At 42.1% G+C, this 70,822-nt stretch overlaps 3 protein-coding genes and 3 long non-coding RNA genes across 9 annotated transcripts in view; 3 read left to right on the top strand and 3 right to left on the bottom strand.

Moving 5' to 3' along the window:
* CEP68 (centrosomal protein 68) overlaps positions 1-1,351 on the top strand; it is an 8,785-nt gene extending 7,434 nt beyond the window's left edge. For both annotated transcript variants that reach the window (XM_039381053.1, XM_039381057.1), the window contains exons 6-7: positions 243-398; positions 984-1,351. In XM_039381053.1, coding sequence (XP_039236987.1) covers positions 243-398; positions 984-1,018 — 191 coding nt within the window. In that variant the 3' untranslated portion in view covers positions 1,019-1,351. The remainder of the gene's footprint in view (positions 1-242; positions 399-983) is intronic.
* Positions 1,352-2,165: 814 nt separating this feature from the next.
* On the bottom strand, positions 2,166-15,939 carry RAB1A (RAB1A, member RAS oncogene family). The gene is given in 9 exon segments (XM_027710568.2): positions 2,166-4,239; positions 4,512-4,643; positions 5,610-5,705; positions 7,049-7,144; positions 9,307-9,379; positions 15,547-15,614; positions 15,616-15,648; positions 15,650-15,895; positions 15,898-15,939. Coding segments are annotated over 9 exon segments (984 nt in total). The 3' UTR covers positions 2,166-4,041.
* Positions 15,940-16,147: 208 nt separating this feature from the next.
* LOC120323211 lies at positions 16,148-29,732 on the top strand. 2 transcript variants are annotated; one of them, XR_005563462.1, is made up of 3 exons: positions 16,148-16,701; positions 17,221-21,670; positions 28,794-29,732. It is a non-coding gene; the product is annotated as an uncharacterized LOC120323211 (long non-coding RNA). The 2 variants fall into 2 exon arrangements; XR_005563463.1 differs by lacking the exon at positions 28,794-29,732 and having other exon boundaries at positions 17,221-23,810.
* LOC120323214 lies at positions 22,937-25,779 on the bottom strand. Its single transcript, XR_005563466.1, has 2 exons — positions 25,665-25,779; positions 22,937-24,260 (listed from the first exon to the last, which is right to left on the bottom strand). It is a non-coding gene; the product is annotated as an uncharacterized LOC120323214 (long non-coding RNA).
* An 11,333-nt stretch (positions 29,733-41,065) lies between the features above and the next one.
* LOC120323212 lies at positions 41,066-42,079 on the bottom strand. The gene is made up of 2 exons (XR_005563465.1): positions 41,425-42,079; positions 41,066-41,240 (listed from the first exon to the last, which is right to left on the bottom strand). It is a non-coding gene; the product is annotated as an uncharacterized LOC120323212 (long non-coding RNA).
* A 671-nt stretch (positions 42,080-42,750) lies between these two features.
* ACTR2 (actin related protein 2) lies at positions 42,751-66,212 on the top strand. 2 transcript variants are annotated; one of them, XM_027710279.2, is made up of 10 exons: positions 42,756-42,902; positions 48,725-48,835; positions 51,738-51,752; positions 53,805-54,020; positions 57,593-57,665; positions 59,557-59,693; positions 60,476-60,625; positions 61,321-61,466; positions 61,833-61,965; positions 63,138-66,212. In XM_027710279.2, exons 1-10 carry the CDS (start codon positions 42,855-42,857, stop codon positions 63,306-63,308), a joined length of 1,200 nt encoding a protein of 399 aa, XP_027566080.1. In that variant the 5' UTR covers positions 42,756-42,854; the 3' UTR covers positions 63,309-66,212. The 2 variants fall into 2 exon arrangements, with proteins under 2 accessions (XP_027566157.1, XP_027566080.1); XM_027710356.2 differs by lacking the exon at positions 51,738-51,752 and having other exon boundaries at positions 42,751-42,902.
* Positions 66,213-70,822: the final 4,610 nt, after the last annotated feature.

Raw genomic sequence — 70,822 nt, 5'->3', positions numbered from 1 at the left:
AAAGGTTTCCCTTATTTAATGAAGATAATGCATCTTCATTAATCTGGAGCTTCCTAAGTCGCTTCCCACCCCCTCCAAACTCTGCATCACAATGTTGACAGGGTGAACATCAGATTATTGATTTCTAACACTCCATTTCCTTCAAAAGCTCTGCCTGGGTGAGCAGAGCTCTCTCTTTCTGCTCTTACAGACATTGAATTACCACATTACTACCACCTCCATTCATGTTTTTTGTTTTCCAGCTCTGAAAGACACGCTGGGTTTGATTGCAAAGCAGTCAGAAGAGCTGGAAAGCCATGCAGAGCACCTGTACAAGTCCATTCTTGCTGCTGTGGGTCCTGTGCAGGGCAAGGACGAGGTGGAGGACGAGGGAGATGCAGCAAAAAGCTGCCCCGTGGGTAAGCAGGGGGGCAAACCAGCCTTTCTGCAGTGGGGGAAGAGGGAGGGAAGCATAGGGAGAGAAACAAATTAGCAAACACTGCATGTCAGGGTCTATTGTTATTTCTTTGAATGTGATGTTTGGAAAGCAAGGGAGGTCTCAAAATGGATGCCCCGTCACCTTTAAATGGGCAGCTCCTCGGAGGGACCCAGCAGGGAGGGTTGGGGGGACAGCAGCAGCAGCAGCAGCAGAGGGAAGATGAGGAAGGGGTATTTTTTGGCTTTATGTTTTCTCAGAAACATTGTGGTTGCCATATAATGGTGGGAAAGGGAAGCAAGCGAATTTGGGTGTAAAATAGGGGCTACAAAACTTGTTTGCTGATTTCTTGACTGTCTTCCTTCAAATAGAACTGGAGAGACAAATGTTTCAGGAGTGTCAGCCTCTCACAACAGGATAATATCTTAAGTAGTGTTTGTTTTCTGTTTTTTTTTTAATTGATACCTATACCCAGCTGTACCCTATACACTGTGGGAGTAGCCAAAGAAGGTTTTTCTCTGTTAAACTGCAGCCAAAGTACAGTAACAAACACCCCATTTTATTTCAGATGATGCTGCCTCTGTCAGACCTGGACTTCGTTAGCCCGTCTTGGGAGGGCTGAGAAGAACTGCAGCAAGCACCAAACCACCTCCATCAGCACTTGCTGCAGAGATGCCAAAATGTGTTCAGTGAGCCCACCAGGGCTCGAGAAAGGTGTGTTGTACAGCAGGCGCTCTGCTGCTGGGACGTCTGGAGTCGTGTAAGGAATGTACAGCTGGCCTTTTTCTGGTTTGTTTTTTTAACATAGCTTTCCTTTCTTTATTGAAGTGGCCTGTTCCATGTGTTAGCAGAATGTCAGGAACAGAGTTTTTTAACTGAGTAATCCATAGTGTTGCCATGCAGCTCCCTGCCAAGTAAAGCCGTGTGATTTTAATAGCCCAGTTCTCATGTTTTGTTTATGCTCGTCAAAAATAGGTGCCAGAAGCCAAGAAATAGCAACTCCTTCTGGTTCTTGGGAGCAAACTGAAGGTCTATTTATATTTACCACTCCCTGCTGAAGCAGAGCCTATTTAACTTTCAATTTTCTTATGCATAAACACAAGCCAAAATAGCGAATCTCAATAAAATAATAAACAGGCCAGGGAGAACCAGGTTCTGTATAATCTGGTGTCACCTGCTGTGGGCTGTAGCTGTGTTGGTGCTGTGCTGGTTTCCCCTCTTACAGCCACTGCAGTTAACCACTGCTCGCAGAACAGCATCAAGGTTTTCCACACCCTTTCTGTAATAGAAAGGGCATCTCTGAAGCAGCACAACGAGGTAAGTGGCCAAACAAAGTTACAGCATGTTGGTACTCGGCTTTAATTAACCTTTAAACTAAATGGTGAGCGGGGTTTTCTTGTGCAGAAAGCATCACTTCCTCCCATTCCTGTGAACACAACACAAGTAGAAGGTAAAAGCACAGGTAAACTGAAGCACCTACAACAAATAATTCATTGGAGTTTTTGGAGGTTTTTTGGATACTCTCCCATCTTCTGTGTCCTAAGCCTCACAGGCAATTTTTTTTTGACCCATCATGTCAAAAGTATTTAGTATTTCAGCTCACAGGTAAGAGACTACAGTGCCCTTTTCCAGGACTCTAGGCCTGCTCTGCCCTCACACCTCAGCCTGAAAACCACAAGCTTCAGCAGCACCAGCAAAGTCATGACTGAGGGGGGAACAAATAACCACCAAACACCTGGTGTAGCCCAAGTTGGTTTTGCAATGCTTTTATTACTGTATATATTAACATTGGTTTGGATAGTATGTAGCAGGCATCTCGACATTGAAGTTCATTTGTGCACTCTCTGAAGGGAAGATGTTTTACCCTCAACACAACCTCCTTCTGCTTCGCTTCCTGATCTGGGCAGCGCTCGCTGCTGCTCCTGCTCTCGAGGAGCAGCCACTCACATTTATAATGAATTATACCAACAAGCACATCTCTACTAGAAAGCACATCACTTTATTGTGAAGGTCTCAAGTGGAAGAGTTCAACTTAACCATGACAATACTTTATGTATTACAATTGCCTGTTGATTTATGCAACTATGTTGAAGAAAGCTGTTAGCCAAAGTCACCCCCCCAAAAAAAAAAAAAAAAATCAGAGGATATTTGCACCAGTTTTAGTTTATACCTCACAACATACCTAGGCTATATTTTTACTATCACAGGGTGTATTTACTACTAGGGGAATGTTACATGGTCTTTCAAACATGAGACTATTTACAGAATAGGCTGAACATTTGAGTTTAGATAAAGCTGAACAATTTTACATGTATAGGAAGTGTTATAGGCTAGCTTTCCTGTGGCTTTTAGCTAGACATCAGGCACTAATGATTTGATTAGCTCTGTACAAAGAATCACACACCATCCAAAACCTCTTGGCTGCTGGTTAGTTCCAAATTATTTGAGATAGCGCCTACTTTGAGCAACAGTCTGGTGGGGGGCCCTGCTGCCCCCATGTCATCCTCCTGGTGCCTCGCTGCAGAACAGAATAGAAGCTAAGCTGTTGCACTAAGTCAGAAGAGTATTGATTAAAAGAGGATGGAATTAACAGTATATAGAAAAGACATAATATACTGGTAGAAAGTTACACCTCCTCCAGGTTACGCTGCAATCACTCGTGTTAGGGAAATACTGTTCTCTCCCCTACTACGCAAAGCTGTCGGGAATCCCCTAAGTGGAGTCCTTGAGAAATAAATTAAGTTCCAAGACTAAGTTAGGGAACTGTTGTACATTCAGAGTGCATTATGCCTCCATGAACATTGGCTGGGTGTTTCTAGTACAGCACACGTGCCTTAAGCACCACGACAGCTCAGGCTTTGGGGCCGCAGCCACTGGTTTGAGTTGCAGGGAAGGTCTCTGGTCTATCAGGAGGTCTGAGAGCCATGGCTGCACACACAGATATGTTTTGTGCACAATGCAAGCCTGATTTCCCCCTTAGCCATACAAATTAAGACAATATTTATCACCATACAGTTTGATATTACTTCCAATAAGTACAATATTTATTAAACATTTCTTCAGTTTTGTTACATATTGTGCAACAAATTACAATATTCTGCAGCCACAAATTATATGCAGAGTATGAAGAAACTATTAATCAGATAGTGTGATCTCTCCATTTATAATTCTACAAGAAGGAACTAGCAAATCAGATCTTACATATATCTTACTAAATTTTATGCATGGAAAGTGACAGACACTGTTGTGCTGTTTGATACAAAATGGCTAAACTTCATCTTCAGAAGACTAAACCTGACATCTAAACATGCCAATAGAAACATCAAAACAAAAATACATCCTAACCAACCACAGGAAACAGTCTGGTATCAGGAAAAGCAACAAGGATTACACGTTTATAAACCAGCACACAAAGGTTTAAAACAGTTCTGAAAATGAAGTTAGCTGTCTTGAGTCAAGGGAATAAAAAAAGTCAGTATTGACCATTTACAATCTCTGACCTTTGTGGAGACGGTAAGAATCTGTTGTAGTGCAGCTACATACAGTACAATTCAGGCAATTTTTTTTTTTCACTTGGGTTCAGATTGCAAATTCATTGTTGTGAGACAAAAGGGGGGAGGCAAGTTTTAGCAGCAACCTCCACTAGACTGCTTGACTGGAGTGCTCTGAATTTTAACATTGGACTTCTCTGCACCACCAGCTGTCGCTCCCGGGCCCATTCGTTTTTTAATCTCAGCAGCCATGGTCATGAAAGACTGTTCTACATTTGTGGCATTCTTTGCACTGGTTTCCAAAAAGGGAATTCCAAGAGAATCTGCAAATTCCTGCAAATTGAGAAACAGTGAACAGTAAGCTCATACACAGGTTCATAGCTCACCTCCTTTCCTGGTGCACTGCCGGATAAGCCACAAGTTCCTGGATTCCACCCCACCCCCCATCTCCAGTCTGACCTGCAGGGCAGGGGGTCATTAAACTGCCCCCATTTGTGTCACCCTGACATCCATGTACCACAGCACTTCCCTGCTCTAGCAGCTCTGTGCATTATGAACCAAAGCAGGTGCTCACCAAGCAAACACAGCTGTTTGTATCCACATACCTTTGCTGTTGTATAGTCTACTACTTTCTTTGTGGTCAGATCACATTTGTTCCCCACCAACAACTTGTTGACGTTTTCACTGGCATAACGGTCTATCTCCTGCAGCCACTGCTTTACATTATTGAAAGACTCCTGTGAGATAAGAGAACTGTAAGCAAGGCCCTGGGAGAGGGAAGTTCAGCACTTTGGTAATGACCAGGAAAGAACAGGAAGCAGTGCCCTGACCAATGTGATTCACAACCACGGGAGAGAACTCTCTAATGCTGCCATCCCTGATGGCCTCAGGACAGCCCAGTCACCACATGGTCTACACAGCTCCTGCTCCAAGCCCTACACAATCAGCCCTTCTTGCACTCCTCCCCCCCATTATTTTCCCAGCTCTTGAATATCTTGAATATTAAAGAGCTTCTACCATCTGGGACTCTTCTTCCTCTTCCTGTAGCAGAGACACAGCTGAAACCAGAAGAATCCCACAAATTTACAAAGCACCAGGTATCAGGTGCAAACCACCTTGTAGATATGCTGGAACAACCTCTGACTGCAGAAATGCTGGATCAATATTCCAGTTAGCAATTGAACACAATTGTTCTTTTTCTATTAATGAAGAAACCCTACACTTCCCAAGCGCCCTTCCAACAGGACAACTGCACCAGTAATCTTCAGAGATCCTTTCACAGAAAACACTGGCTCAGTTGTGTCCTACACACATGCTGACAATTTTCTGTTCCAAATGCCCATTTTTACTGTAGACCAAAGTTCAAGTACATTCAGAAATCTTTCAACAACTTCCATCAGTAACTCAGACTTCCTGCTACCAAAGGCAGGGTGAGAAGTATTCACACAGAACAATCAGTTACCTGCTCAGCAAGTTTGAGGTTAAGCCTAAATTGTTTTAGAGCCACAAATCCCACTGCTCCTTTTATTTCTGTGTTCAGCCCCAAACCCTGCATAGGAATGTATACACTTGGCTTGATAAACCTCAATGCAGCCTGGAGAACTGTGCCACTGTCTCCTTAAGATGTGCTCAGTTGTTAAATTCCTGGGTTTATTTACTTATCAGCCTGGAGAAACTCTCCAGGCACAGGTTTTAACACTTACCTGATCTGTAACATCATACACAACTATGATGCCATGAGCTCCTCTATAGTAACTGGAAGTGATAGTCCGAAACCTCTCCTGTCCCGCCGTGTCCCACTACAAGACAAGTAACAGGGTCAGTCACCGCAGTGTGGCTGTGCCAGAGTTACACAGCAGCTTCCAACAACACAGCTCAGAGGATCAGCCACCCAACTACAACCAATCCAAGTCACAGCTGCAGAAGTGGCTCTGAAACTGTGTGCATCAAACAGGACTTGAGGAGATCAAGTATTTTAGCTGAGAATTGCACCTGGGTAGCCACTTTTCTCAAGTGCTCGTTTCCTTGGTTTCAGCCAAGGGTGGCCAGGAGATCTCTCTGAGGAGAACATGAAGCAGTTTTAACCCATGGAGAAGCCATGGTTCAGTGCTCAGAATAACAAACACAAACCAGGGCTTGGTTAGAAAGAAGGTCGGAGCTGCAGGTCTCCAACATGACCACTCCCTGCAACGTCCTTGGCACAGGAGCTCCAGCAAAAGTATTTAAAGGCAACAACTCAAACCAAACCCAGTTCTCTTCTCCTGCTGTGAGACTTAAGGAGGGATATTAGGTGCTTGACCTCTTCCCCCACCCAGGACAGGAACGGCACTTGCCCAAACAGCTCCCTGGAGCCGTGTCAAGAATAGGGCTGGCAGCATGTTAGAAACAGTCAGACTCAGACCAATTCAACAGTGACAGCATTCCTAGTGGGCCGCTCTATACTCAGGACAGTTACACTGGAGTCTGGAGGCTCGGGCTTCCGGCTGTAAGCTGGACTCCTGCTTCACAACATGGAATCCCTGAGTCATTGCTGTCGAGTCCTGAGAGCCTCTGCTTGAGCTGGAAGCAGTGGCTGACAAGGATTGTGTGACCTTGCACAGATATTGGGTTTCATTATACCAGTCACCCTTTTAGAGTGCTTCAAGATTAAAGAACTGCCAAGTCTCTTCCCCTGTTTATTCCAAGTGAAGGCCAAAAGCAGCACCGCCCAGTGCTAAGGCAGACAGACCAGTTACAAGGCTTAGTGTCAGTTTTTCCACTCAGGTCAACAAAAGCAATTTCCAGCACTAGACAGTGCAGGCTGCTAGTAACAGCTGCTGTGGAATTCAGGCATCTTGGACAACTCTGTGGTATTCCTGCACTTACACAAATCCTTGCTAAAAACTGCAGAACTACACCAATTTTGATACAAGAGCACTCCAGCACAGAATCTCCTCTTTCAGGGAAACATAATAAGCATCCTTCTTTAAGGACAGGTCATGGGAAGTCCTGGAATCTTGTGAAAACTGCCTTGCCTCTTGTAACAGGGAAGCTATCACTTACATTTTAATGATTAAAGTACAAAGATAACTGCCAACAGTTATGAATATAATTCTGTGCTCAAACAGTTTAAAGTACCCAGGAGTTGAGAAATACTACTTACTATCTGAAGCTTGATTGTTTTCCCATCTAGTTCTATAGTTCTGATTTTGAAGTCCACACCAATCGTGCTGATGTAACTTTCTGTGTACGTGTCATCCTAGGAGAGAGAGTGAACAGAAGTCAAGCCAGCTGCACCTCTTCTGCAGCCACCTACTTCATTATGTACCAGGCAGACAAGGGTACTTAATTTCCTTGGAAAACCAGCCTGATCTCTCATGGCAAAGTCCAGGAGGCAACTATGCATTTCCACAGAGTATCTACTTTTCAAAAATTCTGCAAAAGCTTTTCAAACGCACCACAACCAACCAGACCTGTGTTTCAAAAACTAGTCAAAAAAGCTTTTTTTCTGGAAATCCTGCAGTGTTAAGTCCTTGTGACTCGTAGTGTAAAAACCAGTCTTTGCTCAAGTTGGCAGACTGAAGAGCTACTTAGAATAACCACTGTGGTTAATAAAATGCATCAGATTTTTATTTTCCTTTGATGTTTTTTTCATCTGTGTTACACAGCAGCCACCTACAAGTCAGAGGCTTTGCTTCAGTCACACTCCACACATGAATTTCAGATCCTCTGCTGCTGCAGCTGGTTGCTAAGGCAGGTTAGAGTTACAGCTGAGGTACTTGTGCTGAGTCCTCTGCTCTGCAGCCTGTGTCAATACAGGAAGGAAAACTTTTGAGCAGTTTGCAGGGACCTGGCTGCAGTCTCCAGCAGGCCTTAACGCACACAGGAAGGGCTGGATCAGCCTTTGCTACCTTCTAGTGATTGTCAGCTTGTCAGAATGAAGGAAGTTTCTATTCCTAAAGTACCCGTAGGAGAGAACTTCATGCACAATATACCACAAAAGGCTTTTATGCAACCAGTAGGTATCACAAACACAAGGGATTTCTTTGGGCTGTGAATGGAAGACATCTTGGGTAATACATCCAAGTAAGAATGAAATATTAAGCCTTTAAGAATGACATGACATTTATTTCCTTAACATTTCAATACTCAGAAGGGTATGTTTGAAAAGCCTGAAGTTTAACCTACAGCAGCAAGAACACAGGTAAGTGAATGCTGTGGTAATTCCTTATGTCAGGGTAAAACAGCTTAGTTGGAAAGTCACATTTTTCCAAAGGAAAGAGCTACTTAGTTGAAGAAACACCAGATAACTGAGCACAAACTTAAGCTGGCTATCAAAAAGGAAAAGTTGGATTATTTGCATGAGGCCAGGATTAATTCAACAGTATCTGTGAGAGAAGCTGGCTAGGCTGCTCTGGGAATACTGTTCCAGCCGTGTGTCACTTCCAATCCACTGCCTCCATGCTGTGAGCAGAGCAGGGGACATCCTTCTCCTGTTCACACTGGTTTTAGTGGCTCCCTCCCCTAACACTGCACCACCAGCAGCTGTGACAGCTGTGACTGAGACTATCTGCACACCCCAGACCACCTTTTCACACTAATAACATGACACAACAGGCTCTTCCCAGAGGTGCCCAGAGCAATTGTTCAGGCTGCGAGAACAATGCCATCACCCTGTGGTAGCACCACACTTTAGTTTCTAAGTTAATGTCCCATATTCTCCCTTCTTTCCTCTCTTCCCACAGCAACATAAAGCTGCACTTTGACACAGGCACACATAAGAAGTTCAATGGACTTCAGCTTTTTCTACTAAGAGCTGTCAAACCCATTTTAAATGTTCTTGTTGACAGGAAAACTTGAGCTTCTCGCATCAAAGTTCAGCCAGAGCAGCCCATCAGTAATTTTAACATTCACTAAAGGAAGCACAAGGCCTCGTTATTCCTAGATTATTATTTCAATTGCTTCTCTGACTAAACAACTGGTAGATCTTTTCAATGCAGATATCAAATTTTATCTGGCAGAAAATGTTCTTATCAAATAGTAACTGATCAAGGTCTTGCCCTGACACGTTTGTACCCCTCATGCCTGAAGGCTCACACCCCAGAATTCAAGAATATCCTTCCACCTTCAGTGTTCTACCACTACTGTAATGATGGAAGTTAAATTAAGATATCTTGTTCTCTAGCAACAGGAAAATTAGAATTAAACTTAACTGGACACAGTCTTGATATTATTTCTTTCCAATTTACTCAAATACATCAGCTAGAAACAAATTCAGAAGATAGGAGGGCTTTGCAATACTATACTTATTCCTTGGTATGCCAGACCTGACAGACATCAGCCTCGCTACCAGAACTACTTGAAAGGAGAGTTCTTGCTAAGCAGCTTTTTTACATAAAGTTTTCAAGCATGACCACTTACTGCAAACCTAAGTAGAAGGCAAGATTTCCCAACACCGGAGTCTCCAATCAGAAGTAGCTTGAATAAATAGTCACTGCAGAAGGAAAAAAAAAAATTAGGTCACTTAATGAAAAACACTGTCAAGAACCCAGTTCCTTACGCCAGGGTATTATGATGTTTGAGAAGGGTAAATTAATTCACTGCTAGGAAATTCACCTACAACTCCAAGCTCCTCTATCCAGTTTAGACACTTACAATTTACTTGGTAAGGGAAGTGTGAAGTAGATGCTCTGAACGCAGCATTTTTATGTGGAACTGTGCTTTCCTAGGAAGTTACTCTGGGGATATTAGTCGGACAATCAGCAGGACTAACACAGTCCTACTCCAGCCCTTTGTGGTCTAGCACAGATGAAAATCATGCTCTGCAATTAAGTGCAAGCCTCACTGCTTGGGTGAGTAACTCAAATAACATGCAGGTGGCAGTGACAGCCTGCTGCCCACCAGAGGCATTATCTTTGCATCTTTAAGAGTCAGAGGCTTCACAACATAGCTGCCCAAAGCCAACCATTTCTTTCCTCAGTTTAAGTTACCCATATTTAAGTTCCAACAGAATGCAACAGCACAATATGCAATTTAAATATACAAACTATGAACACCAAGTGTCATAGTTGCAGTGCCTGTTAAAGCAAAATTAACATCCACCTTCCACTACAGACTATTTATTAGCAGAGACCAGTACTCCGCCTGCCTTTCAGGAATTACAGCTAAAGTTATTGCCAGATGAGGATACATCTCTGGGGGACGTCAGGTGTGATATTAGTAATTCTCAAGACACACTGGAAGAGTTGACAATTCTTTTCTTGCCTAATGTTGAGTCTTCCCAACATTAAAGAACAAGTACAGTGTCATCAGTGACCAACCTAGATTTACACTTCTAAGAGTAGTGAAGATTTCACTGTTGGCAAAATATAAGTTTCTGTGTTAGTCCTAAGACTAATGGGGAAATTTCATAGTAGAGAACAAGCAGCAGAGACAACACAAATAACACAAGTTATTTTGCCTTTTAAGTACTATGCTAGCTCAGTTTACAACTTTCCAGCCCTGTAGTGGCCAGTTTTAAGTCATCTTCTCATTTAACTACAAGAGTTTAACAGGCGTATTTTTATGCCCACTTAACCAAGCTGAGTAAAGATTAAGTTTACGTAAATGCCTGAAATCAACTGTCCCCCACCTACTATTCTTCAGCATCGCCACTGACTCTGGCTGGCAGGAATCCAGCCAGGAAACTGCATCCATCCCCAGCTGATAACAGCCAAGCAGATGGTCAACTGCTCAGCTTTTCACCACTCCTCTGCTTCAGTGCCCAAGTGACTCTCACCCTGGCTGGCCCCAGGCTGCAGGAACACACCCAGCTGAAACCTCCAGTTTCCAAGCACTCCTCTCAAGGCTAGAGAGAAGTCAGGAGTGGTAAATGTAGCAACTAATAAGCTGATCCTTAAAAATGCAACCTCACAGTGTAAAGCTAAAAGCACTCAAGGTATTAAAAAAGAATAATCAAAGGATACCTACCAGCTTACAGTCACAGAAGTCACCACTCCACCTGTCAAGTCATGTACTAATACAAGGCAAGATGGTTTTAGGAGAATGACAGTTATTAACTGAAACTGTTCAGGGGGCATAAGTCACATTGCATCACAACCCACATATCTCAACAGATTCAAGATGGCTGAAACACTGACCAGAAAACTTCTTAACCCCACTAATTGTTTAGTTCCCCAAGAGCAGCAGAAACTCTCTGTAACCTGGAGACCAAGGTGAGGTACAAGAGCTGCAAGACCTGGACCACTGTTACACGTGTGCCTTCTCCCCCACCACGATGCCTCAGGAAGCTTGGGTTCTTCAGTTTCCTACATATCCAGAATTTTCAGCAATCCTGAAGTTACATTATTACTTAAAGCAAGCACTAATACACTTGAAAGTATTACAGCTTGCAGCACATTATAATCCCCTTAAGAATATTAATATGTGAATATTAGCACTACATTGTTTTTACTAAAATTAGTGGAAAAAAGTAATCCTTCCTGGTATAGGTAAGGCTTCAGCTATGAGTCTGAGATCCACCTAAAAGCCTCCCCTTGCTTCCAAGAGTAATTCAGGTTCCCCCAGACATCAAGTAACTTGTCTTCCTCTGTTACTCTTAGCACTATGAGCAGCTCCCAACCAAACCTACCCTGCCATTAAAACAAGAATAACAGCTTATACACAGAACTATTGTTAAGTAAATACAACAGGAACTCAGAAGCCTTAAATACTAGGTTTGACATCTTTGCTATTCAGATCTCCCCTCACTTAGGGCTTCAGTATTTTCAGAGGCAAGTGATAACCACAGGCTCACGTGGTGGCCTTAAGCCATTTGCCTCACCCCCACCAAAACGAGGGCCAGCAACAGGCTGGAAACAGCCTTTCCTGGGTTAGCTCCGTCTCTGACCATAGAAACTGGTGTTGTGTCACAAAAACCTACTTTTGCCAGAGATAAGCAAGGCTGATGCTTAGACCTGCATCAATTTGGAAATAATTTAAGCAGAACCCTGCAATTTATGTTTTTAATTTTCTAAGACAATCCATATTGCAATAATATAGTGCCTTCCTTTCCAAACACAGTTTGGAAGCTGTACCTTTTAAAACACAGCAGGTGCCCACATAGGGGTTTGAGAACCAAACGTGCAGCCTGTTACACACAGCGTGATGCTTGAGACAGCTCCTGGGTACAGCAATGGTTTAAAGCAAATAAAACTAAATATTTCTAGACTGAACTACACCAATAGAGTATCTGTGTAAATGGGTTCAACTGCAGCAATGGGTCCAACAAGACACACCGGTTAATTCTGATATTTACTCCCAAAGAGCCACACAACCATTTCTGAAGCCACTGAATTTTGCTCCTTAAACCTGAACACTTAAACTCATGAGCTCCTCCAGTTTAGAGAGCCTTCTCTGCACTACTTAGGACACAGTGGGAATTCAGGTTAATCATTCAATTATTTCTCACCATTTACATAAGCAAGTCATACTTGGGACTCTCAGAGAAATCCCACTGGAAGAGCACATATGGCAAGGCAGGTTTAGTCAGTAGGAGTGAGGCTTTCAAATCCTCTCCACCAGGAAGGGGATGTAGTCACTTCCTCTTGCCCAAGAGATAAAGGACAAGTATGTGAAGTTTAACTGCCTCTTGCAAAAGAAAAAAAAACCCAGGCACCTCCAAACCAGCCCTGTGGATGTTTTGAGCAGTGCAGCAGCATCCTCCTCTTATGTCCCGTGTCAGCAGTTCAGCAGAAAACCAGGAAATCAAGTTTTTAGGACAGGCCTGGTCAAAGCTGTGTGGAACAAGGGACCTGTGGGGCTCTAAGATACTGTTGTTTATACAGGGAGGCACGTGGGGATTTTCTAAATGCCAGGAAGGTTTTATGCCAAAGCAGACAAGACCAGGTAGTTATCTGTCTCCAAGAAGGAACTGCTGGAATCAGCTTTAATCACTGATGTCAGCTGCAAGTTTACAGTGAACAGGTACTCAGGCAGCCTCAATCCCAGGTCTTTGTTCTACCACCCTAGAAATTTTACTGAAGAGGAGCATGACTGTCACTTTGATTACACACCGCTTGTGTAAGTAAACAGAACCCAGAAGACATAATGCCACTTTGCATTGCAGACCGATGTTTAGAAAGGTTAGAACACAAACAATTTCAGATGATTCCAGCAGCCTGGGAGCTGCTACTCAGTTGTCATCTACTAACCACCATCACACAAGACCGAAACCCCCTCACAGGTATTCTCTAGCACTTCTGAAGAATGAAAAAAAAAAACAACTCCAGACTTACTCCAAAACCCACTTAATTTCCTCATCTCTGCTTGAGAGTATCTAGAACAAGATTCAGACACTACAGAACATGGATCAAGATTAATTCCTGGTAAGACTTGGGTAGTGCACCCACCAAAGTGTTTGTGCCAGTTAGCCAACTACATGCAAGTGGCAGAAGGGGTAGGAAATGCTGAACCTGACATGATCTAGTCACAGCAGAATCAATATTGACATTTTGCTCATTTAAACACCAGCGGGGAGGGAGGAACACAGAAGGAATACATCCCAGTGCTCACTGGGCAGGTGTTTTCAGAATTTAGCTTCCAAACGCTAATATCTCATCCACTCCTCTTCAGCTCCAAATAGTCCACTAGGCTGTCCCACAGCCCTGAAGTTCCAAGGAAGCTCTCAGAACCACACACACCTCCCCCATTCAAGCCCTTGCACGAGCAGATTCTAATCCTGAACTTTAGCAGGAAAATTGAAGGAAACAGGTCTTTAGTGAGAGATTTTAACCATCGCACTGACTTCTGACAGAGTTCTGGCACGCCCAGAAGAGAGGATCTGGGGCCACAGCCTGATCTGAAGCTGTGATAAGGAAGTGAGAATGTGTTACAAGGCACTTCTAAGAGGAAAGCGGACATATCTGCTACAGGGAACTAGAAAGAATAATGTCATAATACCTTAAATCTTATTCCTAGGTTAACAGGGACCCAAGTACACCCATTACAGTGACAGGTATTTTCTGTCCATCTTACCAAACCCTTCCCATCTCCTCCCCTCATCCTGCAGGCCAAACCCTATCAGGAAGTGGCAATTTAACACTACAAGTTAATCTTAAACTACAGCTTTTCCTCTTTGTTTCACTTTCAAGAACGCAGCTCGTTCTGTGAGGAACAAAGAACGAGCGCTCTTCACTGAGAACAAGCCTCCCTCAGAACGTTTTCCCCCTCTTCACAGCAGCTTTCAGTACCTCATTGCAGGGAATGACTCTCTGCATTATTCTAGAGAGCTGAGAGACTTCAAGAAAGGCAAAAAAAACCCCAAACCAAACACGTCTGGAAAAAGCCCTTTTCGACCCGTTTCTGTTACTGGCCTAACACTTTGCAGGTGTTAAAACTCAGAGTCTCACAGGTAAATTTGAGTTTAACTGTTGAGGACCACAGAGGCACCAGCAGATTGCTGGCCTTTTATCCCCTGCCCACCTCCAGCTACTTGTCCTGGTGTTTTCCTAAGCTACACATGCAAGTTTGGGATGTAATCTTGCCAAGATGTAACTTGAGTTCCTGGCTGTACCCCTTGGGTTTCACCAACTCCCTCACACCAGCTGATGAGCACTTGTTTGCTCCTCAGGTGATTTTAAGAGGTAACATTTGTGCAAACAGCCAGAGGATCCACGGACAGGCGAGAGTCAGGAGTCTATGTTGTGTGGAAAAGCTGTGAGGACAGAGGTTGTGAGAGTGTCTGCCAGGAGCAGAGTCCATGGGTATCCAGACCAGCAACGTCACACCACACGTGTGTTTCAGTACCAGAACCACCTGAGTGACATCAGAGGGCACAGTGGCTTCACCACCCCCAAACTAGAGTGCCAGCAAAGCCAGAAGCCTAAACACACCCCAAAGGTTAAAGGGTTGGCAGTGCAGCAGCTGATTTCTGAAGTGCTTTTTAAACTTCACTCCAAGTCACTCCTCTCATTCGTTCAAAAAAAACCCACGAGCAAAACAGGGTTTATTGTCCCCCACAGCCCGGTGGGAAGGACACAGCTCTCAAGAGCTACTAGAGAGCTCAGACACCCCGACTCCCGAGCGGGGAAAGGCCACACTCACACAACGACCCTCCCAAAAAACAAAAAACCCTGTGTCATCCCCAGGCTTTCCAGGCAAGTGCTATTCCAGCTCCAGTCAGAGCCCCGAGAGCGCTCCATTATTGAGTCGCAGCGTTGCAAAATCTACATAGGCAAGAAGTGTTTTGCAAGAGCCATGTGACACACACATGACTCGCAGCTCCGGCGAAGGGTGGACCCCTGGCCGCCGATCCGCCGCGGGCCCGGGCCATCGCCTTTCCCCAGGCGCCGGTGCCCCCCCGGGCACTTGTTGGATCCAAGGCCCCGCTGTGCTTCCCGAGCTCCGGGAAAATCGCCGTGGGCTGCGCCCCATGGCGCTCCCGGGGCGCTGGGGCGGCGATGCCGGTTCGCAGCGGGGACACCACTGACCCCTCAAGGCCCCCCCGGTCCCACCCCTGCGCCGCCCCCCCTTCTCCTCTCCCGCCGCCCGGCCCGGGGCGCGGCCCCGCGGACACCGGGAGGGGGGGGATCGAGCCATCGGAACCACGGTCTCGGCCCGGCCCCCCCCCGCGCCGCGCGGCGCCCCCAGCGCGGCCCCGGGGCCTCCGCGCCCCGCACTCACTATTCGGGGTTCATGCTGGACATGTCCGTGGGGCCCGCGGCCCGAGGGACGGCGAGCGCTCTGTGAGAGGGGGGGCGGTGCGGCGGCACCTCCCGCCGCCGAGGGCAGGCGCTCCGCGGTGCGCTGGTCCGAGGGAGCCGCGATCGCCCGGCGCTCGGCTCGGCTCGTCCGCCCGCGCCCGCTCCGCGGCCTCCGCGCTGCGCCTCAGCCCAAAATGGCCGCCGGAGCCCGACCAGGAAACGGGGCGGCCGCTCGCCGAGCAGCGCTTACATGGCCGGGGGGCGGTCGCGGGGCGCCACGGGAAACCGAGTCCGCGCCGCCGCCGCCGGCCCGCAGAAACCGCCCCTTGTGGGACTCGCTCTCCCGGCTGCCCCCGCGGCGGCGGCGGCGCATGCGCACCGGCCGGCCTTTCTTCCCTAGGCCCCGTCGGCTTGGCGCGGCGGGCGGCGCCACTGATTGGCCGCAGGGCGCCGGCCGGGGTGACGTCAGCGGGCAGACGTGGCAGCTCGGGCGAGTCAGCGCGCGGGAGGGGCGGGGGCGGGGCCTTCGCGCGCGGGGGGCGGGGCCTCGCGGGGCCGCACCCGAGAGTTATCCCGGGGCAGAGTCCGGGGCGCATCCCTGGTCCCGTGGCGGGCTCCATCCTTCCATCCCTCCCGGGATCCATCCGTTTCTCCATGTCTTCCTCCATCCCTTCCTCCGTCCCTTCCTCCGTCCCTCTGGGCCCGGTACCCCCCAGCGCGGCCCGGTGGTTCCCTTTCCTCCTGTGGTTACCTTATTTCTCCCGGTGGTTCCCTTCCCTCCACGCCAGGCGGTGACCAGGCGATTCCGACCCCCGCCCGGGTCTGACCCCCACGCCCCGATGGGGTTCCCAGTGTCCCACCAAGGCCCCGGGGCCGGGGGGTGGTGGGAGGGACAGGGCAGGGACATCGCACGTCGGGAATGTTCCTTGGGAATGCGGACAGGCCGGCAGGTGGAGGGAGGAAGGGGAGAACCCGCTCTGCTGCTTGTTTTACCACTTATCTCCGTGTCTGGTGGGGGTAGAACTGGAGACCTTGCACTAAAACTGGGAAGAGCAGGGGTGGCAGCTCAGCAGCACCTGGAGCAGCACAGGGACTTCTCCAGCCTCTGTCAGGCCTCTGTTCTCCACGGGCATTAGTAAGTCACAATGCTTTTTTACACTGCCGTTGCATCTTTTATCAAAGGCTTTTTTTCAGCGCTAGTTAGCTCGCATTTCACAGCATTCTTCGGGAACAGTAAATATTTCCACGCTCTTTTTGCTGCTGGGCGTGGAGGGACTGTCCCATGCTTGGGATCTCAGAGCAAACAACCTGTTACAGCTGGAAGAATTTGCAGTACAGGAGTGTGGTTTTCTGGTCAACCACTTATAGCAAATTCTCACTCAACATCAGATTGTATTGCTGGCACTTTAGTTGTTGATGTTCCCAGGTTTATTCCTAGGCCCCAGCTGATTCCACAGCATCACAGAGGGCACAGGACTGCAACGCTGCACATCATTCCAGACTCACACACAGGGCACTGCTAAACCTTACAAGTCTTAACAGCTCCTTGTAATGAGCTCAGGAATTTAAATCCCCACTAAACACATATTATCTGACATTATTTCATTACAAAGGGCATAGTATAATACACTGACCAAAGTTTATCTTCCAACAGGCTCAAAGGACAGGAGGAACAATCTCCAAGTGTATTGCAAGATCACTGAAACATCCTGTGCAGGGAAGTGTGTGTAGGACTCAGTTTACAAGCTGGGAAGCTTTAGATGCTGTGTTCACAATCCTGACTTCCAGGAGTGTAAGTACAGCCAGGGACTATCAAAATAACCAGTGTGAATGGGAGTCTTTCCCTTGGACAGCAACAGAGTAGAGCTGAAGCCCCAGAGGAACTGAAATTGCAGACTTGTCCTTTTTCTCCCCACAGTAAGACCAAGAGAAGTCACTCATGCTCCTCACATCTTTGTGGTTTTAGTTACGTTCAGTTCCTCACAAAAAGTCAATAAACTGTGCTGGGTGTAATTGGCAATGCTGAGCACTGGTTACCAAGGGTTTGGGTTTCCTTTGCTTTCCCTCCTTGCTTGTTAGGTAACATAATCTGCAGATGAATCTACCACATACCTTGCTGTACTTGCTGCTTCTGTGGTGGCCATCGCCAAAGTTTCCACTTCCCTTTCTCTATTACTTTGTGCACTTGTGAAACAATACCCATTTTGTTTGATGTTTGCCATCAGAAATCCAGTGAATCCTCTGAGACTCTCTCCTCTCTGTACAGCACAACTCTCAAGGCACTCTATGGAAGGTGACCAGATGTGCAGGAATATCCCAGATGACAAACTTCATTTAGCAGGCAGCACTTAATTCTCTGCTGAGTACAAAAATTGGTTTTGCAGGGACATTTTTAACATTTGTGCTTTTACTTTTCTCTTTCTCAGTGAAACAAAAAGCTCCAACCACCCCAATTCCTTATTCTGTTGTCAGGAATAATGCTCACAGGCCACAAATACATAAGAGGCTCTGCCACATATGGCACTGCCTAAATGTACCCAGCAAAGTCAGAGTAGACACAGGGACAAACCAACACCAGCTAACTATGAACCCACAAATTAGATTTACTTCTGAAGTAGGGCACAGGTTAATAAGAGTTTGGGATGCTGTTTCATCTCAGAGAAATGTGTCTGTGTCTGAGACGAGCATATTTAATCTGTGTGACTGCACTGGCAGGGTGGCAGTCATAGCAACCCCTGGCTAAGGGGTAAGTATGAAAAGCAAGTCTCACCCCAGCTCTGTGGGGAGGTGCAGGGAGGTTTTTCTGCTGCCCATGCTCAGGCTGAGGTCACCTGCTGCCCTGATGTCACCTGCAGCTGAGTGCATGCACGTGTTTAACTGGATGAACAGGCTCAGCTGGAGACCCCTGCCTGCTATCTAGCTGGGATCTCAGCAATGGTTTATAACCTGTGTATCACATTCTGTCCTGTCTCTCCTCCTGCCTTCAGGGGTTATTCACAGTTTGTCTTGTACACCATGAACTGCTGGATGGTCAGAGAGGCCTTGCTCTTCTCTCACTATCAGGAGCGTAATGCAAAGGGCAATATCAGATGCCAGTTAGGGAAACATTGTGTACCCTCAGGGCTGAATTCTGCCTGTGAAAATAGAGTTTGATTTTATCCTGTTAGCTGCAGAATTTCCTTCAGCTTGGGCTACAGTGCTTTACTAGAGCAGCCAAGGGAAAGCCATGAGCACATGACATGTAACCACCTTCCCCTGTCCCATCCACCCTGGGGCAGTGACCTGACCCACTAACTCGTGTTTCTGAGGTTGAACTCTGCTTGGTTCCTGGTTCCACTCAGGTAATCTGCCCTCCCCTGCTCCCATCTCTCTCCTCCCCAGGCCACAAAAGGCGTGCGCCAGAGAAGGTTTTGGGAAACGAGGGGACAGGAGAGCAGAGGATGGGAGGGAGGGCGAAAGCAAGCTGCAGTGGCTACAGTCAGGTGTCAGAGGGGAAAGGAAGGAGGAGAAACAGCACAGATGATGGGGGGAGGAATGTTACAGCTCAGGTTTTGCAGTGCAGTACAGAGCCCCCATGCCTGCTCTGCCAGTGGGACTGGGGTGATGTCCCCTGTGTGGATTGAAGTCTGCAGAAAGCAGGATTCATTCTACCTTCCTCTTCTGCCCTTACTTTATATGAGATGGTCCATATTTCTTAGCTATATAACCATATCACACAGTCACAGGGTGAAGGAAGGTGTCAGGTCTGCTCTCTACCACTCTACCACAGTTTTACCCTGAAAATGTCTTTTTTTCCCCCTGTGTAACAGTTCTTGAACCAAAGGTAGGAGGAATCAGGCTTCTGACCCAGAACTGCCTCCCCATAAAGCTGTCACGTTAGCACAGCAGTGTTCAGATACCATTTGCCCCCTGCTGGGTCCTTTTCCCTAGACTATGTATAAAATCAGAAAAAAAAATAATATAGGTATTTATTTGCCCTCTTGCCGCCTTCTGCCCTTCACTTCCCCTCCCCCTTCTCAGTGTCTGATCCATGGAGTGGGAAGCTCACAGGCTGATAGATGCACAACAGTCTAGCCAAGAAGGTCAGGCACCAGGAAGGCACAACATTGCAATTGGCTGTTTTGATACTGGGAGTGCTGGGGAACAAACACTGATTTTAGCTTATCAATAGCAGTGTGTTTCTCTCGTCTTGCTCACAGTCCTCCCATGTATATAATCTCTCTGCAGGACTTGTCAGCTACCGGTGGTTTTTAGACAATATAACCAATCCATTTTGGATGTGTTGGCAGCACACCTAAAGTGGTGTCAGCAAATTCTTCCTATTCATTCTTGATTTAGGAAGTAAAGGGCAAGGGAGAAGTAAGTTGCTGATGGATCTGTGGTACTGTTGGAAGGGAAAGAACAAATGAACCCATACTCAGGTGTAGTCTAATGTCAGAAAAATAGTAATGGAGAGGAAAACGGTATTTTGGGACCATTTAAAAGTGCTGGTCCACTACCACTCACTGCTTCTTACAGAAGTGCAGTGAAATTTATTGGTCTGTGAATCACCAGGAAACAGCTGATGTCCAGCTCTACCTCTTGGTTTTGCTGGACATCTGGCCTGTGCTGTCACATCCTACAGTGAGGGGAATGGAGCCAGAGCTTTCACATTGGTTCCAATCACAGGCAGAAGACAAGAGGTGCAGGCAGGGTGAGGTATCAAAAGCACTCAGGGGATGTGAAGCAATAGCAGGATGCTGGGAGAGCAGATGTCCAACTCCAGTGAGCTAAATCTCTTTTGGGAAACTCCTAGAAAGAGATCTAGCACCTTGTTCTGCCTCCTTTCCTCAGGCCCAGTTTACTTGAGTACTGCCGTGAGCATGTGGAAGTTTTTCTGGCAACTGTCACCCAAATTTGAAGTAGAAAATTATGTTGAGAAAGACATGAAACACTGTAATAAGCTGATTACCTATTAACTTTGGTATCTTTCCTTTTTTTACTTTACACTGTTGCCATGGTTCAGATCATGATTTCGCTATATTTTGCAAAACTGACAATACCACATTTTGTATTGTGTGAGTAGCTATGGAGAAAGCAGAGGGTTGTGGGAGTTGTGGCTTCTGGGACACGAGCCTCATGGAAGCAGGGTAACATTGCCAGCTTAGGACAGCAACTGAATGCACCTGCTAAAATCATGGAAAAAAAAGAAGGTTGGAAGAGACTCCAAGAGATGATCCAGTCAGTTCCTCTGCTTCAGCTGCATCAATTTTGATGTCAATAATGGCGTTCTTGAAAACGTCCAGATATGACAATTCCACCGTTCCCACAGACCATTTATGACAGCATCCGCAAGAAAGGTAAAAAAAGCTCACCACTAAAATGATTCCAAGGATAAATTAAGCATCTCAGGCTTTTACTTAAGTTTGCTGGTGAACTCAGTACACTTCACTTCATCTGCTATCTTCTGGGCATCTTTTCAGTCATAATCTTCAGTGCCACGAGAGATAGAGGGGACAGAACCCGAGCTCATACACTGAGCTCCCGTGTGTCTCTGTGCCAGCTGAGGATCCAACCTGTTTGTTTTTATAATGGCCACTCAAACTCTCACCACAACATGGGGTTGGACTTTGAGGTTGCCCTCTCCTGATGTCCTGCTCGCAGCACTCATTTCCTTCTAGCAAACGAACCCTTCCTTGCTGCAGCAGAGCTTGGTAGAATGCCCCATAGACACTGGGGCAGAGTCCTGCTGGAAAGCACACCTGAAAAGGGCCCAGAAACATCAGCTTTGCTCAAGAGGGGATCAGAGTACTCCCTGCAGGTCCTGCCCAGGGCTATCTCCTACCTCTGACTCATGCATTTTGCAACAGGGGAGATAGCAGGGTAGTGCTCCATGGAATTTGGCCGCTCTGCTCTTTGCTTAGGTATCTGCTTGCTTAAGAGTTTGATTCATCATACCAATTATCATATAAATGCTCTGGCACCCATTCATGCAGCTGGGCTGGCATCTCCCTGCTTGGCACCGGATGTTATTTAACACTGACATTGATTTAATACTGAAGGTTGCTTTATTGGGTTTTGTAGGTGGCTTTGATACCAGAGTTCTGGAAGAGAGTTTCACCCCGGTAAGCTGAAAAGCTTGTATCTTCTTCATGTGGCAAAAGGATACATTTCTAATGAAAAACAGCAAATCAAATCAGTGGCTGTACTTTCTTTTAGCTTTCCTTCTATTGTCACACCCTTTTTCTTCCACACCAGCTTTTGTGCCACCAGCCTCTCTTGTGACCTCTTCCATCTTCAAAAACTTTCTTCTCAATTTTTCTTTGTTCACGATCCTCCTCTGTTTGCTCACCCTGTTTACACACCTGCCTGGCACATACTTTGTGTATTGCACACTTACAGGGGCCTGAAACACGTGATTCAACAACAGAATGTCCCTCTTGTTTCATGGCCTGACATCGACAATAACATTTTACACTTGTCACGATCCAAATTTTGAATGTCTTTCTCAACTATTCTTTGTGCTTTTTTTGTCTTTCTTGGCCCTTGGCATTTTTTTCTCACCCTGTTCATTCCCTAGAAGCTCCATCTAACTTGGTTTGGGGCATTCATTAGCAGGCTTGTTAAACTGTTTGCACATGCATGTCCAATTAAGTGTCAGGAGAGAGAGTCTCAGACCTATATAATGACATTTGGGTCTGCAATTGCATATTAAACCATCTTCTGGGATTATCTGTTTCCATGGTGGCTACAAATGCAGAGAGAAAGGAGGAGTCACCTCCCACACTACCCAGGAACAAACACATATCTTCAGGAGGAAAGAACAAGCAACTTTTGCCAAGCTCCACAGGCACTTTCCTCTCCCCACAGGATTAATCTGGAGTCCTGCCAAGGCAATGGTTAGACACTGTTTGAGAAATAACTGTTACAGCTCAAAGACGCAGCACTAACCAGACCCTCAAAACACAGCACATACTGTTCAGGGCTTCGGCCTCCACAGCTTTGCAAGCACAGAACTCTTTCTGACAACTATCAAAAGTCTTTCTTACAACTCTGCGCTTGTCCATAGTTTCTTCTCAGTTTCCTGCTATATTTCATGCCTAAAAATGGCAACAGAGGAAAGAAAAAAGGCAGGCAACAAGGCCATTTAGTCTGCCCAAAGCTCTAAATGAAGCCTCTATTTGATGTTGTATCTTTCTGTTAACAGGTACATTTCAACTCAAGGGTTTTACTTTGTTAAGTATTATGGGATTTGGGGAGATTTGAAAATAAGCTTCCATAATTGGTTTATCCTATCAGTAATGTTGATAACTGCATACCTTCCTTGGCTGGCAGGCTAAACTTTGAGTAGTCATAGACTAAATTAAACTAACAATCAACAGAAAACCAGATGGGATTCATCTTTTATTATTGTTATTCAGCATGAATCCTTAAATGTAACAAAAGCTCAAGGTAAAAAGCTCAGGCTGTGGTTCAATTATGACAGTCAAATGCCTTGATCTTTACCCTAACACAGGCCAGACAGAACTGTCCAGGATTAGGCATCATCCCTATTATTTCAAATAGAAGCTCATCATTTGTATCATATGAGGTTACACCACTACAGTCCTGTAAGGAGGATGGTACACATCAGTTTAACAAGTCTTTGAAGAAGCAAAGAACTGTCTTTGAATGGTGGAATACTGTGATTTTTGATAGCAGATTTTAAGAAAAAATAAAATTAAAAAAGGCTTAATTCTGCTTAAAACATTAGTCAGTGAATTCAGGAGATATAACTCTTCATAGTGGTAAAGCCAATATGAGAAGCAAGCATTCAGTGGGTTCTTTAGTCCACAAATGGTAAGGAACCCAGCCCTTGCTTTACTGGAACAGGGATACCTCCAGGCTTCAACAAACAGGCAACACGACCTATTTTACACAACTTACCACCTGCAAATTTTGAAGACCCATCTGCGAGTGAAAATGAGTCCCGACATGAAACTCTGTCTGGATTGTATGAAGCCAAAATTAGGAAATTACACTCAGGATTCAGCTAAGTCTGGAAAATTTTCCATGCAATTCGAAATCTTAATGAGCTGAGTGAACTTGTTTTCCTTCCCATAGTTTCTTGTTCTTTTCCTTCTCTGTCTTTCTCTCCTTCTTTCTCTTCTCTTTTTGCATTTTTAATTTATTTTTTTAAGATCGCACTGTGTCTGCACTGACTTGGTACACCTATCCATACTATTTAGACACATAACAACCTAAATAAAGCAAGAAACTCCTAAATTCCATAGAGCTGTTTCATTTTCAAGCTAAGAGGCAGCAACATTTAATTACCAGCAGGCTAATCCTGCAATCATCACTCCCTGGAACCACTCCACACAAGGGAAGGGTGTTAAATTGATTCTAAGTAGTGTAGTGACTGACAAACGTAAAAAACAAACAAACAAGAAAGCAAAGGTGTTCAGACACAGGACACATTCTGAAATGTGGTAGAAAAGCATGAATTAAGACTAAATATCCACAGTGGCAGATCTAGATTGATTTCCAGATACACCAAAATGTTTCTCCCAGATCTCAAAGACTATTGACCACCTATTAGTCACCTATGGATTTTCTTGTGAGAGGTATCCTTCCATGTCTGGGAGGGTCATTGCACTAATTCATCAATATGATCCTCTTCATGTGGCCAACCACAGTATGATATGGCACTGATGAAGCAGCTCCAGTTTCTTTCTAAAAGCAAGCAAAAGGAGAGAACAAATATATAATTTCAGGAGCTATAAATTCACCATTAAGAAATTAAAAAACCTATTTACATTACGTTGGCTATTGTGAGAAACAATTACAAATAATATTATTTGAGATACGGTACTCAAATTATTTGCCTCTTTTATCTTAAGAAAAGAAAACTATTCAAGGATCTAATAATTCATAGTTAAATGCAGTCTCTCCCTACATGCTGCATGCATTGCCTGTGTACATTAACTAATGAGGTTCCCTTTGTACCATGCAAAAAAAGGGTGACATTTTGAATACATGAGATTAACTATTCAAATTTGGCTGTTATTTAACATAATATTGCCCCATGTAATATGCTTTCCATAGTTGGGTTTTTGTGTTTAAATACAAAATCTGCTAAAATACATGGTTCAAAAGGCACAGTAACATCATACCTAAATCAAGAGCATCAGAAAGTTGTGTGGGGCAGAAGGCCACAGAGGCTTATTATGTGTGATGGGTTTGAAGAAAAAAATAATCAGGACAACTACATTTGCTTTCCTATTTGGTGTCCATGGGATATCCCCATGGAAGAGATACAGCACACAAGGGAACAAAGGTGGCAGCTTCCTCAGTGATGATTTTTCATTGCTTTTTTTGTTCTAGTACTGTAGTTCAGAAAGAACAATGGACTACTGTGCTTTTCATCACCACATAATTAACAATATCAGAGATCCCAGCCCTCCTCATAATTCGAAATAGTCTGCCTCATCTTTCCTAGAGTGTGTCAAATTTAACACTTGGTGAATTGAATGAGCACCCCACTCTGAGCATCTATTTTGAAAGGCACCCAGTTCTACAGAACTATGAGGTCAGACATTCTTCCCCATTCCCACTTTGAGTAGTTGTTCAAAATTGTGCAAAATAACCATCCGCCCTATTTTAGTGGTTACATTTTATGCTCCATGTCATAAACCTCAAAGATTACTGAGGAGGATGCAGCCTATCTAAAACTGAGAGGACACGGGGAAACTGTGCAGTGACAACATGTACTGTTGCAATGTACGTTGCGGACACGGGAGCAGAGAAAACTGATGGCCTCTGGAACCACTTTCTGTTCAGGGATACGACAAAACCTGCCACGGATCGTCCTTATGAAAGCTGAAGCAATGCATCTTCATTTTCTTTTGGTGGGCAGTCACTGCACACGACAGAGAGAGCTACATGAAATGAACCGTGGGTACAGCACTTCGTCCAGCCAAAGCTTTTTCAGTCCTGATAAAGCCATTAAACTGAGTCAGAAACGACTCATTATTCTTCTCCATAACGTTTCTCCAAAGCAACTGGCTGCAGAGAACCAAGATACTGGCCTATGATAGGAAGGCAGGGGAGAGTATTCCAAGAAAGTTCCAACTATACCTTTATGTTTATGGCCATTTTACCAAATTCAAACACTTTTCTCCTGCTCACTGGGCTATATCCCGAAGGACAGTCTGGCATCCAGTGAGGGACAGACCCTGAAAGAAATAAAACGGGGCACATGCAGTCTAATAGATAATGTCTATTAAATGTTTCAGGCAAGCTTTATCTTAATACCCACCACTTGCTTAATAACTGAGAGTGATAACAGGGGAATGACAGGATAAAAATGCTGCACTTTGCCCTTCATTGTATCTAGACATGTATGAAAGTCACCCAGGACTTTGGACTCCTTCCCACAGCTGAGCCAAAAGCTCATTTTTATTAATTTTATTCATTTTATTAGTTTTGAACACAAAAAGCGTTCAAGGCAGAGCTGACCTGTAGGGGATGATCCTCTGTTTTTACAGCTAGAATCCTGTTGGCCTTTCCATCCCAATGGATGACCCGCCCACACATATACAGCCCACTTGACAACAACGTTCTTAACAATCTATTTGCATTTTTAATCAGTTTATTGTAATAGTTAATAGTTGATTATTAATAGTAGGCATAATTGTAGTTAAGCTTTCTTTTTTTAAAAAAAAAAAAGCTATTGATATAAAAAAGGAGACAGAACCAGTATCGCCGGTACCAGTTAAGTTTCATGTTCACTAAAAGAATAATAATGGCTGACACAACCTGCTCGTCCCTCCCAACATCACCACAACCAGCTCAGATAAAGACGTCCCCTTTCATTAGAGCAGCACTTGTGTGGGCACCATAATGCTTACAGAAATGTTAATTTAGCAGCAATTTGCCTTCTAAAGCAAGCAAAAGCCGTGTATAAAAACTGGGGCCCCGTAATGCCTTGGTTTCACTTCTGTTTCATAGTTGCTACACGGTAACTCTGAAGCTTCAAGATGAAAAGGCTCCATCTTGCTGCTGTGTAGAAGTCTCTGTAGACAGGCTTACAAAATAGGTCTCCCAGGAATATATTCTGATTAAGAAGGGAAGAAGAATGAGATATAGAAGGGCTACTCATTTAACCTGATAGGCACAAATATGCCACTCAGGAGGAACCTACTCATTTTAACCAGCAATTTAAATACCAGTGATTTTAAAAGTACAGCTGTTCAACTCCGAAAAAAAATAAATCTTTAAGTTATATAATAGCAAAAAGTGACCAAACAAAAAGGAGATGTTTGAAGTTGGACTTCTGAACATGTATAAATGAGATGTATGAAGGGGAATAAGGACAAGTACGAAACATCCAAATTTTGTGGGTGTTCAGGATGTTCTGAGGGACTTCCTTGTGGGCTGCAGTCACATGCCACCCCTTCAACACCACAGAAGGAGGTCACATGCTGAACAGACTTAAACTTGTCTAGGTCAAGTTTGAGATAAAGGGTCTTCTGCATGTAAAGACCCACTCCTGTATCAGTCTACATCAGCAGCTGGGGGAGAAAGGAAGGAAAGGGGAACTTTCAGTGGTTTGATTTGATCTAATGCATATAAAAAATAAAAAAAAAAAACCCTTTTGTTTTCTAAAGAATGCTGTTCTACAAATAGATAGTGATGGATTGTAAATTACTGGATGTAAAGAGAAAATTTTTATATATGTATATTGTGCTGGCAATTTTTGTTGCATGAAACAAACAAACAAAAAAAGCATCCTTTTACTGATTTTAATACAGAATGTTATCATATTCTGGCAGAACAAAGTACATCATCTGAGAAACTGTCTCGCAATGTGTGATGTCTGGTATCTCAGCTAATATTAAGCTTTATGGACCAAGTAATAATATTATGTTAATAACTGCTGATTGCTATTTGTGTACCAGACTGTTCCAATACCATGGTGATGAACATGCTGTTGGTGTCTGGAACAGATGGACAGAACACAAGAGATCATTGCCTTGATTTTAAGACAAATGGGATTACCTGTTTCATTAATAATGCCACACGAAAGCACAGACAAAACCACGATTTTATTTTCATCTCCAGTAAGTGCAGGAAGAAAAAGACACACATTGGGTGTACTAACAATTTACCCTGACTTTCAGAGAGAGCAATCCTTTTAATCACCTGTAAAGCCAATGCAGCTGCTTTACGCTGTTAAGAGTGGAAACAAAATTCCCCACCTCACTGTCAGCAACGTAACTCCTTTGTAGATCTTTGCAAAGGTGATGCTTCAGGCTGGATGTGAGGCAATTGCCCAACACTACTGATTCCCTGTCGGCTGATTTAAACACCCCTTACAAAGAAGTCATTGCAACAGCTTTCTGTCTTTTCTTGAGAACTGAAAGCACCATGAGTGCCACTTCACATCAACTTTTTGATATGACAAAGAAATAGGGAGAAAAGTACGCTTCAATTCTGTGTCGTTTCTTAAGCCCTACCACCAGGTAGACACTTTATTCTGCCCTCTCTTGTTCTTTCACAGAAATGAGGAAGAAAGACCAACAGACAGAAGAAGATAGAAATATTTTCACTTTAGGTTTTGCAGTTCTGTTTAGAATTAAGCCCATGATACTGGGAAAAAAAATGGACTTGGGGCAATCTCAAAGGCAGTACAATAGATGATGCTGTATAGTATTGACAAACTGTTTTTGAGTGACTGAAAAAGCAGTTAAGTGGGGAAGAGAGCTCTGATAGGGCTCTGGGCCCATAACAATAAGGAATCCTTTCCTATCTCACCAAAAGAGGAAACTGGAATCATACTGCTTTCATATAAGAGCTGCCAATTTCCCACTGATACCAGAAGCCAGTCATGTTTGGAAAGGAAATGACCTATTGCTGCATGGCAAAGCTGGCAGGTGCAGACAGCATGTGAAAAAATTTCCCAATCGCTGATCTGCCAAGGTCACAAAACAGAAAGTACAAATGGTTTTAAGGACAATCATTAAGTTTCTGCCAGGTCATCTGCAGATTCTGACAGCACTTTATTCACCTTGGCATCCAAAAATAAGGCCACCAACATAGGTGAGGTGTCACTGCAGCGATATATTCCCTTCTCACAAGACACACAAACAAAAACTCTATAAATTACCCTGTCAACCAACACTAGCAGACACCAAAGCACCACAGTCATTCAAACAAACGCAGTGGCAATGCATCGTCTTTAAATTTAATCATCTGTCAATGCAGCCAGGAGCGTTCAGAAGTTCCTGCTTGTCCTGCAGCGCTGCCTGGCCCGCAGACAGCTCCCGATGTCACACTGCAGCAGAGCTGGGTGACAGGAGCTGCCGAGCGCCGCTGCCAACGCGACAACAGCGAGCACGAACCGGCTCACCGAGGGGCCGTGTCTCGGACGGGAAGGAGGAACAATCATGCGAAGTGCTGGAAGTCTGAGGAAACGAGATTTAGCAGCCTCTGCTGAACGTGTCAAGCAAGGTCAGAGGTGGACGCGGCTGCTCACCAGGGTGTGCTGGCGGTGAAGCAGCAAAGCCTCAGAACTGAAACGGGAAAACTTTCTGCCGTGCTTTCGCTCTTCATTCCCTGTTTACCTGCAAGCAACACCCATCTGTCCAAGGAACCTTGTCACACCGCTACAAACGTAAAGAGATTTTGAGCAGGTCCCCGTTCGCATCTGAAACACAAACCTTGAGAAAATAACAGGAAATAGCAGAGCAAAGACGGTTTCCAAGAAGCACAGAGCCAAGTCAGCACTTTGTTCTTAGTGGGTAAATTAAAGAACCTTCTCTGCTGCTCTGTGGAGCAGGGTGGAATACAGCAGAATTACTTACATTGCTGCAGAACTTTGCATTTGCAAATATTGACTGCATTTTCATTTGTTTCCAGTCACAAAAACAGGTTGGAGAAGGTTGTTATAATGGTATTAATTTGAAAGCTAAGCAATGATAGCTGCACATACAAGACAGCATCCTGTCCTCCTCCTGAGGGATGAGTTCTTCCCTCCATCCTGAAATGGGTATCAAAGACTGAGGGAATGAATTTTCTTCTGAATTGCCTGTTTCTCCTTATTTGCTGAGAGAAGCTGACTGGAATTTTAGGGTGTGATTCATTTTACTTTATCAATTACTTCTCGTCAATAAGAAAGTGAAGTTGTGTAATAAAAAAAGCAAAGCTGTGTACAATACCATCGTGGGACTTCCTCTTTACTGTCTCGATAATGCAGTTTATTCATTTTCATTAGGAAAACCCCAGACTTTCCATGCTTTGACACTACATTTTTACCCTGGGTTCTAGAAGTTAAACTACATGCTTTTTGTTAACTTTACTATCCCCATATCTAGCAGAGGTACTGATAAATGACTACCAGAAAAATTGGTCTGGAATGAAGAGGTCATAATTCAGGGCATGAGATCAGTGAGTAAAAGTCTCCATATACAAGGCTTTGCCATCTTCAAGGGTGAAAAAATGTAGGTGGGAGGAAAGGAAAAAGAAATTAAATGAAAGACTGTCCTGATCATGAGCTTCACCTTTAAGATTTGCTTAGATATTTGCCAATGAAATCGGTGAAATGCTCTTGAGCAACAGTTATTTTTCAGCTGATAATATTAAAAATACTACCCAAGGAACACTGAAAGTGGTACTGGAAAATGTGACCCAAGATGCTCTGACTTACACTGAGTATGTTAAGAGGAAGATCATGGCTGCTGTGGGTATGATCTGTGCTCTGGGGCACCAGGGTCACACTCTACACAGCCTTTGTGGTTAAATCTTGTTTTCCATGATACAGACACTTCCAATACATAGTGTCAAAGGAAGACTATTCAGGCTAGAATGAACATGTAGTAATACTTCTCACAAGCAGTCTCCCAGTCTCCAGCTTTCTTAAACATTTGCCCCTTCTGCAACCAGGAACACATACCCATGTCTGCCGCCAAGGTTGCACAAACAGACCTCTTCCTCTCCCAGAATCAAGAGAACCATCTTACTTGCATACTGGGCTAAGTACAAAGATCACCCCAAACTATTCATTTAGATTCACTTAGTAGTTAGTACATAAATTGTTGATATTAACAGAAAGAAGGCACTTAACCTTCATGATATCTAAAGGAAGCACTGGATTGGAAGACAGCTCTTATTTTCCATACATACCCAGCAACTCACAGATGGCTCACAAGGCTCAGTTCTAACCTGCTGGCAAATACAATGTTCAGTGCAGGAAAATGGTCTGAGTAGCCTGAAACCCCACCACTACAGCTTTTCTTGGCCCTGCAGTTGATTCAGGTGTTGGCTAAGCTTATGCAAGCACAGATCTGGACAGTCAGGTTACCTGTGCTAGTTTACACCACCACCAGCACTGCTCAGGCAGGAGTCATTCAAATACCCAGGTCACACCACTTGGGTCAGAGTGTTGTGAAAGTCATTTGGCAGGTTTGACACCACCCTGAATTCCTTACAGAGGGGAATCCTAATCTCACTAACTCGGGATTGTTCGGTATTATAAACTGCGCCTCTTGAAAGAAGGCTCATGCCCTGCAAGCTCGTTGCTTGTTAAAATTGGAAAAATAAGGCTTGGAAGGCAGGAATTAAATAAGGAAGCCTGCTATCTCATAGAGTAATATAAGAAATAAAATAAAAATGGGGAATAGGAGTTAACTTCCTCAGATTTAAAAGGAACTTATCCCAGGATAAGAGCTGTGCTGTTAGACAACATTTCCTAGGATCTAGTCTACATACAGTTCTTGTAGAAGCTTTATTACTTTCCAGAAGCACAAGTTACAGTTTGTTTAACTAAAATATTATTCTGTTACAAACCCTACTGAATGGTACATTCTTCCATTGAGGCAAAGAAGTCTTTTTATCACACCTCTCTATACAGATTCTTCCACCCTAGCTATCTCAACAGTTATTTTGTATTTGGGGAAAAAACGTTTGCACTTGGATAAGCACTTAGATAAAGCACTTTGTTTTGTGCAGTCAAAATGTATATTTTTTTCACATGCAATGATATAATCTACATGAAACCGACCTTTCTTTCTTACAAAGTCTGACACAAGGTATACACTGTGTATAATCTCTCTACAGAATACATTTTTAGCTGGTGCTAGTAAACATGAGGTAGTTTATTTAAACCTATGCCTGGAGCTAAATGAAGTTTTCAGAGACAGAGGGGACAAGTGCACAGCTGTTTATTCCAAACAGTTAGTCAGATAGTTTCCTCTTTTATTTTTCATTTATGTGTGTTTTTTTTTCCCTAGGCCACTACCAGATATTTCAGCTACAGGTTCTCAAATAGTCAAAAGAGGATTATTTTTCAAGTCAACCAAAGCGTTAGCAAAACAATGGAGTTCAGACCTACTGAGGTGAAGATCAAAGATGAAGATGTTGATATCAACTACAGAAAATTGCTCTGGTTCACAAAATGTACCTATTAAACTTGACCTACACGTTCAGGTAGGTTGCTTTGTGCATCTGTTACTGGATTTTGTTTTCTCATTCATCCCCACTGCAGCTCCCTCCTAGAAAAATACACATAATTTTGGAATGACTAAGAGGTTAAGCAAAATTAACCATATCAGTAACACTGGTGTAAGAAACAGTTAAAAAAAAGTCATCTACATACAGATTTAGACCAAGACTTGAAATGCTAACTATGCATATTTTCACCTAATAAATAACCGAGTTTCAAATAAATGCCAACAAACCCACAACAAGAGTACAGTGTTGTGAATCTATACCTCAGCTCTCTATGGAACAGGTCTGCAACATGAAAACAGGCTTTAGTGCTGCTCCCATTTACCCTTTCTGTGCCCCAGTCTGAGGCGATCTTGCCAGTGCTGGAATCACCAAATCTGAAGGAAGTGCCTTCTCCAACTGTTCTGATTTCCTAAGGAAGAAAGGCCTTTGTCATCATATTTAGTGTATGAGTGCCTATTCCGCTGTCTTCACTTCCTCTTCCAGTAACTTTTGAATCCAGTATCTGATTTTCAAATGAATTTGGAAGTGAATCACAGGTTTCAAGACACAAAATTGTCCCAGATTTAGTGGAAGCAGTAAGCCAGCTGGGAAGAAGAGGAGATCCAGATGGTGCCTCCAGCCATCAGAAAGGATATAGAAAAAGCCCCATTCTTACCAGGCATCTGACAATCCATATAGGACAAAGACCATACAGGCCAGGGGAAAAACTTGCATGAGGCACAAATCCATTGGAAACCAGGCTTCACTGATTCCATTGCTCGTGGATTTCTTGCTCATTTCTCTTAGGCTTTCCTACCACACACAGGGCTAGGGTTCCCTAAATATCTTCTCATGCCATTCACAGTCCAAGCTGTATTCCCAGCACATTTTCTTCTTAAAAACTCCAGTGTATACTTGATGAGGACTTTTTTCCACACTCATAGTAGATCTTCTTAGTGCCCCAAACCACTACGCAGTTCTTCAAATACCGTTTCCGTCTCTGTACAATTTTTCCCAGCACAAGAAACCATTTTCTCTTGTGGTCTTATTTAAAATGGGATTCTGCTCGCTGGCATTAGTTTGTAAAAGCACATGAGTCAGTCTTTTTCTTTCTATTTGCTAAGCTTAGATATTCAAATCCCCAGTTGGTATTCATTTACCTTTTGTGCAGGCAGAGGTCTTGCCCATGATGCCACATGATTGTGAATTGTCAGGAGGCCTCCAGGCTATGTGGAGGTGATTTCTTGTATGCTTAGCAGAGCCAGCGGACAGGATTAACTACTGCAGAAGTTCCTCACCACTCTTCAGATGTGCTAACAGAAGAGTTTATGGGAGTACTGCTAACTCAGGTGAGGCAAAGTCAGCTGCCATATCTCAGATCAGGATTTTAAACTGCTTAAAATAACATACCTAATTGTGGTTAATATGAATTAGGGAGCACTTATAAAAACATCCCAGTGACAGGTCAGTTTGGAGCAGCTAGAAGGACCCATGTGGCTGTGGAAGGAACACCTCCTTCCTCTGCACATCTGGATCTGAAACAAAACATCTGTCCATGCCCTAAACTAGACAAGGCTGCAGCTACTCCTGTCCTAAGAAAATCAACAATCAGGAACAGAGTCTATAAGACTGCAAAAACATATGCTTAAAAAATAGAAAACCATATTTTCCCAGCAACACAGACATTGTAAGGCCCAAGTTTATTGTACTTCTTCATAGAGCAAAATACTTTTTGGCACATTCTCCAATCCCATAAATGCTGAGAAGGAGTGAAAATTGAACTAATGCACAGGACAACTGTTAAGTCTCAGCCTTCAATCTAATGTTCAATGAACATTACTGATCATCTCTATGAAGCATTCTTTCACAGTTTCAGTGGCCTTACTTAAAAAACACACACATGCAAAAAGTGAGTTGCTCATCTTGACTCCGAATAAATCTAAATTTTTTTTATATTTTGATATTTGAATCTTAGCATACATCTTCTAAATTAACAAATGCCTTGATAGTAGAAGGTAGCAGTAGGCTTTCTTTCCTCCCCCCAGCCATCCATTTTCATAAAATTGTTAGGAAGCTGGAAGACTGGGGTCCTCTGTCTCTCTTCCACAAGAAGTGAAATGGCCAATGAGGTCCCATGTTATTGGTGCTGAATGTTGGAATAGGCTGAGTATGATCACACAGGCCTTGTTTCTTTAGGGGATTGGGCTCCAAGAATCATCCCCCAGACACTTTTTGCACTAAAAAGACATCTATGAACTCCCTGATCTGCACAGAACAAAGGAAGTGAAGAAACAAAGCAAGTAAGAAGTTGACCGAAGAATAAATTTCTCTTTGGTAGTCAGAAGAGAAGGATGAAGAAATTTAATTACCACACCCTGTTAGTTATTAAAGGACTATGTGGAAGCCATGGCTGGGCGACTGCTTATGCAAACTTAGGGAAATGTTTGCTTAATAACAAGATTAAACAGAAGGTTCCCTGACAATGTCTGCTGTGTCTGATGGGATGGGACTGTTACAGAAAACCTGATCTGGCACTCAGATCCATTCAGGTAGATTGTTGTGTCTGTGTGGAGCAGACAGATTTGTGCATGCACAGGTTAACTGGAGCATTCAAACCACAGGGGGAAAAAAAGAAGAAAATTCTATTTTTTGCCTACAGACTGTGACAAAAAACAAGCTCAGAAAATTAGTTCTGTTATGGACTGAGACTTTGCATGCATGTATCCATTTCAGGCAGAGCAGAGTTGCAACTTGTTCTATTTGAAGGATTTGTTGCTTAGCAAACTTTTAAAGGAAGACTTTTCATGTGCATCTGAATGAAAAAAAAATGTAAATTGAGATTTGGCCCAAAATACATATTTTTAAAATGTGGAGCTATAGGCAAAACCAATCAATAGATATACAAAATTTACAATAACATTTGCAAGTAAAATTCCTACTATGAATACCCAGCAGAAATGAACAACGCTGCAGAACTCTCTTGGTTACATTTTTTACCACTGAATGGTTCACATTCTTCAAAAAGATTAGAAGTGGGAGGTTGCATGGAGCTACTCTGATTCATTTAATCTTTTTTTGTCTTCTTCCAACTAAGCATTTTCACAGGGGAAAAACAATGATGTCATCCAGTTCCCCTCTCTGCTGAGACTGTGTAGTTGCAAAGTTTTGTGCTGATTTTGTTGATTAGAAAATTGCAATCGGTGATATTATTAATAAAAGGAGGTTATCTTGCCATTACTTCGTGGTAGTTCACGAGGGAGATGGAAGTACCTCATGATTTGCCTGTAGATCACAGTTAGGGGATGAAGGATCACCCAACCTTCCAGGATACCAAAAAGGAGACTGGAATTAGGCACACCTCCTATTTGAACAAAACAATTCCATATTTCATCAGGACTTATTCTTGTTTGCAACATGACTTTCCTAGTTAGAAGAAGCAAACCCAGATGAGAATGAGAACAATTAAATTCTGCCTCTGCAATTTGCTATAGTCTGTCCTTCTACAAATATTGATCCAATTATTAAAAAAATCTAAGAAAAAACACACTATTCCACATTAAAATTATTACATAACTTAACTACATGTTTAATTGTCAGGCACAAAGGACAAATCTAGTTGTTGCCATCTTCAATATCCAAGCTGCTTGTTGTTGTGATGTTTAAGAAAAAGGGCTGAGATCCTGAGTTATTTGTGCCCAGCTCTGACTCCATTTGGAGCTGAGCCTAACTAAGCAGCAGTGAGTCGCTACTCAAGACTGCCACCTCCTGTTTTAAATCCCCACGCACTCACGGTCTGATTAGTAACCTGATCATGGTGTTTCTCTTAACACTGGCTTTGCTTGTAAAGCTAATTCTACATAGAAACGATGTTTCCTCAAAAATAATCAGAAAAAAAAATATTTACATAAGTTACAGAAAGTAAAACAACGATGAAATATGTTGTATCCATGTTACGAGCAGCTATTGATTTCCATGGATATCCAAAGCTATTAGACATAATGAACATAATAATAATAAAAAGATTATTTCTTTCTCAAGCAGCACTGTGCTGTGTCTCACTGTTCTGTGTCTCAGCAGACAGGCCTATCCATCTTGTTATGCACATTAATCAATTGCCAGATAAAAATACATTACTGGCATCTGAAATGTGCTACTGCATTTATAAACTGTTGATTAAAGGGAGAAAGATTAAAGGGAGAAAGGGTGCATTTTTTTCCCCCCAACGATTAATATTAACTTAAAGTACAAGTGGCATCAAAACTGCCAAAACTGAGAAATTAGAGCCAGTCTTATGCTTTGCACACTTCAGATGTCTGACAGTTCTTTGCTTTTAATAAATTAGGCAGCAGCATCACAGTCTTTTATTCACATCTGATACTTTCTCTTCATCAGCCTGGCTACTGGAATCCAAGTAAATGCACATTCCTCTATTACTATCTAGTCTGAGATATCAATATCTCCCTTGTCAGGAAGCATAAAAATTCTCACACAAAAGTTTTGACTACATCCAGTGTTCACCTGCAATTTAAAAACAAACACACACTTGTATTTCCTTTCCTTTACTTCTTGTTTGTCTTATTCAATTTGAAATTCAGGGCAAATAATCTCTGTAAAATTGCTAATTGAAAGTTTGTGATATTTTTCAGTGTATCAAGAGAAGAGAGGTTTTCCTTACTTTATGGTAGTGGTGCTGTTTATTTCCCTGTTTATTTCTCCATTTTCATTCTCAATCTTAGTAAGTTTTTGGACTTTGTCAAAAACAGAAGGCCTTAAAATACCAAGTCTTTTGAAAAAAAAGTGGAAGGTGCAGTTCAAACTCCCAGCAATATCAGATATTGATAATTTGTATACCTTCTGGAAAAGCTACTTAATGAAAGACATTGCACTTAATTTAGAAGTGTCTCTTATTTAACCAAACCTCCCTGGTCTTCAAAATATTGTAGAGAGCTCTCCAAGCACTGCAGGAGCCTGAGCAGGAGAGCTCAGGGAGGAGAGCATCAAAACCCCTGCAGAACAGCAGGACAGTGGCTTTCCTGCACCCCATAGACCAGGAAGCCAACGAACAGATGTCTTCATCTCCTGCTGTATTTTTCAGCAACCACCTATATAGTCATGTAAAATATTTGGTAAAAACTGAATCTGAAAGTGCAGAAAACAGATAAACAACGGTAAAAAAAATCCATTAATCAATTTGTTAAAAGTAACATTCATTCTTATGAGGTTCAACTTCACTGCAGCAAAGAATGAATTTATTTGAAACCCTTTCTTTGAAAATTTGAGGTGCAAATTTACTTCAGCTACCAGAATTCAACCAATTACACCAAAACACTATTTTGCATATGCTGTGGATGTGTTTTGAAAACTGCATTTATTTTTTTAACAAGTCAGTATTCAAGCTCACAGTATTAAAAAATCAGTGTTGTGGTAAATGCACAGGACTGAGCATCAGAAATTTAGATTCTAGTCTTGGCTCTGTCTCAGACTTCCCCCATGAGATCATCACGTACAATTTATCCTTTCAGAATTGGCATCTAATTTTGGATAACCCAGCTTTGCCGGCCAGACTTTAATATCTGGAACCCAATTTTCAGAAAATGGTTTCATTCACTTCAGCTGGTATAAAAAGAACTCAAAAATCTCTGGAAATCAGGTTCCTGAAACTCTGAAATGCCATTGGTTGCCATTTATATCTCTGCAAAGCGTCCTCAAAATGTTACTGGTGACGTAAGTGGAGAATTCAGATTTATTAATACTTTGCATCCTCTGCACACCCCTAAACAACTGCAAAATATTTAGGGCAATGGAGAGCAGGGTCCAGACAGAGCATCCAGAAGCTTGCCATGAGTCCCGTGTCCAACACACCCCATCTGCACATTTCAGTGCTTCCACTTAGGTTGTCAGAAATTCACCTGTTTCAAATAAGAATCCATAGATGTAAAGGCAGATTTTCTTTGTGGCCCCTAACTTTCAGTGAAATCAACACAAGTACATGGCCTGGAGGGATGTGGGCCCTCGTGACAAAGCACCATCACATCTACAGAGGTCAAAATTCATGGTGATTTGCAGTGTGTGAACTCTAGAAGATAACTTTGTTTGAAGTTGTGTTTTAGAAGTTTTGAATGGCAGATGGGACACACGCTAGGGACACGACATGGAACGGAACTCTTGTTGAATTTAAGACACAAAGTGACCTTTACAATGTGTTCTTATGCTTATCTGGAAATGAGTCAACAAAAATAAAAGTTCTTACTGTCTAACCCTGTGATTCTAAAAAGGAAAAACATGTTAGTGAAAAACACCCAACAATAGAAACCTGTTCTCATAATATTTTAATTAAACAGCCAAATACCTCACTCAAGAATCCTCGTGGAAGCTACACTGGATCATACCATCTGTGTGAAGATGTTTTGCAATTATGCCAGTACTTCCAGCTCAGATGACTCAGAATGGGTGGTGTTTATATAGGGAGGAGAATCCAGACCTCTTTGTCCTTCACAGAAATCCAGGCCTGCTGAGCACTCTTGTCAGATGCAGCTTGAAAACTGAGTTCTCTTTTCCTACCAGGAAAATTAATCCTGCATAGGCTCCCATGACCACACTGCCTCTGGCACGTGAGCAAGGTTGGTTGTGATAACCAGGAAAGTTAGATAACCAGGATTTGGTGAAGGTCAGAGTCCCTTAATGCTAATGAGGTAGTCAGACAATGTTGGAAGTGTATCTGTTGAGGGCTTATTTGCCCTTTAAACCATGATTTATTCAGAAGTATTCAGACTTCCTAAATGTTTGCCCACACTTTCATAAATCCAGAAAATGATACCCAGTGCTTAGTCAGGGGACAATTTCCATGAATATTTCTAGTCTGCTATTTTTGGTAAAGCAATGACGTAATTCCAAGACAAAGGCAAAATGCCTCAATAAGAAGCAAAACAGATTATGGGAGAGAAAAGATTAAGGCTAATTCTTAGGTAGAATATCTTCCTCCTGCCCTGCCAATACAACATGGTAACCAGCCTCATCAGCATAGGAACTGACCTCAGTTTCTCCAGACAGCACAGAGTTTGTAGGTGCAAACCCCATTCCCCTACACTGAGAGAGATGGCTCTGTGGGAAGTGGAAGTGGGACTAAGGAACGCACTGTTTGCTTTGCTGTGTGTGAGATATCGCCAGTTCCTTCCAGACCCTCCTTTCTCTGCCATACTGAGCAGGGTGTGAGACAGCTGTCCCAATAACTCATTTTCCCTTTCTGCTCAGAGTATTTCCTGCCTCTGTTTGCACGGGTTCTCTATGCCTGCGCATTAGGATAAGCACGGAGCACTTATGGCAAGTTCATAGAAGTCCATTAAACTCAGTGTAAGGTGGTGGTAGTGTTTTATCTGATAAGCTTCAGCACTCTGTTTAGTCATCATATTTTTATTACCTTCTATCACAAAGTCTTGCTCACTCACAAAAGTCACAGCAAGCGGCCACACCTTCTCCTACCAGGAAACTTGTTCTCTCCACGGCTTTTACAAGGAGCAGCAGCAAGCAGACACTAGCTTTTTGGAAGACAAATCTATTTGCACAATATTATGCACAGGTTACTTTTCATCTTCCTGCAAAACCCCCAAGTTATGAAGCATATATACAAAATTACGCTGAAGATAGGATATTTTTTTTTCTTCTCTTTGCTTATTTCTTTACAACCTTCTAAGCAAGCTGCACTAACTGGAACATACACAGAATGGAATATGTGCAATATATACAGAAAAAAGATAATTCATATTTATATGGTAACCATCAATTCATTGATTTTTAAGCTTTTCCATCTCTTTGTATCAAGTGACTGACCTACGAAAGAAATACCAATTCCTGTGTATTTTGGGTGTAGTTAAACTAAATCTCATTCTGTGTTACCCTGCTCACAGCAAATGAAGTTGACGAGTACAGACCACGACAAAACTTCCTTTCCTGGTTCTGAAAAGGTTGTTACCGTGCTCTGCAACTTTCTTCCTACAGACACTGTTTCATTTTTTCTTCAGAACAAGAAGTAATATCTCAGTTCAACTTAATGAGTAAACTAAGTTTTAAAATAGATGTCTGTTCAAACCACACTGTATTTCCTCTCCTGTGTTGTACATGACCTTTAGTACAAAACAAAAATCTTTTAAAGCTGTCCAAAGCTAACAGCAACAGCTGGTAGCAAGAGGAGTGATGAATTTACCGACTATACCATGCAGTGTGTAAGTTCTGGTACTTCCAGTGCAGAACTTGCATCCCTTTGATACGTAATCTTATATGCTGTGTTACGAACAGCAAATTAACCATATTTATACTTAACAGACCTCAATATCACTATTTCTTGAGTGACTTTAATTAGAGCGCAATTTCTGCTGGCAGTTCTCAAAATAACCTTTTGTCATACAGCGTTTTCTTTAACTAACACTGTAAATCCCTGGTAGGAAAAGGCTCATGTGATAAAAGCTACAAAATGTTATTAAAAAGTTACATGTTATAAAAATTAAAATCTTAAACATATATAAGGATCTAGTGAATATCTAACCTCAGAAAAGTTAGTGGAGGCAGTTTGTTCTTTTTTACTTCAGGTCTGCCAAACGAAAATGTAGTTTGCCTCACAGCAGAGTAAATTTTGCCATCACTGTACATAAGGAGGCATAGCTGAATCATTCTATCTGGCAAATCAAGATGATTTCAACCCCAAATGAAACATTTCACATTCAGAGACTGCAGATGCTTAATTCATGAGCATTAGTATGATATGGCATGGTACTATAGCCAGCTTATTGGAACTAAGATATAGATGGGCTAAGTGCTTTGTCCAGAATTACCCAGCAAGTCCAACAGCAGAGCAGTAAACAGGGTGTAGTTTCCCTGAGTGAGCCCTCTATGTTGGGTTCAACAAGCCAAGTGATTTCAGATATACAGATTAATTAACTTATCTGGACAAAGAGCAGGCTTTTAAGGCAATTGCTTTACACATCTGGCTTCAACCAGCAACGTAAACCCTTTGGTTGTACAAATATCAAAACATCATTCCCTGAAAAGTAGATTAAAACGCAAATCACATCTATATTAGAAAGAAACCCATACTCAGGTAAAGCTGCTGCAGAGTGACCAGGATGTCCTTCCATCACATCTGCATGCCACTGGATTAGTCCATGTTTGTTTCCATAGCCTCTTTGTCCTACTAGGTGATGTTGTATCCTCATTCTCAATATCTTGATGTGACTAAAGCAAAAAAAGAGTCAAATATTATGGCCTACAGACCTGTATTTTAAAAATTTCTGATTGTTCCCACTACTCTGTAAAATTAAAGGTAGAAAAAACCCCATTATAATCATGTATATATATAAAATAATATACATCTATACATATGCAACTCTCATAACTGTGCAAAAACCCTTATACTTACATTGTTTCTGTAACAGGCTGCTGCTGGTAGTGGACTGACATAGCTCATGGCATGGAAGAAAGTTAGTACCATGGTCTACTTGACAAGGTGGGGTTTGGTCACAGGTTGGACTTGATGATCTCGGAGGTCTTTTCCAACCTAACTGATTGTGTAATTCTGTGTGAAAAATGGGGGTGGTGTTGGTTTGTTCCTGACTTCTTGTGGAAGTCAGTGGAATTTTGGGCAACACATGAAACGAATACCAGGCTGCCAGAGAGGAGCCGGGAGATCACACTTAACCTCCCCTTTTATTCCAGGCCCATCACACAAATACAAACTGTTTTCCAGACCTGGGCAAAACCTGGGAAGAGTAAAAGCTCTTCCGGGATGTTGATCTATGAAAACAACACAATATTCATTACAAACAGTTCTTTTAGCAGATGCCTGATTTCCCTCAGAGTGGGCAGACAGACCCCTGCGGGGAGCAGACTGTCTGAGGGGTGAGGGCGGGCAGCCCCTAAGGGTCCGTCCCTGCGTGGGCATGGGTAGGAGACGAAAACAAACAGTCCCATCTGGTGACTTGGGGGGACCTGGTGTGATTGAGGTCACAGAATCAGCTAGGTTGGAAAAGACCTCCAAGATCATCGAGTCCAGCCTTTGACCCAACACCACCTTGCCTACCACACCATGGCACTGAGTGCCACAACCAGTCTCTTAAACACCTCCAAGAATGGTGAATCCACCGCCTCCCTGGGCAGCCCATTCCAATGTCTGACCACTCTCTCTGCAAAGAATTTCTTCCTAATGTCTAACCTAAACCTCCCCTGGTGTAGCTTAAGACTGTGCCCTCTTGTCCTGTTGCTGGTTGCCTGGGAGAACAGACTGACCCCCACCTGGCTACAACCTCCTGTCAGGGAATTGTAGGGAGTGATGAGGTCTCCCCTGAGCCTCCTCTTTTCCAGGGTGAACAACCCCAGCTCCCTCAGCCGCTCCTCACATGACTTGTGTCCCTTCACCAGCCTCTTTGCCCTTCCTTGGACACGCTCCAGCACCTCGATATCCTTCCTAAATTGAGCGGCCCAGAACTGGACACAGCGCCCGAGGTGCGGCCTAACCAGTGCCGAGTGCAGGGGGAAGAATCGCTTCTCCGGTCCTGCCGGCCAACCTGTTCCTGACAGGAAGCGACGTGGTGCGACCTGGGGACTGGGTCTGGGGGCCGCTTCGGCGCCGCGGACCCGCCGCCATGGCAACGGGCCGGGCCGGGCCGGGCCGGGCAGCCGGTGGGTGGGGCGGGGCGGGGCGCCGCGGGCGGCGCGCGCTGACGGCTTCCGGCGTGCGCGCGCGCGCGGGGGGCCCGGCGGAGGTCGGGGCGGTGCCGCTGCCGGTGTCGCTGTCGCGGGCGGTGTCGCGATCGGTGCCGGTGCGGAGCCCCCGCGGTCGCTGTCGCGGCGATGGACACGCTGGGCAGGAAGGTGGTGGTGTGCGACAACGGCACCGGGGTGAGTCTCTCTCTCTCTCCCCGGCGGCGCCCGGGACCCGCCCTGCCGCCGGGGCGGAGGGGGAAGGGGAAAAAGCCGGGAGACTCCCCCCTCCCCGCTCCCGGAGCCGGCCCGGCTTCCTGCCGGCACCGCCCGCGGGCCGCGCCCGCCCGGCCGTGCTGCCGCTGCCGCCACCGGGCCCGGCCGCCATCCCGGGCCCGGGAATGAATGGGCGGGGGGAGCTCCGGGCCCTGCGCCCGCTGATCCCGTGATCCCAGTCCAGCGGGGACCACCGGGCGGGATGCGGGGCCGGGGCTGCCCTGCCCGCCCCCGGACCCTCGGCCTCTCGCCGTGTTACCGTCGGTTTCTGATTTCTCTGCGTGACCTGAGCGAGGCTCTGTAGCGACGCGAGTTTAGTCAAAAATACCGATTTTTAGAATTTCTGAATGAGCGCATTATACATGGGGCAACCAGGATGTGTCCTCTGTGTGCAGGATTATTAGTTCAGGGAAATGTTTTGGTGGGGTTGTTGGTTTTCTGTGGTGGTTTTTTTTTCGTTTGTTTGGTTTTTTTCTGTTTTTTTTTTTTTTAAGCATCCTTTCATTAGTACCTTTCTGATCCACAGTATAACCTCAAAATTGGCATTTTTTAAAATACCTTTCTGATCCACAACGTACCCTCAAAATTGGCATTTTTTTTTTTAAATTTCCCCGTCCTTTTCACCTTTTCTTGCTCCCTCGAGTGTGCAGGCACCCACTGGAAATCCATCCTTTTGTCAGGCTGCGAGGCACCTCGACAGGAAGTGAAAAAGATACCATTTTAGAGCAAAAAAAAAAAAAAAAAAAAAAGATGCTATTTCCCCATGGTAATTTTTTTTTTTTAGCAATCTAGGGTTTCCCGTAGTAAAGCAATATAATTTTTATTATGGAGAGTTAACATAACTGGTGGTACATTAAGATCTTTTGAATGGCAAAAAAAAATGAAGTTTTATTTTATATAGACGCTTGGAATAAAAAAGAATTTTTTTTTTTTTTCTTTTATAAGCCTAGGAAGAGAACAGCTGAGACAAAGGATGCTGCTGGTAGACATTCAGCATCCTGAATTAGAGGGTTCTCCAATTAGCATCTGAAATGATTAGAATGGTTCAGGAAGAAGAACTAGAACATCATATTTGACAGGTCTGGGGTTTGACAGTTTTAATGTCTCTTCAGTTTTCCTCCTATAGCAAAAATTATCATTATTAAGCCTGGGGTCTAGAACATTTGACACTTTTTATAGTATCTTTTAGGAAAAGGAAAAAATATAACATTTAGCACTTTTTTCTTACAAAGGGATATGGAAGCTGCTTTGCTTTTTTTTGTTGTTGTTGTTGTTGTTTGTGGTTTTTCAGTAATAATATCTTTATTATTTAATATCCCTGTTGTCAGGCCCAAAACAGAAAAAAAAAAAAAAAAGAGCTTCATCCTTCGCTATGGTCCTTTATATGGCAATAATCACTGAGTTGTGAAATGTTTGGTGTATTGGTAGTGACAGCAGTGTTGTGCCTTGGCTGGTCTCAGGTGTGGGACATGGATAAAAGCTTTTGTCCTTATCAAATTTCCCAAGCCGTGTGTGCAACACAGATTTCTTTACGACATAACGTTATCTTTTAAATATTTAGATCGAATCGGGGTAATTGAACTAGTATTGAGATAACGAAGAAGAAAATTCTGTTCAGTAAATCTTTGAGGCTCAACTGCATTTGAAGATTATCAAGTAGCTCTGTATTGTCAAACCAGTATTTTGATGATAATATTTTTCCTGTATGACAAGAGATGTATAATGTCAGAGTGATTTCTGATATGTCATACTTAAAACTGTGATTGAAATTAGATCTCCTACCAGGTGTCAGAAATGTTAGATAAAAAAATGGAGAATATCCTTGGAAAAATCAGGTGGAGGTTTTAACTTTAGGCTTGTCTTTGAAATCTACTGCTCTTGCCAGGCTGCACAAGGGCTTTGAATGTGTCAAGCTGCAACCAATATTTGAGGAAGAGGTGACTAGAAGGAAGTTCTTGCAACATGTAGTGTAGGAGGGAGGGAGGCAATGGCACCTCAAAGGTCTAAACCATTAAAGGTGGATGTTCTTATTGTTACAGGACAAATGGTAAGTTACTTAGTGGCCTGTAAAATTGCTGTAACTGTGTTTAAGGCTTTTGTTTTGGAGTTGCATCAATGGAAAGAATCAAGCACAGAGATCTGATAAGAATATTAGCATTCATTTTAAAACTCATCACGTGACCTATTCGTGAGCTTCCTCATTCTTTTAGTTTGAAAGAATACTTATACATGCGAGTTCTTGGTGTTTGATGACTCAGTAGGAAGTGAAAGAGTCAGTATAAACCACAGTGAAATGGAGAAGAAACTATATATGGTAAAAGTTCTTACATACATGGCCTTGCACACAGGCAGGCTAGGTAGCTGTTCTTAAAACATTCTAAATGTGTGCAAAAATAAATGGTGGTGAAGTCCCTACAGAAATGGGTAAATTCATTGAGTGCTCATGTTATTGTTCGAAACATGAGCGTTGTGCTGATAATTGTCGTGAGAGGTGGGCACAGTAAGACATGGAAGAGAAACAAGTACATTGTACTTAAACTGGAGAGTTTCAAATTGAGAGCGGCAGGAACAGTGAGCGTTTCGTGCTGGGCTCTAGAGAAGAGAAGCCGATTCTGTTCCAGGTTACTGCAGCTCATAACGTTTACTTGAAGATTTTGGAGGATTTCCAGTAACAGACAGGAGGGAGAAGTATCTTGTGTTTCTTGTACCCCTTCAAAATATCAAGAACTGTCCAGCATCTATTATTATACAGAGCTGTGTTTTTTAGGTGCATTTACCTATTGGTAGTTTTACTGAGCCTGGTTTCTTCAGCCAGCGTTGGGTCATCACAAACATACTGAACCACCTGAATATTCAGGATTATGTCAGGGAGAATATTCCAGCAGGGATGCTCCCATTGATGGGGAAGCTGAGGTACAAGGCTCACTTGCTCTCATGTTCACCAAATTTTTATGTAGACTGGAGAGGGAAATTTCAAATTTGAAGAGGAGTTAAAATTCTGTCTGTGTATGGCTAAATCTATAGAACTTTGTAAAATGTAATTTTTAAGGTGGTCTGTTCTGGTCTGAGAGAGGTGGGGAACAGACTGGGAGTGTCCAAGCTTAATCTCACTCACTGCAGTTCACATATTTTAAATCTGGTTTTGATTGTGTTTTAGGCTGGTTGGAGAAATGACAATCTGTTTTTAAAATCAAGAGTTTGTTCACTGCTAACGTAGGTAATTTCCTGGGAAGGTATGTCAAGGTTTTAATGCAGAAGCGGTCTGGAAGTTACTATTGAGATCAAATAGTAAGAATAGTGGTTTTGTAGGTCAGCAGTTTCTAGGTCAGCGTAGTTGTGTGTGATTTTGAGAGGTATTTTTAAGGTTGGCTGAGAGGCACTTGCTGATTTTTGTGCAGTAGTCAGTGCATATCTCAGTGGTTGCTTTATGAATCTTGGGGTTCCAGCAGGGTTTAAAAGTGTGGGTAGTGGAGCTTCTTGAGGGGTGTTCCAGGAGCTTGAGTTGTAAAGATTTATTTAGATATTATTTGTCCTGTTACTTCTGTTGACCACCGTGGTTGGTGATGACTGGTAGGGAAGTTGCTTCACACTGGGGGGGTGGGAGGGGGCAGAAAAGGAGGAAAAGCTGTAGACAAATATATGGGTGCAAAGGTGCATGTGAGGTACTGCTTATGGTTTTACTTGGAACAATTCAGGAAGCCCTAAGCTGGACGATGGGATTGTATGGGATGTTTCACAGAACTTCCTTCTAGCTTGACCAGGCCCTGCACAGTGAAATTTATAACAAGCATACCTCCATACTGTAGAAGCAACAAAAATTGTGTGATTGCCCTTTATGCAGCAATTTGCTAAGCCTGAAAGGGAGCTTTTTTTCCTTTAAATTTGGACACCATTATTTGGACTCAGCTCAGTCCTTCAAAATGTCTCATGCGTTTCCTCGAGTTTAAAACTTCTGGTAAAGTCTTCTGGTGTATTCAGGTAGTGTGATCCAGAAATGCTTGAGGCTGCTCTTTGCTTTCTGATAGCAGCACTGCATTCTTGAACACACAGATAAGATCTATATAACTCCTAGGTACTTCTGGCTTTAACACAAGCAAAACAATTGATAAGTACCTGCCTTTTCGGATTTAAGTAGAATGAGTGAAATGCGTTGTGTACACAGTGTCATTCTTCAGGTATCCCAGACAGCTCTGCCTTTGGAGACAGCAAGCACTGAATGAGAGAAAAAAATCAGGGTCACAAAAAAGCAAAAAAAAAAAAAAGAAAAAAAAAAATCCTTTCTCCCTCTATTACCCCATATTTAATTAAAATATCTCTTTGACTCTTTCTGTAACTGACTTGATAAATTTCTTTCCCAAACAGGTATTCTTTTTTACTGCAGTAAGGTGAATAATTACAAGCAACAGCAAGTGACTTTTCATGTTCCCGTTAGTGTAATGACAAAATTCCTCTCACTGCAATTAGCTGTACTCTTTGCTGGGATAATTGTTCCAGTGGCAGCCTTCAGACCTTGCTCCAGAAAACTTGGTGAATGCTTTGAAAATGCTAGCAGATGGCTTTTAATACAACCTGAAGTGGCTAATTAAGTTTTGGGACAGGGTCCCAAGGAGACTGTGAATTGCCTGTCCTTGGAGGCTTCCAGCACCCAACTGGTCAAAGCCCTGAGCAACCTGCTCTGAGATCAGGGGTGACTGGTTTTGAGCCCAAGGCTGGACCAGGCAGCTCCTGAGGTTCCCTCCAGCCTGAGCGATCCCGTGGTACTGGGTTACCACTGCTGCACCTCTGTGGTTGAGTAACTCTGCAGGTGAAATTGTTTTTGTTCTGGCATGTTAATACAGTGTGAGATGCAAAGTGTGCATATGATACACGCATGTAGGACAGCTGAAGAACATAACTTGCTGTTCCCTGTGAACTAAAATTGTAACTTCTTGCTGACACATTTAAAGTTCATGATTAACAACTGAGCTTCCTCTAGTGACTGTATTTTTTTTTTTAATGTTCAGTAAGTTGTCGTTGTTTTCTTAGTGTATATACTATCTTGGGACCTGGTGATATAAAGCTTCCTTTTGTATATATTTGGGTAACAAACACTTTCAGAGCATCCTGTTTGGTGTGAACTGCCATCATCTGAGGTTTTGGTTGTGCTGTTGGTTTTAGAAGTGCTTACAGGAAACTTTATCCTTAAAGGAAACCCTGAAAGTTATGGAACTTTGAGAAATTCACCCGAGTTGCATAGACTTATCTGCTAGTTCACAGTTCAGCACTTTTTATAAGAGTATAAAACCTGACTTCACAAGGTTTTGGGTTTTTTTTCTGATGTGTAATTCATTATGCTACTGTGTGCTTTAATTGGAGAGGTGATTTAATTAGGTCTCATTGGGTACTCATTAGAAGGTGATCTGTTATAAAATTACGGATTTCAGGTTGCTGGAGGACTTTTTTATGGAGTGGCCAAATCCAAATTCAGACACCAGACTCTTGTACACCTCACAATGTACTTAGTTGTTTTAATACCATGTCTTAAAAATCCAACAGTCTTGATTCAGAAAACATTCTGGAAAATATTGTAATATTTTAATGCATCATTTGAAATGTGTAAAATTGATTTGAAAATATAAATCCAATTGGTTTCCAGTGGGACACATGCTCTTAAATTTGGACTTCTAATTTTTTACCCCAAACCAGGTTTCTATTGGTTAGCAAAAGTAATGCATATTCTAATAAAATAATTTCTTCCTTTTCAGTTTGTGAAATGTGGCTATGCAGGCTCAAATTTTCCAGAGCACATTTTTCCAGCTTTGGTTGGAAGACCCATTATAAGATCAACTGCTAAAGTAGGAAACATTGAAATCAAGGTAAATTTTTTTGATTATTATTTCTTTCTGACAGATGAAGATACACAGAGCAGCTTTTGACTTACGTTATGTTTGGAAATGCTTTCTTCTTAACTCCCCTTTATGCTGTTTCAGTATTTCTTGATTCATTTCTGTATTGGATTTTAGCCTGTCACAAACTATATAAGGTTATGAAGAGGGTAATCCAAAGCACTGGAGGCCTTCAGGTAGTACACCTGAGGAAGCAGCAAGTAGGGCTCAAGTGGTTCTGGGCAAAAAGGGGTTTCAAATGCTGATATGTGAATAATGTCACGATTAGAAGGCAGAATTTGGACAGAAGTAACTGACTGTCACCAAGCTGTACTGTGAGATTCTGAGATAGTGTTGAAGAACTGATGGAACTTCCAGGTCTTTCTATACGATTTGCTTTCTAGTCACAGTTGATCACCTGTGATCTTGTATGAGATGTTTAACCTTGGCTGTGTTTGCATTTCATTGTTTCTATTGTTTTTGTTTTCCTTTTGCTGTTGATGGACCCGGGTACTGCATAGCAGTTAGAGAGGCTCTGTCCAGGCTGCTTTGTCTTGGGACGTTATTCCAAGACATGAGGGGAGAACCATTGTTTGAGAATCTTTTTCTGAAGTCCAGGGAGCTGTCATTTCTCACTTGTTTTATAATTACAGAGTAATGCTTTGAGTGTTACTAGTTGCTTCTGCGGTACAGGCTTCAGTAAATGTCTCAGCCCTGCTGTGGTCACATCCTCCCTTCTTGCTTCTAGCCACACAATTCTCACCTTGTGCTGGTCATGCTGCTTGTGCAGGCATGTGGTGAGCCACTTTAGTGAGCTGATCCAGTTGAAAAAGAGGGATTTCTTTGTCAGGTAAAGTTTTGAATGCCTTACTACACAGTTGTGCAAACTCCACTTGGAGAGGGAGAAGCAGGAGGCAATGCAGAATTGTAGAAGTCCTCACTTAGGCCAGTGAGGGTCAGGTAGGACCATATATACACAGGCTTTCAATTTTGCTTTCCTTATTGCTTCTGAACAGCAGTTTAGGAAGAGGAAAAGAAAAAGTTGGCCCAGTCTTGTTCTTTATTTTCAGAACCTTGTAGTTGACGAGGAGAACTTGAGTTATCTGACTTCTGCTACTGCCTGTAAAACAGTTGTAATATCAGCAGAAGGCCACACAAGGAAGTCAAGAGGTTGAAAGACATCAAACCTTCCCAAAATGCATTCATAGGGGTTTATTTTTTTTGTGTTGCTAATATTGCAATACTGCTTTACCTTGTGTCAGCTAGGACAATGTGGTTGAGAGGATGGAGATCTTTCCCTTTCACAATAGAGAGGAGTTTTTTGTAAGGAGAGGCAAAACATCTTCCTTTCTCTTGCAAGACTTGGGGACGGGACTTTCTTTGGGTATCTACTTGAACTTGATGTGAGGAGCCTCCTTAAAGGAGATCTTGGTAAAGTTTTATGAAAGTTATGCAGTGATTTATGAGTCTGAAGTCCAAAAAAGATTTTCTTGCATGAAATCTCACTGTTGAAGTTGTGTTTTCTTTTGAGCTGGTCTGATACAGCCTGTCCTGCCAGTTTTGATATCCTCTGATTACCTGATAACTTGGTTTAATATTGTTACAGATAACAGTGTTAAATTGACAAGATAAAAAGCTAGGAGGTAGAGGTGGGTAATTACTATGAGATCAGTGCAAAAGAACCAGTAAACTATAATTTCACATGCACTGCTGGTCTTCTGCTTGAGCATGGATCACATGGGTGTATTGTACAGAGTATAAACCGTGTCTAGAGTCTTCCTACAAGTTTTGTAGCATCTGCCTATAACAAGTTGTCACCTTTCTTAAGGAAGCAGTGTATCAAGGGAAGAAATCCCTGCCACAGATGCTTTGGGTATCCCAGTAGCATTATACAGTAGGAAGACTTGTTAAGTGTGAGTGCTGTTTTTCTTTGTGAGATTCTTGCAGATTTCCTAAAAGAAATATATTTTAGCAGATGAGTTTTATGCCAAAATTTAATTCTAGGCATTCACTGTGAGTTCTTACAGGATAAGTTTGAAACTGAGTAAAGGAAGCTGGCAAGAGTTTAACTTTTCAAAACTATTCAGGAAAGCTGTCATTCCTTAGAAATTCGGAAACTCTGTGAAAAGAACCTGGAAGCTGATCAAAACAGTGGTTTTCATCCATCGAGTTACCAGTTTCAAGTTGCTTTGCCCATATTTTCTGTATGGATTTTCCTTTTGGCTAGAAGCAGGGATACAGCTTTTTCTCCGACTCAGAGTCCTCAGTTCAGGACATAAATACAGGAGTTCAGTTATTAGTGGGATTATTTTGCTTAAAATTGCAACCTTAAAACTCTAAACCCAGAAGGATAGATGCTGCTCTTAGCTTTTACTGACTTACTAGTCTTTGCAGCAGGTTTAGAGGTACTAGTAAGTCACTACTGATTAGTAGTTTTCAGTTCTTGGATCTTTTAAATGAAATTTTTAAAACAAAATATAAATTTAGGATTTGTCAGAGCTAGTTATGGTCAATTGCCTCGTGCAGAGTCTTGTCTGCTTCAGATAAACACCTTGCCCAGGGTAAAACTCCATTGTTACAGAATATTTATACACAGAATCCTATTTATGAGAGATAGGCAGATATACTGATCCTGTTTGCAACCTAGGATGCCTAAACATGACACGCCACTGACATGTAGCACTAGCTTCCTTTAAACAGACAATTTAATCTGATACCCTGAGAGTGTTAGTTTGGCCCTAACTAAACTAACTCGGATCATTTCCTGCTGTACCTGCATCTCTTTTCAGCCTAATTCTACTGTGTACTTAAAGTAATTTGAGAATTTCATTTAGGCCTTTTCTGACTTTCTTGCTTCTACCTTTTCTTCACCTTTCTTGACCTGTTGAAGTAGAATAACAAAAAGATGGTAAGTGAGGTGCCCCTGTGCTTTTTGTTTACCATTTTTGCTTGATGAGACCTAGTAGCTGTTATGTTATTTTTTTAATGCTATTCATTGTTTTGTCTTGTCTTACATTTTACATTTGAATACATACTTATTTTGGACACTGTTCATTGCTTTGGTTTATTGGCAAAACTAATTCATGAGAATATTTTATGTATTGCTTCTAAGTGCTACATAACCTGTAGTTTTGCAAGATGCAAGAATAACACTGAAAGATCAACATGAACTCAGCATCTTTAACAGTAGAAAGTGCTCTATTTAACATTAAAACTCGAGAGTTTGAAGAAATGTTCAGATTTCAGTTAGACAAACATTCCTGAGTAACCAAGTGGTGGAAATATTGGATGTCACGATACTGATTCCTCTCTGCAGACTCAGTTGTGTCGTCCTTCTTCCTCTTCACCTGCCAAGTGTGCCTGTTTGTTAGTGTGCTAGCACTGATGTTCTCAAGAGAGAACAATTGTTCTGCCCTTTATCTTTGTTTTAAAAGGACGTGAAAGTTTCGTGCAACTTTCACATTACACCTTTGAATAGCAGCTTTTCCTGGGCTGTGTCCTGTCCGGCAGCAGAGAGCCTCAGAGAACAATGCACAAAAAGGCTTCCAAGTCTTCTAACTGGTGGAGTTTCTGTCGTCTTAAATTCTCATGAGTAGTGTGGCTGCGTGCTGGAGTTCTAGTAATACGGTTTCAACAGAGTACCTTTGGTTTAAAACATTGGAGTCCTGACTTTTGTGTTCTGTGCAGTTGAGAGCTGAAGTGTGATCTTCTGTGCAAGGAAAACAAACAAAACACCTTGTCAGTGAGAGGGGGTGGAAGAAGAATGGTGTGACTTAAACTATTTTCAATTAACTTTTTTTTATATAGTCAACAGTAACGAGGTTACTGTTAAGGGCATTGTAAACCAGAAACCAGATTTTTTTGCTGTGCATCTTTTTTTCCCTGGCACTGAGTAGTAGGTTGAGTAATCCTCACTTCCAAGTTTGCTGTGCCACAGCAACTGCAAACTGCAGTGGCATATTTTTGGATGAAGCAGCTGGCCTTTTTTTTTTTTTTTTTTTTTTTTGGCAATTAATATTAGTATGGACACAGGGCTATTGGTATCTAGAATTATGTTCTTATAGGCTAAGTACAAGTGAGTCAGTCCAGGCTTCTTTATCCCAGACAACTGTGGGATATAATAGGGAGCGAAGATAAGATGTTATTGTACATGCTTCCTCTGGGAAATACGTGGGAAAGGAGAAGATGTGATGCTACTAATTTGAATTTGCAGTGTTTGGATAACTAACTTTAATAAACAGATTGCTTAATCAGTGTGAAATGACTATACAAACTGCATTAGTTGGTTGTGTTTGTGCAAGAATGCATTACTTGGGTTTTTGGCTTGAAACTTCTGGCAAGGAACAGACGAGGTTATATTTTATATTTAGATGTGTCTCTTCACACCCTACTGACACAGGCAATATGTAAACCATTGTTTCTTTTAATGTCTAGTGTGGAACTTACAATCTCTTATTTGCTTTTGCTACTGTTCGGTATGCTTATTCACCACTCATTATTCCTTTTTTGGTATTGTGCACAGAAATTTGCAACATGCATGGAAAAATACTCTGCCAATCCCACCTACTACCCTTATGTGCTGTTTTGCATCTCAGCTCTTAGAAATTAGTATTTGATAAAATAATTTTGGAGGTGTCAGTGGAGAAACATCTGTACTTACAGAGGTGCTCGTAGTCTCTAACAGGGTTTATTGGTTTGTTTAAGGTTAATTGAAATTGAATTAATTGAATTAATAATGTTCATTTTGGAAAAGGTTTGGGATGGGTAACAGCCAAATTTAAATACTACATGAAATATATTCTACTTCTCTCCTACGTACCTGAAAATGGTTCAAAAATGTGGGCATTGCTTAAGAACACAGCTGGACACAGGCTGAAGCAGTTCACTGTCATTCTTGAGGAATTTGGTGTTCAGAAAACTTTGCAAGCACTGACATGTCTCTGTATTAAAATTTTTGCAGGATCTCATGGTTGGTGATGAAGCCAGTGAGTTACGGTCAATGCTGGAAGTGAATTATCCAATGGAGAATGGCATAGTTCGAAACTGGGATGATATGAAGCACCTTTGGGATTACACTTTTGGACCAGAAAAACTTAATATTGACACAAAAAATTGTAAAATTCTACTCACAGAACCTCCCATGAATCCAACTAAAAACAGGGAGAAGATTGTGGAGGTATGTCTGTCTAGTAGAAGCTGATACAGACTGTGCTTGAAATATTGCTAAGAGGTTTTTTGTTCCATCAACACACAGTGACTGTCTGAGGCAAAGCAGTTCTGTTTTCTAACCAAAACTCATCCTCAGCCATAGTCATGAATGCTCCTGAGCTTAAATTCAAACAGGCTGATCTCATTCAAAAGGTGTAGCAGGCTTCTTGTCATTAGAACACAGAATTTGGAATACATGTCTGTCTGCGTATATCCAAGATTCGGTGATTATGAGCTATTGGATGAATGTTAATTACTTTAAATGACCTGGACTTCTGAAAGCCAGTAATGCTGCAGAGGAGATTGGAGCTGGATGATGCTCACCAGATGGAGCGGTGTTGTTGGAGGTGGTTGAGACAAAGGTGTGATGACAACCCATGCACTAATCATTAATTAGTGCTAGGGATTATCAATGAAAGCCTTCTAAGAAGGAAAGCCTGGTTCTTGGATCCTCGATCTCAGAGGGCTGCCCTGGGTGATCTAAGCTCCACCTGAACCTTGTGTTCATGTAGGTTGTCAGATGTTGTTTAGCTCCAGTACTACGTGACAAAGATGCAGTTTTGAAGAGCAATAATGTTTGACGAGAACAAAAAGTTTAGTTTCCCATTTTGTTTGGTGTTTTTTTTTTTTCCTCTCAAGCATCATAGGTATTTTCAATTAATATAAGTGTTCAGTGTAACTAAAATGTAATTAAAAAAAAAGTACTGATAGGATGGGAAAAGTGGATTCCAAGTCTGTAACCATATCCATTTATCAGAACTTTGAATATCAAAGCTTGTATATATATTTTTCCCCCAAATTTATTGCTTATTCTAATAAGAATTTATATTTATTGTTACCTGCTGACCTCTCCCTTAAAATCCTTTTGTTGTCACAAGTACAGTAGTGCCTTTTTTTTTTTTCCTTGCAACATGGCAGCAAATGTATTTATGCTAATCCTTTCTTTCAGGGACTTGGGAGCAAATGAATTCTAGCAAAGGTAAAACTTAAGTGAAAAAAGTCAAACCATGCTATCTAAATTCAGCATTTTTTAGCAGTTGTGGACATTAGGGACCTATTACACAACTGTTATGTAGTACAACACTAGTAACACCACGTCCTGCACATCAGTCAGCTGAGGTGTGATAGGCATAGCAGATTATTCTGGGTGGCCTCCATGTAGCAGGAGTGGCTGTATTTCCTGCCCGGGCTTCTTTGCTTTTCAGCTGTCTACAATAGTGTTCTTGTTTCTGTTTTCCTGCTGAACACAAAAGGCTGGATTTTAGTTATTCTGGTACCAAGCAATTTTATACCATAAATTGAAAACAGTATGGCCTCTGAACTCTGATAAAATATTTGCATTGCTCTGTTTGCTTTTTTTATACCACTCCAGAGATTGCAGATACTTAATCGTGATCTAGAGGATTAGTGAGAACTAGAATCACTTTCTGTAAATTTAAATTCGAGTTACACAGAAGCTCATTGTTTCTATTAATATTTTTAATGGAACACAATGTTATGAGGACTTGCAATATTTATTTTAATCACGATGTATTTATACTCCTTCCGTTTTTGACATGGCCTCCTCCTTTCCAGGGAGGGTAGCCCAGTGTGAAGCAGAGGACTGAATGAAGATATTTCCTAAAGCCTGCAGTAAATATAATAATGTCTGTGCAATTTGGGATACGGTGCAATAGCATTCTGAAAGGAAAGCTTAGTCATCTGGACCATATCAAGAGGATAGATAATTACATATGCTGTCCCTCATTCTATTTTTAGTAATTCTCATTCCTTACCTCATATCTTCATCAAACTCAGCTGCAGAGTAAGGCAGCAGGTGTTCACATGACAGCTATATTGTAAAATATGTATTTAAAAAGTGCCTTTTCTTTCACAGCATCTACAGGACACTGGTTGCTCTTCAGCTTAACTAAGTGTTTGCTGTTTGTCTCTCTCTGCTGCATTCTCATTCTGTAACACCCTCAGAAGCAGCCAGACTGTAATGGCATATCAAGTAGCTGTAGAGATACTCGAGCAGTCACTTCTAATCCCAGACTAGAATTCATTACCATTCCTCCCAGTTTTTAATTCTTCCTTTCTAGTTAGAATATCACTTTGTAGGTAATCCAAAATCTGCTCTCAAGGGAAGAAGAATCTTTTCATAGAACATCCTGCTCAATATTTACATCTTAAGATTTGTTAACATATATGTCCCATGTCAAGGCATTTTTCATGTCAAATATGTCTTGAAGGAAAGAATAACAACCCCCAAAAGGCCTGCATATAGGTTATGAAAGGGTTTGGTACAACATGTGAAGGCAGTAACTAATGCCATTTGAGTATTCATTTTGTTGTATGAAGTTGATAATTTAGGTTTTCCTTATGTTATTTTTTCATTTAATAAGCACGTTGTTTGAAAATCTCATCTACTTGGAATAGTGTTGGGTTTAGACAATGACTACTCATATGGAATCTCTTTGAGTTGCTGCCCTTTCAACTGTTCCCTTTCTGTTCTTTTTCACATTATTCCAACAGAGGAGGTTCCTTAAATAGCTCAGAATTCTAAAATTGTCAGGCATCAGCTTTTTTCTTCAACAGTATTTGGATATCTTTTACTTGAGCTGTGGGAGTACTTAGGATTTAATCAGTTTCTAATCCTAGAAGTTGCAGAAGGGCTCAGGAGGCTGCAGAGTAGCAAAAGCAAAACTTCTCTATGTGTTGAAATAATCAGAGTTCATCCGTTTTTCCTGGTAAAGCATTTTGAGGGGAAAATTGCTGTACAGTATGATTTGTTTACTTGGCCTTTTTTGTGTTTATAAAGAAGACAAGATCCTATAAACCCTACATCCTTTAATCTTGGCCTGTTTCTTCACTGAAACTAGTTTAGTGGTTAGGGGAACCTCATGTGCAAGAGAAGCAGTTACTTCTCATATTTCAGTATGAGTTCTGCAAACCTGCAGTTTTCTGTCTGTAGTGGAGTTTGCACTAATTTTAGAAGTTTGCCATTGGTTGTGCTTTAAAGAAGGGAAAAAGGTGCCCCAGATGCAGAGAAAAACCTGTGACACTGGACTTGTTCTAGACCCAGATGCGCAGGAGTCTGGTTTTACTTGACAGAATCTGCAGTTGTAAAAAGTCTGTGGGGCTTGATATGCAGAATAATAAAACCCTGAACTTCGTTTTAGAGGATACACCTTTAACAAACATTTCGTTCCCAAGTCACACTTCAGTAACGAGGTGCTTGTCTGGTCTGCAAGTACTGCCTCCCACTCATTAAGCACTTTGGAAAAGGGCTTAGTAAAGCTGCAGAAGGGGGTGTGTGGATTTTCTTGTGAGTATTCCCTTCTTGTAAGGGTTTTCTTGTAAGCATTCTGCTAAACAGATGTGTGAAATATTTCATGTGTCTTATCTGGTGTGAACAGGTGAGGTATAGAACTGAATGTACTACTGGGTTTTTGATTAGTAAAAATATAAAATGCTAGAAATACAGTTTTCAAACACCTATGAAATTTCTTTTAGTATTTGACCTGCTTTTGGGAGCTAATTTTTGCCTTCCTCTTACAGGTTATGTTTGAGACGTACCAGTTTTCTGGGGTATATGTAGCCATCCAGGCTGTTCTTACTCTGTATGCTCAAGGTAGGCAAAAATAACCTAAAATCTCTTTAGTTTATAAATGTGTTGCTGAGCCAAAGTACTAATATGGCATCACTGGGTCTTGGGCTTAATTCAAGGCTGTTCTCTGAGTAAGCTCAGCTCTAACTCAGCTCTGACAGGCTTGTTTTTTGTTTTGGAGAAATATTGATGGGTATCACTGTCAGTGTTATTTTCATGGATTACAAGCATTCGGGGACATGCTTGTAAATGCAAAATCCTGGCTTATCAAAACTGTTACTGTTTCAGGGTGTGATTGTTTTGCCTTTGGCGCCAAGTCTTAATGGCTGACTTTTGATTTTCTGATCATGAGTAAATTTCAAGATCGTGATCGTGTGACTTTTGCAATATTTTCAGGGGGAAAAATAAGTAGAAAGTTGAGTCTTTTGCTGCAGATAAAGTAGGTTAAAAGATCCTCAGTCTGAGCAGAAAATTACAGATTGACTAAATCCAGTGGAAATTCTACCACTGGCTGCAGTCCATTTAGGATTTTAAGGAGTGACTCAAGCACATCAGTTCTAATACAGTGACTCCTTACATCTGTTTATTAGTGGCTTGGTGTATTTAGCTGTCACATAGCAGGACATAAATATCCTTGTCCATTAACACATCATTGTAGTTTCTGTGTCCAAGAGGCAAAGTGATGGGGTACTGGAAAGGTGGTTCTGTTATGCAAGTCATTAAAACTAGTTGAACGAAAACCACTTTTGCACACCTGAATATTAATTTTATTTACTGCAATCTGTGCTATTGTGTTTTTTTCCCCTTGCTTTTTCTTTGGTTTGCTTCTTTTAAGTATTTAATTGACTAACATCTACAGTCTTAAAATCTGCTGTAATTGTTCATGTACCTTACTGTGTAGTGCTCAGTTATTTCGTGAATAACAAAATGGTGTTACAACTTAGAGCAGTCTGCAGTGTTTCTACATACCATCATCTAAAACAAAGTTGAAGACCTTCTAAGGTGTAACAATCAAGGGGCCCATAAATAAAACATTTGCTTTTGAAAATTAAAAAAGCCCTTTAAAACATCTTATTTATATTATATTAAAGGTTAAAGTAGTGGCTAAAGTTACACAGAGATGTGCCTCATTTCAGTGCGTTTTTAAAGTCTCCCTTTAAAATATGTTTTCTTGCTTTAGGCAGCTTGTGAAAAACTATAAAACTATTTTCTGGTCAACTTTCACCATTGATTTGTGCCTCTAAAGTAGAGAAACATATGTTTCTGCATGTTTATGATATCTCAGTTTAGTACACCTTAGAAGTTAATGGTTTTGTGGTAAACCTTTTTCATGAGAGTTGACTTCTTTTAGTCCGTGACAGTGGATCCGATTCAGCCTAATGCTACTTCTGTGTGGAAAAAATTAGGTGTATGCTGTGCAGTCCGAATGTTCTCCACCTTATGAAAGCATTGCTTTGGTTTTTTGAATACCAGTCAAAATCAGCAAGTCCTAAGCGTTGTAACAAGGTAAAATTGTGGCCTGAATATCTCTAAGTTTCTTCATATTTGAGAAATTAATATAAGGTTGCACATATACAGCTGAATCTGTGGAGGAATTTGTGCCCCAACAGGCATTTAATGAGCGTAGATCTTCTCTTTAATTAGAGTGCAATTTAAGATGTCAAAACACCAGGTAAAATTGCAAACGGTAGAGTTCTAAGCATCTAGGTAAAAATAGAGGTAATACTTTTAAAAAATATATGAAAGCATTTGTTACTATGAACACATTAACTTTAAAATCCAGTGATGACTGAGGGAACAGAGGTTGTGTTAAGATTACAATGAAAAAATCTTAAACTCGCTACTATTCTGCTCTTTTTACGAAAGTACTAATAAAAGTTGCACTTTTTTTTTTTTTTCCTCCCCATTCTTTTAGGTTTGTTGACTGGTGTTGTTGTGGACTCTGGAGATGGTGTAACCCACATTTGCCCAGTTTATGAAGGTTTCTCTCTCCCTCATCTCACGAGACGGTTAGATATCGCTGGGAGGGATATCACTAGGTACCTCATTAAGGTAAGCTGGGAAGAGTTCTTAAAGGTTGAGGCTGGTATCTGTGGTACTTTGGTTCAAGTTAAAATCCCTTGATAGCAATAAACCACTATACAGTTTCCCTTTATTATTCATGTGTTAATTTAGATAAAGAACTCCTTTGTCTCTGTATTCCTTCAGTCTATTCTTATGTTTCCTCATGTAAATCACACGTGATGATATTGATGTTATTCAGAGACATCACATTTTCTTAGTGGCAGTCTTGTGGGAAGGGAATTTATTCCATATTTGGGAAGGAAAACCTCAAAAGTTGGCTTTCTCAACACATAAAATGAAAGCTAAACTGTATTCTCTCGGTTCTACTCGTCTATTTTCAGAAAGACTTTCTTACAGTGTGGAAAATAGTGTAGTGATTCTTCCCTGATTATTAAATAAGACAGCATGTTTGAAAGACAATTTGTTTGTTTGGGTGCTTTAAGTATAAGCAGCATTCCGGATTGACAAATTTTATGGTTAAACTGGAACACTGGAGTGTTCTGAAGTGAAGTGCTAAATATAAGAATTATTCTGGTTATCTTTAGTTTGTCTTTGTGATGGTTACACTGAAAGTTGTAATGATGAAGAAAATTTCCCACTTGGAGTCACGCTGCTGCTATTCCGCTTTTCTGGTCATAATGGATATGCCGGGATGGATTTGTCTCAATACTAAATTTGCAGTTAAAAAAGGGAGATGAGCTTTTAAAGATACATGTTTAAGTGTTCACCTCTGCTGAGAGATCTGGACTAACCTGCTGTGTTCCCTCCAGCTCCTCCTGCTGCGAGGTTACGCTTTCAACCATTCTGCTGATTTTGAGACCGTTCGCATGATCAAGGAAAAGCTCTGTTATGTGGGATACAACATTGAACAGGAGCAGAAACTGGCACTAGAGACCACAGTATTAGTTGAATCCTACACGGTAAGTGTCTTAGAGACAATTTTTCTTGTCCTAAACTTCCTAGGTTTAAATTGATTTAGCTTTGATTCCTTCACGATTTTTCTTGGCAGTAGCTCGTTTCCCAGCCATAGGAGTCTCTTAGAATCAGATTACTTGGTTCTGGGAAAAGCTTCTAAAAGCTTTTTTTCTTTTCAGATTTTCCATAAGACTTTGCACTCGTTTTTGTCATTGTAGATCTTTGAAATTTGACTATTACAGTGTGGGAACTTGTAGAGAAAGTGGACTTACTCCAGCATATCAAATTCTTTCAGCTTCATCCATATAACAGTGAAACATATGAGACTGATATCTGCTGTCAGGAGTGGTAAACTTGCTCCTAGTGGAAACTTCCCGTGATCACACATGGGAGAAAATAATTTGCAGAAAAGCATTACTCTTGCTGTAAGATCATCTTTTAAATTGGTAATAGGAGTTGGTATTGTAAGGAAATGTTTGGTATGGATGTGTCTGGTCCCTGATGTCTCAGAGTGAGTTGCAGTGATTAAAGAATTTGTGTATTCTTTCAGTAGTACTGAACGACTTCTTGCAGTGCTGACAAGTATCAACAATTTCCTGTTTTAAAACATTAGGGAGCAATGTAGGTCATTTCCTCTTGGTTTTTTTTAGTATTCAAGTGGCTAAAAGTAGTCTTCTCAATGGTGTTTTTGCTTCACTAGCTCCCGGATGGCAGGATTATCAAAGTCGGTGGAGAACGGTTCGAGGCACCGGAGGCCCTTTTCCAGCCTCACTTAATAAATGTAGAAGGGGTTGGTGTGGCTGAGTTGCTGTTTAACACCATCCAGGCTGCTGACATTGATACCAGGTAAGAGCACAAATCCTCTGTCAGGATGCAGGGGTGATGTGAGAACTGCATTCAAAGTAACATCTTTTGCTTTAGACACTAATGTAGTGTTGCTAGGGGAGGGCTTATGCTGGGAGAGGGGCTCAGGCTGTGGTCTTGGAGCTCAGCAGGTTGTCTGGAAACTTATTTTAGTGTGAATGAGCAGATAAAATCTTGAAAGCACAGGTTTTTTTTTTACTACTGGTTTGTGGTAAAGCACGAGCAAGTCTGTCTTTGTGTAGTCACCATTTTTTAGATTTGTATTTGCTCCCCTGTCTGTACAGGTACCTACCCCTCATAACAGGGTAAACTATACAACACTAGAAAGACTGTTTTTCTTTGGGTCAGGTCTGAATTCTACAAGCACATTGTGCTGTCTGGAGGGTCCACCATGTACCCCGGGCTGCCTTCGCGGCTGGAGCGGGAACTGAAACAGCTCTACCTGGAACGAGTTCTGAAAGGAGATGTGGAAAAGCTCTCGGTGGGTATTGAGTGGCTGCTTCATTTGGGGGACGGAGTCTTATCCTGAATCCCCACTAGAGGGAACCAAGTAGTCAAAAATGAGAGGCTGCGGGTGGCCCTCCGTGTGACTTGCAAAATTGCTGCCTCTCTGTTCTTCACACCCCTGCGTTTCCTTTGCAATAGTCACCTTTTAGTCCGTGCTAAAAGCAAGTAATTCCTTAAGTCTTGGATTAGTTCGAATATAAAATGGGCTAGGACACAACTTGTAATGTAGGCTAAACAAAGCTAAGGAAAGTCATTTGTGCTTTAAAGTCGTCATTGGGCAAAAGTATGTTTTTTTTAATCTGAAAGTTTTGATTCATACTACAAATATGAATACTCAAAAGTGAGAGGCTGGAGTTCAAGTGGAATAAGTTTTCCTATTTCATTGGTTACTGTGAAAAGGAGGCAACAGCCACACATACATTACAGAGGTAACACTGTGTTATAATGCTGTCTGCTTTTCAAGGAGGAGATATTTACAGAGAAAACTCCTGTGAGTGGAGTTTCCAATGTTGAACTAAATTGAACTTCCCTGATTCTTAATACAGTGTCCTCTAAATATCTTTTGTGGCAATATGGAATGACTCAGTTGTACAGAATGTTTTACAACTGAGACAATATTGCACACAAATGACTGTACTCATTATTGCTCTTGAAGTTAGAGCTTTAGCATTGAAGAATTTAAGGGAATATTAATTTGTTAAGCTGGTTGTGTAAATTTAAAATCTGTTTCGGCTATCCTTCTAAAACTGGGTATAATTCTAAAATATTTTGTGATTTGATGATCTGGTAACTTCTGATAATTTTAGCCATTGAAGCTTATGAAGTATTTCACTGTTTACTGTGTTCATGAAATGCAAAAATTGGGTCTTTAATTTTATATTCTGACTCCTGGACTTTTTGTGGATATACTGAAAGTACAGTTTTGGAGGAGGTGTCAATAGCTGTCTCTAATTTCCAGTGCAGAGTAGTTACTTTACTTGGGTTGCACAAGCTGGAGGCTCACACGGAGCACCCGGTGAGCTGACGTTTCAGTTCTTTGGTCACGTTTTTCTCACTAGACAGTTTCCACTTCATTGTTCTGGTGGAAAGCCCGGTTTTATCTTTGTTTCAGGGATCCCAGTAACAGTTTCTTTTCCTTTCTCTTAGAAATTTAAGATCCGAATCGAGGATCCACCCCGTCGGAAGCACATGGTGTTCCTGGGGGGCGCGGTTCTAGCAGACATCATGAAAGACAAAGACAACTTCTGGATGACCCGACAAGAATACCAGGAAAAGGGAGTGCGTGTGCTGGAGAAGCTTGGTGTGACTGTTCGATAAATCCCAAAGCTTGTTCCCATCACATGTCTAAAGCTTTTTTTTCTTTCATTGCCAATCTCTGAACTCACTCAGCTACATGCTATGGAAGGGCCTGTCTTGGCCTTTTGACCCAAACGTCAAGTTTTGTTCTGGTTTCTTGGGGTAGCTTTTGTTAAACGTTTCTTAATGTGGCTAAATTTGACTATTAAATTTGACCACTTCCCTGCAAACAAAACGGAGCAAGAGCAGCCTGTCTACTCCATTGTTCCTTCCCAGTAGGCAATTGGGTAATTCTGGTAGGCTTTTTCTTCTGGGTTTATTGCTGTAGTCCTGCTAGCTTTTGTCTCTAGTTCACAAGGGGTTGTGTGCCTTTTCTAGCATAAGAAAACCTTTAAACAAGAGTTTTTGCTATTGGATCATTGTGGTGATTATCTTTGCATCTTTATGCCTCTCTCTACATCGAGTTTATTTTTTCTTCTTTTCCTGCAAATTAGGAATTTTGATTAAACATTGCTAGAAACTAGTTGAAGTAGCTGGAATGGCTTTAACACACCGTTTCCATGTAATGTGGTTCCATATGCACTGCTGCCTAAACTGGCTTCTGAGGGGGTTTATCCTTAAAGGTGGTGGTGGTGATGGGGCTTTCAGACTGTATTTCTTTAAAGTGGGAATGTGCAGTTGCCACAAATGGAGACAACACCTGATGTTCTGGCAAATGTACATTTGTGGCCTTAGGTGTCTTTTTTTTTCTGGAGAGAGGAGACAGGTTTGAGCTATGTTGCTTTTTTTGTTAAGGGACAGCTGGGGGGGGGTCAGCCTGACCAAAAATGCCTCTTTTATAACTAAATTTTGGTACCATGTTGTCTCAGCATAGGGAGCAAGAATGTTAAATTAGCTATTCTGTAATTGTTGAGAAACGTAGATATGCTGAGACAGGAGCCTCTAAACTTATTGAAGTGATTTAATACTTTCAGAAACGCTTGTGAAAACTGTAACTATAGATATTAAAACCCCCAGAACTAAGTTTTAAAAAAGTCTGATGTTTTAAGTGCTTGTGTGTACATCAGAAGCACTTCCATTAAACTTTACAAGTATATTAACCTAGTGCCAAGTAGTTACTGCAAATGAATATTTCAATGACCAGTGTTTATTGCAGCAAGCAGATATTTATAAACAACCAGTGGCAGTAGGTTATAAAGAATGACTTATATTTCTTCCAGTTAAAAATAACATTGGAATATGAGATGTTGTTGGTTGGTAAATAGCCACAATTCATTCTATCCCGTCTTGATTTTTGATACTTAACATGGGATGGGGAAGGAAGTGAAAACCAGTGATGAAAATGCTGTTTTCGAGAAAGTACATTAAAGCTGAGCTGTTCTAAAAAATAGAAGTTGTCACTAGTAATTATCAGCCACCTTCTCTGAGTATAGTTGCCTGTATTTTTTTTTTTCCTACTAGCAGACTGGTAACTATCTTTGCAATAAAATCTGCCTTACAGTAAGCATAGCAAAAACTGCCAGTTAGACTTAGTTCTACTTTGCTTTCCATGGAAATAATACATTACTTCTTGCTGGTTTTTGAAGCCTACCATAACATTTAAGCATAAGGAAGTTAAGATCTGCTTTTGACTTCCAAACCTTGGAATGTACAAGAGATGCTTTCATATACTTGCCATTTGTCTACATCTTTACATTAATAATTGACCCCAGGAACACAGAAATATTAAACTCCCTTGGATTCTTAAAATCTGCTTTCTTTCTAAATCGAGCAGACAGCTTCCTTTGGCTGAACGAGCCAAAGGGGCAGGAACCATGTCTGCATTTCTTTAATAACAAGACAGTCACTATAGTATTGCTAGTAATGACCATTTAATTATAGGTGGGTGGGGTTTTTTGCAGCTATATTTACTCTTAACTTGAACAATATGAATTTACAGGCATGCCGGTCGTGCCTCAGTGCATGCACTTAAGCAGTTACTAGATTTTTGGGGACATGAATGTAAGGGGTACTCTGAATTCCTGTAGTCTTCTAAACATTTAATACACAAGACTTAAAAAAATGCTGTGGGCTTGCTTTAGAGCTATGATTTCTCAAGTGACTGTCTCTGGGCTTTTCAGACAGTGTTGGGAATCATGGAAATAAACCAAAGAATGACTTAAAAAACTTTTTTTGAATGACAATCTGTCATGTGGTTTTTCAAATCTAGACCTTGACCCTGCGACCCCTTTTCTAAACCATCTTCTCCCCTGTCCATTGGATTCGGTTAGGTATGTGCATGTTTGAGTAAAGGTTTTGGAATTTGGCCCTTTCACTAGAGAACTTCACAGCACCATGAGTAATAAATGTCAGTTGATTGTGCAGAATCTTGGGTTTCCATGGAAACCATGTATATATTAAAAAAAAAAAAAAAAGAGGCAACTAGCATTTTAAATTAACTGTTGTCGTGGATTCAGAGGAACACATATGTAATCCAAGTACTGAATGGGGTGTTCCAGTTGTGCTCAGTGTGGTTCTCCATGTGTGTGTTTGCACACACAAGAGTGTGTGTGTGTGTTCTCTCAGCTGACAGCTTCAATATTGCTATGAAAGCAATCTGGTTTTAAAATATTTTTTTTTTTTCCTGAAGACCAAATAACTTGAACTGTATTTGCAAAATGCTTCAGCTCCTATAAAATTAGAATAGAAGATGCCGCATCAGTTGTAAGTTTTTTGGGAACATCCTATTTTTAATGTTAAGCTGCTTCAAACCCTCCCCTCCCCCAGTGTTCTAGGATGTTAACTGATGTAACACAAATGGCTTTTTATACAGTTCTGAATAATGTTAACACACAACACTGGTTGAGACCGTGAATGGAAATAAACATCTATTTAAATTGACAGGTCTTTTCAATACAAAAATAAAATCAGATTTTTTTCAAAGTAGATTATGTTTGCTTTGTTTCCTTTGGGAAATCACAGTTCTGTCAGTTTTTCTCTAACTTAACTTCCATCACAAAACTACCATGAGCAGCTTTTGCTGAGGAAATCTGACATGACAACACATTCTCTACTGATTGCTGTCATACTCTATTCTCTAGCCAATACCCCACTCCTTCCATCCCAGTTTCTTTAAAAAGAAAATAAAGTCCTTATCCTTGGACAGGAATCTTTTTCTAGTTCAACTTCAGTACTGCAAAATGGGAAGAGCCCTTAACTTGTATTGGCCTCAGCATCCTTGGCTAAGCTCAAGCCACATAATGATGCCCTGTTTAGGAAAAGCCTCTTTGGCATTGTGACTTTGTGTGCTGCTTCACCTGCGTCCCTTATTTTAACTGATAGAAAAACTGTGTGTGGGGTTAACCAGTTGCATTCAGAAGGATACACTGGTTTGAAGCAGCTCTTGCAGCTGAAATCTTGTAATTCTGGACTGGTTGTGTGGGTTAGTGACTGGTCCCCCAGTCACGATGCATTTGTCTGGCCTTTGAAAGGAGCTCAGTCAGCCTCTTCCCTCCCCCCCAGCTCATTGTGTGTGCTGTGCTGGAGGTGTGTTCCCCAGGCATTGTGTCCTTGGTAGGATAATGCCTTTGGATTTCTTAGAAGGACCCAATATGTATACTTTGGCTCTGGATACATCTGTCTCAGTGGCTTGGTCAAACACTTGTCATCTTAGGGACAGATATAAGGTAGATGGGATTTTTAATAGGAAGAAAAAAAAAAAAGGCTTCCCAAAACCCAAGTCTCTGTTCCATCACTTTGCATTCTTGGGAAAAAAATAAATACATCTGCTCTACCTCTGCACAGTACTAATTCATGTTCCCTGCTCCTCCCCTTTAGCTTGTTTTTCCTGGCATGGCCTTTGTGTGGAAAGGACTAAATACAACTCAGTTGACATTTGCCAGTCAACTCTTTCAATAGTGAATTCCTCCCTGCAGGCACTTCAGCGATTTTCCACAAACTAGTGTCATTAGCTGTTTCAGTGCAGTGAAAAATCAAGGTTTGCCTTTTTTTGTTGTTGTTTGGGGGTTTTTTTGGTTGGCTTTTTTGTTTGTTTGTTTTTTAAATCCAAATACATCTCTTCCTATGTTCTAGCTACAGGGAAAATGGTGTTAGAAAAAATTGATTTGGACCTTTTCAGGAAGTATTTAACTAAAAATTTCTTTATTTTAGCCCTCGCCATGCGATGCTTGTTCCTTTCTAAAGAATTGGTTTGTTCTGGTGGTCACAAAGTCACTGTCACTTTGCCATTATAGGCCTCAAGAAAAAAAGATCTTCCATTCAGAGTAGACTGCTAATTTTGCCTCTTACCTTCACTTCATTACAACATTAAGATCAGCTTTAAGTAACATCCTCCCTGTAAATTGCTCACCTTTCTCTAACCTGGTGCTGCAGCCCCTTGACCCAACCAACAACTGCACAAAACAACACTGCAGCGCACATCTGCTTGTGGCCCAAAACAACTGGAGAAGAGATTTTTGCCTGCCTTGTGCCTCAGGCAGAGTTCTGGTGCTTCTGGAGAGGAAGCATGGGACTTTGTTTCTCAATTGTTTTTTTTTAATTTTTTTTTTTCCCCTTTGAAAGCAATTCATTAACATCGAAGATCAGGGAAGCAGTTTCTATTCTAGGTCACGAATAAGGCATATTAAGGGTTTTAGCAGAGACTTGGGATGATAATAAGGGGCATCCTTCAGCCACAGAACTCATGTTCCTTCCTATACGTCCTTTTTTATTATTATTAAAAGAAAAATCACTGTTCCCCAAAGCCTAGGACTAGTAATTAAATTGTAGCTGCAGGAATAATGACAGATATGGGCCCCTTGCCTACACCTTTTCATCTCTGCACCCATCTCCCATCTGGTTTTTGTTTGCCCTAAAGCTTAAGTAGTTTCAAGATCCTCCTCTTGCTGGCATGTTCTCACCATGTGCCCATCTTAAATCTCTCCAGGTATTTTAACAAATGAATTAATTGCCAGTTGTTGACCTCAACATAAGTAGATCCTGTAAGTCCTGACTCTCATCAGGCGCTTTTCTTAGCACAGTGGCGATTCTGGGGGCTACAAATTGAAACCTTTGTGTCATCCAACAACTTTCTGTTCTAAACCGCTCCGTGTAACCCTGATTTTGGCTTTCCCTGCCAAAGCAGGAAAAGCAAGGGTGGCATTAAGGACATGAAAGGCAGTATTTCGGGAAGCGCCCAACCACATAATCTCCTTGGAATATTTTAGGGGTTTCCTGTTGTAGTGGGTATCAGCACTACTTCCAACTGCTGTGGGGCAAGTCCAGTAAGAGCAGGTGGGATTGACATTAGCAACTGTAATACTGGTAGATTTGTCCCCTCAAAGTCTTCTTGTAAAGAGGGTGTTAGTGCTTCTCATGGTGTTACTGGGTAATAACCTGGAACACCAGACTTTGACACGTGGTCAGTGCTGGAATCCACGTAGTGCCACGTGAGAACAAAGTGCTGTAATGATAATTGCTCATTATCTAATTATTCAAGAACTTACAGCCCTAGAGGGTGAAAACAAATTAGATGGTTATCCGCTCTTAAAATGGCAACAAAGAGATGAGGAAAACTCATTCTTTCGGCTCTTTTTCCAGTACTGTCAGCAAAGTCACGTGTTCCTTGAAAGGTGAATGAGAAAGTCCAGGATGGATAAAGCTCTCCCCATCCTGCTGCAAGGACTGAGGCAGGGAGCTTGCTTTAAGGTGAGTCGTCTGCCTACTCAAAAGCAACTCAACTTTTGTGCTCCAACTCAAAATGAAGGAGGATTCACTGGCCCAAGTTATGCTGGCCTTCAGAGCCATATGGGTCACATTTTACACTTGCTTGTGCAGAGTTTTAAAGATAAAGTATCTGGAGCGCTTGGTCCCTTGGTGTGGATGCAATGTGCTGAGGACAGGCCTTGGTTTTACCCCATGTTGAGACAAGCAGTTTCCACCTAGGAAAAGAGCTGCCTGTCAAAAAAAAAAAAAAAAGCAGCTGTGTTTTTTTAATGTGTGATTCAAGACCCTGCAGCTTTTGTTGCAGCAGTAGTACACCTCTGTAAAACCCCTTATCCTGTGTGCTGAGTCCACCAATGATCAGCACCTTAGGCTCTAATTTAACTCTGCAAGAAGTACCAGACAGCTCCTACCTCATCTCGAGCCACATGTCTTCCTTTGGAGTCCTCATTCCTGCCCCTCAGCGTTCATATGTTATCACTGCCCTGGTAAAAACACCAAGCCCTCACTGCTTAAACCAGGGTCTCCCAAATACAAGGGATTTGCCAGCCTTTTCAGAGCAAACACCCCTGACCTGCTGTTCTTGGGGTGCTGTTGAGAGATGAAGGCAGGCAGCAAAGCGTGGCTCAGCAGGACCACGCACTTCAACTTCTATCGCAGCGGTGCTCCAGCAAGCAACAGGTGCTGAGCTTCTGTGGGATTTGGGAGTGAAGCGTTCCTCTGCCTGTCCTGCCTGTGTAACCCAATACTGTAGGCATTCTCAAAACACAGTCTGCAGGCTGTAAAACACACCTGGCACGGTTATGGTGCTCTCTGGTAGCTCACAGCTCACACCTGGGACACTGTGGCAGACCATGATTTAGAGCTGCTGGCTTTGGAGTGAGCTACAAAGCCCAGATATCTACCCTGCCAGAAAAGCCCCCTCAAACATAACCACCAAAAAAGAGAAGCAGAATTTCTGGCCCTTTCAGAGCCAGGGACTAATGATTTTAATCAGAAAAAGCTTAATTGGGATTAGGAATGAAATTTCAAGCGAGTGCAGAGACACCCAGGCAGTTTCTGGGGAGCAGCTGATGTGCTCTTGTCCACATTCTTGCAGTTACAGGGGTGTGTACAGTTTTGGGTTGTCATTGATTACAGAGCTGTTAGCTGGATGTCTTCTATATCCAAGCTGGCTTTTTCTCTACTTTCCCAAAAAGCACAGTGCAAGTTTCTGCTGTTAAAGGTGGGGGGTACTAACTTGGGAGGTAGGTTGGTCCCTTGTAAGTCAGAATGCTTGCTATTTCTGGAGGTTTTCCTAAGGAGTGGAGTGGGTCAGAAGGAAGTGACTCCTTATTTTTTTAATTACCCATCCCCCCTGACATTGTAACACAGTTGTTGCTTTCAGGAATATGCATGGTCTGTTTTCTTCAGACTGTTGGCTCATCTGGTAAAATAATTAGCTGTTAGGCAGACAGAGGGAAAGGATCACATCTGCACAAGACAGGAAGACTGGGACAGTAGAAAGGGGAAAAAAATTCCCTGCTTGAATCACAGCTGCCCACCATGCATAGTAAGAGAGCCTGCCAAGAATATTCAAATTGATTTAGGAAGAAAAGCTGAGGAAACCATTTAACCCCAGCCTGCTTGGATCCATGACAGTATCTCCATGGGCTGCTCTGCTCCCACTTTGGGCCGAAAGAAAGGTTTTCAAGCTGCGTGTTTCCCCAACCAGCCTTCCCGCATCCCCCTTCCTCTTTTGTAACAGGAACACAAAACATTGCTGGGCATGAGGCTGTGAGCAGCTTTCCACATCAAGAAAAAACCCCAAAGGTGGGCACATTTATTTCGTATTG

This window comes from Pipra filicauda, unplaced genomic scaffold, assembly GCF_003945595.2.
Source record: "Pipra filicauda isolate LSUMZ 115617 unplaced genomic scaffold, ASM394559v2 scaffold109_size3271384_pilon, whole genome shotgun sequence".
NCBI lineage: Eukaryota > Metazoa > Chordata > Aves > Passeriformes > Pipridae > Pipra > Pipra filicauda.
Note: the sequence above shows the minus strand (reverse complement) of the source record. Positions and strands in the feature narration are given on the sequence as shown.

Excerpts from the sequence above, each read along its gene's own strand:
- ACTR2 (XM_027710279.2), top strand. The coding sequence starts at position 42,855 with ATGGACACGCTGGGCAGGAAGGTGGTGGTGTGCGACAACGGCACCGGG. Across the intron at positions 54,021-57,592 it reads ACAGGGAGAAGATTGTGGAG|GTTATGTTTGAGACGTACCA; the intron begins GTATGTCTGTCT and ends TTCCTCTTACAG. Across the intron at positions 60,626-61,320 it reads TATTAGTTGAATCCTACACG|CTCCCGGATGGCAGGATTAT; the intron begins GTAAGTGTCTTA and ends TTGCTTCACTAG.